This window comes from Melanotaenia boesemani, chromosome 15, assembly GCF_017639745.1.
Source record: "Melanotaenia boesemani isolate fMelBoe1 chromosome 15, fMelBoe1.pri, whole genome shotgun sequence".
NCBI lineage: Eukaryota > Metazoa > Chordata > Actinopteri > Atheriniformes > Melanotaeniidae > Melanotaenia > Melanotaenia boesemani.
Window position 1 is genome coordinate 33387167 of NC_055696.1, and position 70458 is coordinate 33457624.

A 70458-nucleotide genomic window follows, 5' to 3' on the forward strand; every position below is an offset into this window, starting at 1 on the left:
TGACCAATCATAGCACAGCAGGCCGCGCTGAGGCGTCTGTCTCCCCGCGACGATAACATCCTGTCTATTCTATTCTATTCTACAGTCATTTAGCAGACGCTTTTATCCAAAGCGACTTACATTTGAGAGGAAGAACAACACAAGCATGAATTCAAACAAGATGGGACGTCATAATTAAGTGATAGTCAGACCGCTTTTGAGTCCAGTTGGACCAGGTGCTGTCATGTAGTGCTAGTGCAGTGCATATAATTGTTTTTTTTGTTTGTTTTTTTTTTTTTTGTCATTTTATTTAAATACAGGATCACAATTTCATCACACAATATCAACTTGGTCATAAGTGCATGATTTCATCACATAATATCACCTTGGGCATAAGTGCACACAGCTTCTTCAGTACTTGGTTGAGCCAAAAAGCTGGACAAATCTTTCTGACTCATTTAGTTAAGCTAAATGTGGAAATGCTCCTTAAACAACTGAGTCTTTAGCTTGGTCTTAAAAGTGGATAAGGACTCTGCGGATCGGAAGGAGTTTGGTAGATCGTTCCACCACCGGGGAACAACAGAGGAGAAGAGTCTAGCTACTGATTTTGCGCCACGTTGTGGTGGGAGCACTAGGCATCTTTCACTGGTAGAGCGCAAGTTTCGAGAGGGAGTGTAGCTCTGGATTAAGGAGTGAAGGTAGACCGGAGCCGTTTGGGTTATTGTTTTGTAAGCCAGAAGCAGAGCTTTGAATCTGATGCGCTGCAACTGGACGCCAGTGAAGAGCAATTAGCAGCAGAGTGACATGAGCTCTTTTGGGCTGGTTGAAGACCAGACGTGCTGCTGCGTTCTGGATCATCTGCAGAGGTTTAACTGAGCATGCAGGCAGGCCAGCCAGTAAGGAGTTGCAGTCAATGCATGAAATGACCAGAGCCTGGACCAGGAGCTGGGTCGTGTGTTCAGTCAGGTATGGTCTGATCCTCCTGATGTTGTAGAGAGCAAATCGGCAAGACCGGGAAACCGAGGCAACATGGTCCTTAAAGGTCAGCTGTTGTCTACCATGACACCAAGATTCCTGGTAGAAGATGTAGGCACTAGTGTGATTGAGTCAAGCTGCACGCTTATCTGTGGCGGTAAGGAAGGATTGGCTGGAAAGACAATAAGCTCAGTCTTGGACAGATTTAGCTGAAGGTGGCGATCCTTCATCCATGCAGAGATATCAGCAAGGCATGCTGATATTCGCATTGAGACGGTTGTGTCATCAGGTGGGAAAGAAAGGAAAAGCTGAGTGTCATCTGCATAGCAGTGGTAGGAGAAACCATGAGAGCTAATGATGCACCGAGTGAGGAGGTGTATAGGGAAAAGAGAAGAGGGCCGAGCACCGAGCCCTGAGGCACCCCTGTTGTCAGCCCATGTGATCTGGACAAGCCCCCTCGCCAAGATACTTTGAATGATCTCCCTGTGAGGTAGGATGTAAACCACGAGAGGACAGATCCTGAGATGCCAAGCTCCAAGAGTTTGGAAAGCAGTATATGATGGTTGACCGTGTCAAAGGCAGCAGACAGGTCCAGCAGTATAAGGACTGAGGATTGACCAGCGGATCTGGCAAGCCGTAGGGAATCAGTAACTGACAGGAGAGCAGTTTCAGTAGAGTGTAAGGACTGAATTAATCAGAATTTTATTAAAACCTGAAGCAAAGTAAATTGAAATCTTCTATTTTCTACACCTGCTTGCCCCGCTGCCGGGTCGCGGGGGCTGTCGTGTGAAATGACGTCATTATAACCCATCAATGTTAAACTCGTCTGGTTCGGCGGATGTTCCATTGTTAGAAATAAGACGAATCTGTGATAAAAAATGAAGAATCGAGTCTGACAGCTTCCCTGGTGGTGAACGTTCATGTTTCTCTAAATCTGAAGGAATCTCTGGATGGCTGGTTGTGTTTGAACACATCATCGCTTCAGATTTCAGGATCCTCAGACCCACCTCTGAGGAAACTAAAGGCTTTCCCATCATATTTCATGTCAGTAAGCCTGACTCAGCAGGAAATGATCAGCTGTTTAAAACCCTTTTCACTGCCTTGTGATGAAAAACGGACATTTTGCACTAAAGTGATCAAACTCCGGCTTGGACTCGGCTGATTGCACTAAAACACAGACCTGATGTAGCATCAGTAAACATGTTGCATGTAAGTTGTGACCAGATCATATAAAGTTTCTGCAGGACCACGTTTAACCTGTTTTCTGTGTGTTTACTTGTTCTCGTTGTTTCCAACTCCAGGGATGTGCCGCTGTCCACACTGAACAACTAAGGCTGAAGAAATACTTGCTTTTAACTACTCGTATGCGTCTTCATCATGGCAGCTTCCTCAGTAATGAACACCATGAGCAGGTTTACAATATTTTTGATGGGGGGGTCAGGCAGTATCACAGAGTGGCAGATGAAAATAAAAAGCTTTTTCAATAAAAGCTTTACAGTAAATAACTGATTATTAAAACTTCAGATGAAAAGTAAAGCTTTTTCTCTACATTTGTAGAGATAGTTTTTTGTTCTGGTTGTTTTTGTTATTGTTTTATTTGCAAAAATAAAAACAGCCAATCATTTTTTTTTCATCAAAATTTGTTACGCCTGATGATTGTATGGGCCACGCAGGTGGTGTGTAGCTCTGTGGGGTAAATGTGATGGATATTTTACCCTTTAGCTGATCTACGGAGGTTTTCCAGGCATTTCTATCCCGTCCAGGAGGTTTACAATCCAGCCACTAAATGTAGTTTTATTCAGAGACTCTATCTGGTAAATCCACAATGATCCATGATAACAGCATTATTTATCACATTTCATCATAAAAACATCACCATCACTACTATGTTGCTAAGAGACCTCTATTTAGACCTGGACATGATGATGAAGCCACTTCCTGTCAGACTTTCCACCAATCAGAGAGCTTAGATTGACGGTAACATCCAATCAGGAGCAGCCAAAGATCAACCAGTGAGCAGAAAGTTCTATGTGTGTGTGAAAAGAAGAAAAATAATGCTCCTCTATGGCTGGAATAAAGCCAAGAAGACGTTTCTGATGCACGGTGGCGCCACAAAGCAGCTGAGCTGGAGTTGGTTTAGTGAGGATAGCAGGTAAATAGTAGCAGGAATAACTGGAAAAAGTGGAAACATGGAAATAGTTTCTGTTGTGTGTTTGTTTCCATAACAATATTTTTTCTCCTGAAAGCCAAGACTTGAGAGAACGATGAGATGAGAAAAGGTTTGGTCACTGTTGGTCATCCCTGGAACACTTCACCAAGGAGGCATCCTTACCAGATGCCCGAGCCACCTCATCTGGCTCCTCTCGATGCGGAGGAGCAGCGAATCTACTTGGAGCCCCTCCCAGCACTAAGCAAGAGCTGAAGATCACGGCCCAATGAAGCCAACAGAACCACATCATCCGCAAAGAGCAAAGACCCAATCCTGAGGCCACCAAACAGGATCCCCTCAACACCTCGGCTGCACCTAGAAATTCTGTCCATGAAGGTTATGAACAGAATTGGTGACAAAGGGCAGCCTTAGCAGAGTCCAACCCTCACTGGAAATTAAGCTGATCAACGTGGACCAAGCTCTGGCACCGATCCGATCGTACAGGGACCGGACAGCTCGTACAAGGAGGTCCGGCAATCCAAACTCCCAGAACACCTTCCACAGGAGCAGATCGAATGCCTTCTCCAAATCCACAAGGCACATGAAGACTGGTTGAGCAACCCACCCCACCCCGCGCCGCTTTTTGCTAAGGGGGACCACCACCCCAGTCTGCCAGTCCATGGGAACTGTCCACACGATGCTGCAGAGGCATGTCAGCCAAGACAGCCTTAAAGAACTCCTGGCGGATCTCATCCATCCCTGCAGCCCTGCCTAGGAGCTTTTTAACCACCTCAGTGACCTCAGCCCCAGAGATAGAAGAGCCCACACCAGGGTCCCCAGACTGTGCTTCCTCCTTGGAAGACGTGTCGGTGGGATTGAGGAGGTCTTAGAAGTATTCCCTCCACCGCCTTACCACGTCCCGTGTCGAAGTCAGCAGCCCCCCGTCCCCACTGTACACAGTGTTGATGGAGCACATTTCAGTAAAGTAATGTCTATTTGGAAATAAAATGAAAAAAATGAAAAATTGAGAAAGGCAGAAAGTGACATGTATTAATACAGTTTGGAGATCCTCTATGTTGAATCAAACTGAACGTGGCTGCTCCAGAACACATCCACACACCCTGAATTTACCTGGACATAAAAACACAACCAGTACCCTGTTTGGGTCAGTTTATTTCTACACACAGTAACCAGTTCCCCCGTCTTAATCAGCCCATCATGTAACCTCCAGGTATCCCCAAAGTCCAGTCCATCCTTGTAGTCAGAAATGGTTGCTGTAATCTACATAGTCTGAGCATTCAGCGATCTGATCTCATCTTTCTCAGACTACAGGCGCTACAAGCGCCCCAAAAATCCTTAAAACATCATCACAGAGGGACGTCCAATAAAGTTAAAGCATCGTGCCCTGATTTATATTTATAATACATTTATTCTGACTATAACTGAATTCACCTTTATAAAAAATTTGAAACAACTAGAAGAACTAGTATATACTTTAGAACTATAAATAAATAAGATTGGCTTGTAACAGAAAATGTTACATGTCAAAATCATTCTAGTAATGTACATATTTATGAATTTATTTATGTTCTTGTTTGGAGGAATATGTGTAAATAAAGATTTTTAAAAACAGACTAAATAAATGCATTCATATTCATCATAGACTGGTATTCATTTCATAATGTTTATATATTATAATACATTATATATATTATATTACTTGCAGGGAAATTAATAATAATAATAATTATTATTATTATTATTTTTATTATTATTATTCGCTAGGGGCAGACAGATCGCCATCACACCCATATATATCTATGATCACACCAACGAAGAAGTCCGAAGCATTTCCGGTTCAAAGCAGGTGCATGCGCAGTTGCCGTTGTTCGCAGCAGTAGCACTATGGCGGCAGTGCGCAGCTTGCGTGTGTCGGTGAAACCGGACAGCGGCTCGGACCGCTCGGACTCGGACTCCGAGTCGGACAGAGACGTGCGCGAGGCTGAACCGATGGAGGTGGAGGAGGGCGAGCTGGAGGCGGAGGACATCTCCGTCAATCGCTCCCTGAAGGAGCTGCTGCCGGTAGGTGGCCGGACTAGGCCCCGTCAAGCCGAGGGCTGGCTTCTCCCGCTGCCGGTGGAACCGTGGGCCGGGGCGGGTTATGGGAACTTGAACTGCCGGCTCTCCCCGTGGCTACGGCGGCAGCAGTGCGTGTTTAACAGCCGGTTCGGTTCGGTTCGGCTAACGGCTGTGGCTGGACAGCTGTTACCTCGTCACTTGTTGCAGGACGCTTCACGTGTTGCTGTTACTTGTTCAAACTTACGAGCCTATAATGTTGGAAATAATTCCAAACTTCGGTATAGAAACCACAGTTTGCTTTGCCCCGACTTTTCTCCGAGGCTGGGGTCTTCCTCCTCCACAGCACCGGGTTCTCAGAGGGTTCTGGAGGTGGTTGTTGATGCCAGTTTGCAGGGACATCTGCAGCAGACTGATGAGAAGTGAAATCAGACTGTCTGTGTCTCTGTTGCAGGACACCAGCCGGAGGTACGAGAACAAGGCCGGAGCCTTCATCACTGGGATCGATGTCAGTTCAAAGGTAAAACTCCAGCACGCTCACCTGGACTCAGTCCCCCTGAAAACCACACCGTTACACGTTTTCAGTAGTTTGATCTTTGTGCTGGAGAAGTCTTTGTTTATGAACATGTTCATCTACCATCAGATCCACCAGATCAAAGACGGGTCAGCTAGCACCATGGTAGTAGTAAACTAGTAGTAAACAGAATCCACCATGGTTATTATTATTATTCTAGTTAAACCTTTCAGGTTAGTCCTGCAGTTTTAGGAAACCATGTCAGAAATGTGCCGCTGGATCAGAAATGGTGTGTTAGGAATTCCGGTCCCCTTTCACCCAAACGAGACTGTTGCTACAGTTTCCTCTCAAATCGTCCTAAAAATGAGATTTTCTCTCATTACATCTGAGCTCCTAATTCTCTTCAGACTAGGATGTAAATTGTTTCTTTAGCCTGAAATTAAAACTTTACAAACCACATCAGATTAAAAAACTCCCTCATTAGTTCACCAGCCATCAGCCATCATTTCAGCGAGTGTTAGAGGCCCTGTTCCTCGTCTATCAGCTGACTGCTGCTGCCTGAAAACAGGCGGGAAACACCATAGCAACCCATGGAATATTCCATCATGGCTGCTCCGACAGCTTAATCTGACATCAGGTAAAAACGTAAAGGATTTTAAAATGTATCAGCATCCAGACATTTCAGGAGGTTTCCACATTCATCTCTACAGGTCAGCTGTTCTTTGAATGATGAGCAGGTTAATGTCATTTCCTGTTTATGTTTACCAGGAGGCGATCGAGAGGAAAGAGAAGCGAGCAAGACGGTTTCATTTCCATGGTGAGGAGAATGTCGGTCAGAGGAACGTTTTCCTGGATAAAGACGCCATGAAGAAAGGTGTGGAGTAGTTTCTGTTTACTTGTTTATTATAGTCAGACTCGGTTTGTTTACGTGTTTATTATAGTCTGACTCGGTCTGTTTACGTGTTTATTAGAGTCTGACTCGGTTTGTTTACGCGTTTATTGTAGTCTGACTCGGTTTGTTTACGCGTTTATTGTAGTCTGACTCGGTTTGCTTACGCGTTTATTATAGTCTGACTCGGTTTGTTTACGCGTTTATTATAGTCTGACTCGGTTTGTTTACGTGTTTATTATAGTCTGACTCGGTTTGTTTACGTGTTTATTATAGTCTGACTCGGTTTGTTTACGTGTTTTTTATAGTCTGACTCGGTTTGTTTACGCGTTTATTATAGTCTGACTCGGTTTGTTTACGCGTTTATTATAGTCTGACTCGGTTTGTTTACGCGTTTATTATAGTCTGACTCGGTTTGTTTACGCGTTTATTATAGTCTGACTCGGTTTGTTTACGCGTTTATTATAGTCTGACTTGGTTTGTTTACGCGTTTATTGTAGTCTGACTCGGTTTGTTTACGCGTTTATTATAGTCTGACTCGGTTTGTTTACGCGTTTATTATAGTCTGACTCGGTTTGTTTACGCATTTATTATAGTCTGACTCGGTGTGTTTACGTGTTTATTATAGTCTGACTCGGTCTGTTTACATGTTTATTATAGTCTGACTCGGTTTGTTTACTTGTTTACTTGTTTATTATAGTCTGACTCGGTTTGTTTACTTGTTTATTATAGTCTGACTCGGTTTGTTTACGTGTTTATTATAGTCTGACTCGGTTTGTTTACGCGTTTATTATAGTCTGACTCGGTTTGTTTACGCGTTTATTATAGTCTGACTCGGTGTGTTTACGTGTTTATTATAGTCTGACTCGGTATTTACGTGTTTATTATAGTCTGACTCGGTTTGTTTACGTGTTTATTATAGTCTGACTCGGTCTGTTTACGTGTTTATTATAGTCTGACTCGGTCTGTTTACGTGTTTATTATAGTCTGACTCGGTATTTACGTGTTTATTATAGTCTGACTCGGTCTGTTTACGTGTTTATTATAGCCTGACTTGGTTTGTTTACGTGTTTATTATAGTCTGACTCGGTTTGTTTACGTGTTTATTATAGTCTGACTCGGTTTGTTTACGCGTTTATTATAGTCTGACTCGGTTTGTTTACGCGTTTATTATAGTCTGACTCGGTGTGTTTACGTGTTTATTATAGTCTGACTCGGTATTTACGTGTTTATTATAGTCTGACTCGGTTTGTTTACGCGTTTATTATAGTCTGACTCGGTGTGTTTACGTGTTTATTATAGTCTGACTCGGTATTTACGTGTTTATTATAGTCTGACTCGGTTTGTTTACGTGTTTATTATAGTCTGACTCGGTCTGTTTACGTGTTTATTATAGCCTGACTTGGTCTGTTTACGTGTTTATTATAGCCTGACTTGGTTTGTTTACTTGTTTATTATAGTCTGACTGTTTACTCTCTTCTAGTACTCCTTCCTTTGCCACTTCTTCTTATTTACTACTTCTACTAATAATTTGTTTACTACCTCTATCACTTCTATGTCTTCTATTTCTTCCTCTACTACTTATTCTATTACTACTGCTTCTACAGTTTTCTTATTCTCTTACTTCTTTTATTTATTTTTCTTCCTTATCTAGTATTTCTACCACTTCTCATACTACTATTTTAATCAATGATTTTATTGTGATTTTTGTTATTTGTTGCCTTTTACTACGTTACTGCTTCCTGCGACCTGCTGTGATGCTTTTAATGTTTTAAATTTTCCTGTACTTGAAATGTACTTGCCTTGCCTACTTTTATTTATTTCCCTTCTACGTAATCATGTCCTTGGTGTCCCAGCCATCACCAGACTTCGCATGGAGGCGATCCACGTGACGGGTGTGGACGATATGAGTACGCAGGACGTCTTCGGATACTTTAAGGAGTACCCTCCGGCCCACATCGAGTGGATCGATGACACTTCCTGTGAGTACCACTGTCTGGTGATGTCACAGTCCGTTTCACTGAAACGCTGTCATCTCTCATTGGCCAATTCAGAGTTAAACTTTTTTTGAGCTGATCGAAAATTTTTCCTTGGGTGTTCCTTGGTTACTGTTACCATGGTTACCTGGCTCCTCTCCGCCTGTCTGGAAACCTTTTAGAATAAAACATGATCAGTTTTGTGCCAAAAATAAGGGGAGGTAAACTGGGTGACCGTCTCCTAGGTAACGTAGTGTGGTTGGATGATGACACCTCCATCCGAGCCCTCATCAACACCAGCCGGATGCCTGACTCGGAAGCCGTTGCCACGGAGTCAAGCGACCAGCTGGGTGAGCAGAGCAAAGGTGAGGGAGCGCCGTAGTAACCGTCGCAGCTTCTCTAAGCTGCAGTAAATGATGGATAACGATTCTGTCTGTCGCAGCTCGTCACGGTCGAGGCTCAGAGGATGAAGATGATGAAGAGGAGGAGGGTGAGGTGGAGGAAGATGATGAGGAGGCAGTGAAGAAGAGCAGTGACGGAGAGGTGGATCAGCGGCCGAAGGTGGAGGGTGGTCAGGTAGAGCAGCGGTTACCATGGAGACATGAACCAAAGGTGTTGATGGATCCTTGACTCAGTGTTGTGTGTGTGTGTGTGTCAGGTGGAGGACCTGACGCGGGCTGAGAGAGAGTCTCTGCTGAGGAACGAGCTGCGACCCGCCATCAAACCCTTCAAAGGAAACAAGCTGTTCCTTCGCTTCGCCACACAAGGTGACGCACACGCATGCATACGCTCAGTGTGTCTCACCTGAGATCAGCTGACTGAAGGGATGGTGATCAGAATGAAGCTGGGCCAGAACCAGAACACACTGAAGGATTTTACAACCCGGTTCCATAAAAGTCAAGTCTGTGTGTAAAACATATCTCATCATCTTTTATTCCCAGTAGAACATCACGTTCCAGTCATTCAGCTGACGCTTTTATCCAGAGTAACTTCCAGGGTTAGGCAGTAGCGTTAAGGGTATTGTCCAAGGACCCAAGTGGAAGGCATCAGTGTCCATCCCCTGGGGGAATTGAACCCTGCTCTCCTGCATGGGGGACCGATGTTATGCCAACTGAACCAACCAGCCACTAACCAGAAGATAAACAACATCTCGGGATGAAACTGAGAAGTTTCACAATTTGATGGAAAATATGAATCTGATGCGGCAACATGTCTGGAAAAAGTTGGAACAGGAGCAACAAAAGGCTGGAAAAGTACCTGGATGCAGGATGTGGTTCAGCAGCCAGACTCTTCTCCTGTAAAGCCATGCTGCTGTGATGGATGCAGGATGTGGTTCAGCATCGTCTTGCTGAAATCTGCAAGGCCTTCCCTGAAAGAGACGTTGTCTGGATGGGAGCAGATGTTGCTCTAAAACCTCCATGTACTTTTCAGCATTGATGGAGCTTCACAGATGTGGAAGCTGCCCACGCCACTAATGCAGCCCCATCCCATCAGAGATGCAGCTTTTCACCTGTCCACTGATAACAAGCTGGATGCTCCCTCTCCGCTTTAGTCTGCAGGACACGCCGTCCATGCTTTCCACAAACTAGTTCACATCTTCATCCAGGTTTCCACTTTGCCTCAGACCATTTTAAATGAGCTTTGGTCCAGAGAAGATGGAAGAAGCTGCTTCTGGATCCTGTTCACATCTGGCTTCTTCTCTGCATGATGGAGCTTTAACCTGCATTTGTGGGTTTCAGGGTGAACTGTGTTCACAGACAGTGGTTTCTAGAAGTCTTCCTGAGTCCATGCAGTGGTTTCCAGTAGAGAAACAGTTACTTTTATTATAATACACTTATTACAACATTAGTTACTTTTATTACCATATTGCATTTACTTTTATTGTAAAACCGGCCCCCGGGATCTATGTTTGACACCTCAATAAAGCATTTTTCCACCCATGTTTTTCCAGTTATTGTTGTAAAGAAGACAGACTGAAATGTAAACAGGAGCTAACTTGAACAGACTGTCCATCAGTGTGTCCAGGACCCAGAACCTGAAGGCTCAGAACTCAGTCAGAACCTGATGTTTACTCTGTCGATGGTCCAGAACCACAGACTTGATGTTTGTTGTTGTGTTTGTGTCCAGATGATAAGAAGGAGCTCGGGGCCGCCCGCCGCAGCAGGTACTACATGAAGTACGGAAACCCCAACTATGGAGGCATGAAGGGGATCCTCAGCAACTCCTGGTGAGACTTCTTTCAGTTCCTCACGGTACCGATCTGGACCTGCAGGCTCAAACTGAGCCATCAGAACCTGTCCCGGTCTGGAAGCTGCAGATCTGAGAGGCTGAAACATCGTTCCAGCTTCATCTGTTAGTTTAATGTCAGAAATCTATTGTTTCTAGAAGATGGAGTGAAGCCGAGGAAAGGGTCGGGTTTTCTGTAAGGTCTGATCAGCATATCGATCCACATCAGAAGATACAAACAGGAAACTGTGAATACAAGAAATGTGTAAATAGAAAAAAACTCCATATCCTGTTGTTGAGCCTATACCTCCCCCTGGTGGTGAGTGTATTCTCCTCATGCGAGTTCATAGAAGTCAAATTCCTGGGTTCTTTCTTTGGGCCAGAACAGACCAGAGAAGTGGGACTTGATTATTCCCACAAGGAAAAATTCTTTCTATAAGGAGCCTGACAGAAAAAGGAGGATCCGGGTTCTACAAGCAGCCATGATGAAATATTTTACTTAGAAATCCGGATCAGCTGACGAGCACAAGGAAGACGTTTAGGTTTATATGGAATAATGTTTCTGACATGTCCTCACAGCGTCCCATAGAGGTGTGTGTGTGTGCTTGGTTCATTAATGTAGGATGTTGTTGCCATGTGTCACTGTGTGTGTGTGTGTGTGTGTGTGAGAGAGATTCCAGAACACAGAACTGAGTCTGATCATTAACGTTGCTATGACAACTGAGTGTTCTGAGCCAAAGTTGGTTCAGTTTGTCACTCATGTCAGAAAGCACAGAATGTTTCGATATGTGTGCGTTTGGCTTTTTTACTAATGTCAGCGCTACGAGTTACTTCCAGAAATTCATGTTGAACATGTAGAAATTTGTCTGTGATAATTAGTCGATTTCTAGTCTCTACTTTCTTCACTTATGTGGGTGGTGATGTGTGGCTGGATCAACATGATCATCTCGGTCTCTGTGCTCAGGAAGAGGAGGTATCACAACCGCCGCATCCAGAGAGACGTCATCAAGAGCAAGAAGCCTCTAATTGGAGACAGCATGGGACACACACCGCCATACACACACCGACACTCCGGTAAGAACACACACAGCCAGGAATCAGCTGATCTAAATCAGTTTGAGGAAGTGACATAATCAGGATGTCTTCCTCAGCTGACCTCGTCAACCTGCCCGAGGAGCCCATCAAGGAGGAGGAGGAGGAGGAAGAGGAAGAGCACGGAGACGAGGACATGGACTCGGACGACAGAGTGGTAGAGTACAGGGAGCGGGGCGGGACCTCGCGCTCGCTGGGGGCGGGGCTTCATGGCCGGGCAGAGCGGTCCCCGTCTCCATGGTCGGAGTCAGACGAGATGGACTACGACCTGGAGCTGAAGATGATCTCTACTCCGTCGCCCAAGAAGAGCAAGAAGATGACCATGTATGCCGACGAGCTGGAGAGCCACCTGAAGACCATCAGGTCAGCTGATCACCCACCCATGACATCACACTCCAGGACCTGACAGACACTTAAACAAACAGTAGGCGGGGCCTGGTCAGACCACAGTAGCTGACCAATCACAGCAGAGTGAGCGTCAAAACTTAAAACAAACAAATAAATCTTCTCCTCCATTCTCCTTGTTCATAGAGATCTGATTGGTTCTGAGCCATGGACCACCGATCATTGGTATCGATGTATTGATCCTCATCAGGTTCATTCTGCTTGTCTCCAACAGAAACCGGATCGGAACGTCGGGATCACAGAGCCGCACCAAATCCTCCCCCCCCCCCAAGGTGACGGACGTCCGGCAGCTGCTGGAGGAGAAGCGTCAGGGAACCTCTCAGCAGAGACAGCGCCCCCCCATGGCTGGCGACGGGAAGACAGGTGAGCTGTTGTCCAGGTTCGGACCGATGCAGGCCCACCCAGTTCTCTCTGACTCTGTGATGCTGTCCCCAGACGTCAGGCAGCGGCTCGGGAAGCGACGCTACTCCCCAGACAGACGCCGCTCTGCCTCCCCCGTGACTCCACGAGATTCGTCTCCAGTCAGAGAGCCAATCAGAGACGTGCATCGCAGACTGGGCGTGGCCAGTCAGGACAACAGAAGCCTATACTCCAACTCATCCAAAGACAGGAAGTCTGGTATGACGGTGTTTCTACAAAGTTCTGTTAGTAATAAATTCTGCTGGTTTATACTGGGATTAAAAGCTGCTACGGACTGGTTTATACTGGGATTAAAAGCTGTTACAGACTGGTTTATACTGGGATTAAAAGCTGCTACGGACTGGTTTATACTGGGATTAAAAGCTGCTACGGACTGGTTTATACTGGGATTAAAATCTGCTACACACTGGTTTATACTGGGGTTGAAAGCTGCTACAGACTGGTTTATACTGGGATTAAAAGCTGCTACGGACTGGTTTATACTGGGGTTAAAAGCTGCTACAGACTGGTTTATACTGGGATTAAAAGCTGTTACAGACTGGTTTATACTGGGCTTAAAAGCTGCTACGGACTGGTTTATACTGGGATTAAAAGCTGCTACACACTGGTTTATACTGGGATTAAAAGCTGCTACGGACTGGTTTATACTGGGATTAAAAGCTGCTACGGACTGGTTTATACTGGGATTAAAATCTGCTACACACTGGTTTATACTGGGGTTAAAAGCTTCTACAGACTGGTTTATACTGGGATTAAAAGCTGTTACAGACTGGTTTATACTGGGATTAAAAGCTGCTACGGACTGGTTTATACTGGGATTAAAATCTGCTACACACTGGTTTATACTGGCGTTAAAAGCTGCTACAGACTGGTTTACACTGGGATTAAAAGCTGCTACGGACTGGTTTATACTGGGATTAAAAGCTGCTACACACTGGTTTATACTGGGATTAAAAGCTGCTACAGACTGGTTTATACTGGGATTAAAAGCTGCTACGGACTGGTTTATACTGGGATTTAAAGCTGCTACGGACTGGTTTATACTGGGATTAAAAGCTGCTACAGACTGGTTTATACTGAGATTTAAAGCTGCTACAGACTGGTTTATACTGGGATTTAAAGCTGCTACAGACTGGTTTATACTGAGATTTAAAGCTGCTACAGACTGGTTTATACTGGGATTTAAAGCTGCTACAGACTGTTTTATACTGGGATTAAAAGCTGCTACGGACTGGTTTGTACTGGGATTAAAAGCTGCTACAGACTGGTTTATACTGGGATTAAAAGCTGCTACAGACTGGTTTATACTGGGATTTAAAGCTGCTACAGACTGGTTTATACTGAGATTTAAAGCTGCTACAGACTGGTTTATACTGGGATTAAAAGCTGCTACGGACTGGTTTATACTGGGATTTAAAGCTGCTATGGACTGGTTTATACTGGGATTAAAAGCTGCTACAGACTGGTTCATACTGGAATTAAAAGCTGCTACAAACTGGTTTATACTGGGATTAAAAGCTGCTACGGACTGGTTTATACTGGGATTTAAAGCTGCTACAGACTGGTTTATACTGGAATTAAAAGCTGCTACAAACTGGTTTATACTGGGATTAAAAGCTGCTACGGACTGGTTTATACTGGGATTTAAAGCTGCTACAGACTGGTTTATACTGGAATTAAAAGCTGCTACAAACTGGTTTATACTGGGATTAAAAGCTGCTACGGACTGGTTTATACTGGGATTTAAAGCTGCTACAGACTGGTTTATACTGGGATTAAAAGCTGCTACGGACTGGTTTATACTGGGATTAAAAGCTGCTACACACTGGTTTATACTGGGGTTAAAAGCTGCTACAGACTGGTTTATACTGGGATTAAAAGCTGCTACACACTGGTTTATACTGGGGTTAAAAGCTGCTACAGACTGGTTTATACTGGGGTTAAAAGCTGCTACAGACTGGTTTATACTGGGATTAAAAGCTGTTACAGACTGGTTTATACTGGGATTAAAAGCTGCTACAGACTGGTTTATACTGGGATTAAAAGCTGCTACAGACTGGTTTATACTGGGATTAAAAGCTGCTACGGACTGGTTTATACTGGGATTAAAAACTGTTACAGGCTGGTTTATACTGGGATTAAAAGCTGCTACAGACTGGTTTACACTGGGATTAAAATCTGCTACAGACTGGTTTACACTGGGATTAAAAGCTGCTACAGACTGGTTTACACTGGGATTAAAATCTGTTACACACTGGTATATACTGGGATTAAAATCTGCTACAGACTGGTTTACACTGGGATTAAAAGCTGCTACAGACTGGTTTATACTTGGATTAAAAGCTGTTACAGACTGGTTTATACTGGGATTAAAATCTGCTACAGACTGGTTTATACTGGGATTAAAAACTGTTACAGGCTGGTTTATACTGGGATTAAAAAGCTGTTACAGACTGGTTTATACTGGGATTAAAAGCTGCTACAGACTGGTTTATACTGGGATTAAAAGCTGTTACAGACTGGTTTATACTGGGATTAAAAACTGCTACAGACTGGTTTATACTGGGATTTAAAGCTGCTACAGACTGGTTTATACTGGGATTTAAAGCTGCTACACACTGGTTTATGCTGGGATTAAAAGCTGCTACAGACTGGTTTATACTGGGATTAAAAGCTGCTACAAACTGATTTATCCTGGGATTAAAAGCTGCTACGGACTGGTTCATACTGGGATTAAAAGCTGCTACAGACTGGTTTATCCTGGGATTAAAAGCTGCTACAGACTGGTTCATTCTGGGATTAAAAGCTGCTACAGACTGGTTTCTATTGGGATTAAAAGCTGCTACGGAATGGTTCATACTGGGATTAAAAGCTGCTACAGACTGGTTCATCCTGGGATTAAAAGCTGCTACGGACTGGTTCATACTGGGATTAAAAGCTGCTACAGACTGGTTTATCCTGGGATTAAAAGCTGCTACAGACTGGTTCATTCTGGGATTAAAAGCTGCTACAGACTGGTTTCTATTGGGATTAAAAGCTGCTACGGAATGGTTCATACTGGGATTAAAAGCTGCTACAGACTGGTTCATCCTGGGATTAAAAGCTGCTACGGACTGGTTCATACTGGGATTAAAAGCTGCTACAGACTGGTTTATACTGGGATTAAAAGCTGCTACGGACTGGTTCATACTGGGATTAAAAGCTGCTACAGACTGGTTCATACTGGGATTAAAAGCTGCTACAGACTGGTTTTTCCTGGGATTAAAAGCTGCTACGGACTGGTTTATACTGGGATTAAAAGCTTCTACGGACTGGTTTATACTGGGATTTAAAGCTTCAGGTTCTACAGCCATATATATATTTTTCTTTTATACCATGGTCTGGGTGAATAACATCTGACTGGCTGGCGGGTGTCCATTACAAAGTAATAATGGACACCTATGAAAGAAGTTCCGGTCAAATATTGCTGTAAATTACTGCCCTGACTGTACGGTAGTTGGTAACCGTGGCAACAGAAACTCAGACACCGGGCTGCAGACGCTCCAGATCAGAGCAGCCTGCAGGCTTATTGAACATGTAGGAAACGATCTGTGACTGTTTGAAACAAAATGTGGCATCATCCTCTGGACACACACCAGCTGTAAGTGCTGCACCCGCCCTCTGAAATGTGTGTGTTACGTAACATAACTGCAGCCAACGAGCTGCAGGTTCTGTGTCAGAGCCGGTTACCTTAGCAACACGTCACAACGAAATAGTCCACTCAGCCGCTTCTTGTGAATAACTTAGGATTTTAACGTTTAAAAAAACAATATTAATGCATTAATAATTTAAAATGTTTTTTCTTTTGTACATGACCATGGTATAAGCTCCGCGTCATCCATTATTTCTGATGATGGCCACCTCGGTGGGCATTATCCCCTACACTACCGTTTTTATAAACTGTTGAAGATAGCGCTGATGATGGCTGCTGGGTCTCAAGCTCTCTCCCCAACATTATTCATTCCGTATTTATTCTTCTTATTATTTATTCTTTTCTTAGTTATGCAACCTGCTACAGTGAGCTTATCATACAGTATAATAGAGATAAATTACTATGCATCAGGTCAGTGGTGGAAAAAACTTTTTATCGCCACCAGCTTACAGCGGGGAATCTCCATGGCAGCGCCTACCTGTTATTGTACCTGAGCGGCGGAGGAAAAGAGGATCACGAGGTGGAGTCCTGGTCCAGGTGAGGAGTCGCCCTCCTCTACTGAGTATTCTTCTGTCAAATGTTCAGTCGTTGGACAACAAGCTGGAAGAACTTTGGAGCAGGACGGCGTTTCAACGGGAGATTAACACCTGTAACGTTTTTGCTTTAACGGAAACTTGGCTTGACCCCTCGAACCCGGAGTACGACATTGTTCCTGAGGACTCTCCGTTTATCGGCTGGACCTGACTATACATTCAGGAAGTTGGTAGCCGACTCAGGAATGGTTCAAATGGGGCAAAGTAATATGGTAATAAAAGTTAATATAATAAAAGGGGCCGACTTAGATACTATTTTCTGCTCAGGAAGAACTTAGAGCAGCTCATGGAGGAAATCACCTCGGAACTCGATAAATTGACAAAATTTAAATTTGGACAAAACAAAATTTATGTTGAATTTATGTTGGAGAACAGTGAAGTTAAAATTGGGATAGAGAGTATAAATGTTGATAGAGTGAAAGAAATGAAGTTTCTGTGAGTGACAGACAGACCAAAAGATCTGCTGGAAACCACAGATCTTCATGTTCAAGCTAAATTAAACAAACTTTTTCAGTCCAGTAAAGCTAAATATTTTGTCTACGTCTTGTACTGCTCACTTACACCGCCATATTTAACGTTTTAGACGTTTGGGGCAGCACCCACAAATCCTCACTCCAACCGCTCTGCACACTCCAGAAAAGAGCCATTAGGATGGGTCATAATGTGGATTTCCAGGACTAATGAGATATTTATAAAGCGTTTATTAAACAGATTCCTGGTTCTGACCCAGTGACCGATGTCTGGTTGTGGTTCTGACCTGCAGGTGGACTGTGGAGCCGACTCGGAGCTGGAGAGGACGATGGGAGCGGGTGCCGAGCGGGAGGCCACTCTGCGGGGCTGTTCTCTTCCTCGTCCTCAGGACGGAAGGAGCGTGGACGGCAGGCGGACGGAGAGGGGGAGGAAGAGGAGGAGGATGACTCCACCCTTCAGAGAGTGTGGGGCGCCATGATCAAACAGAAACAGGAGCTTTTGACCCACAAGCTGAAGAAGTCTCGTCTGGACAACCTGCCATCACTGCAGATTGAGATAAGCCGGGACAGCAGCGATGACTCAGACGCCTGAGACCGGGAAAGACCTGATCCAGGTCTGAACTTCTGCACCAGGTCTCCTCATGGTTCTGTTTTGGTTCTGGAGCTGCCTCTGTCACATATGTGAGATCTGATGGAGAAGAGCATGATGGGGAAACCCTCCTCTTCTTCCTGCTGCACCATGTTGTCTCCCATCATTCCTCGTTACCATGGAGATGCTGAACTATGAGGCGCGTCTTCGCTGTTAACTCCATGAATTTGTTTCCTGCCATCACACCTCAGAGTTGCCTGGACTTCCTGTCCCGCTGTTGTCGTGTCCTCCTTTTTTTTCTTTCTTTCTTTTTTTTTTAATTTTTTTTAACTTCCCCTCAGTGTGACGGACCATCCGGCGCTGACAGACTTGGACACCGCTGCCGTTCTGATGACGGACTTCTACACCGCTGCCATTGTGAGAACGGACTCGGACACTGTTGTGATGACGGACTCGGACACCGTTCTGATGACGGACTCGGACACCGTTCTGATGACGGACTCGGACACTGTTCTGATGACGGACTCTGACACCGTTCTGATAACGGACTCAGACACCGTTATGACGGACTCGGACACCGTTCTGATGACTGAATCGGACACCGCTGCCGTTGTGATGACGGACTCGGGACACCGCTGCCGTTGTGATGACGGACTCGGACACCGTTCTGATGACTGAATCGGACACCGCTGCCGTTGTGATGACGGACTCGGACACCGTTGTGATAACGGACTCGGCACCGTTGTGGTGACGGACTTGGACACCGTTGTGATAACGGACTTGGACACAGTTGTGATAACGGACTTGGACATCGTTGTGATGACAGACTCGGACACCGTTGTGATGACTGACTCGGACACTGTTGTGATGACGGACTCGGACACCATTCTGATGACGGACTCGGACACCGCCGCCATTCTGATGACGGACTCGGACACCGTTGTGATGACGGACTCGGACACCGCTGCCGTTGTGATGACGGACTCGGACACCGCTGCCATTCTGATGACAGACTCGGACACCGTTGTGATGACGGACTCGGACACCGTTGTGATGACGGACTCGGACACAGTTCTGATGACGGACTTGGACACCGTTGTGATGACGGACTTGGACACCGCTGCCATTGTGATGCCGGACTCGAACACCACCGCTGCGTGTCCTGTTGTCAGACGTTTTGGGTCCACAGACTGTTTCCAGGCAGCTGATGATGATGCTGATTAAAACATGAGATTTTATCTGCAGTCTGAGTTCTTCGTCACTGATGCTTATTTTAATGATCTTGGTCTTACAGGTTGTTTCTGTGGTGACAACACCAGGCGTCTCTTTATGTCCTTGTTTCTCATTAAAATTCTTCATGAAAACTTCAGAAAATAAGGCTCCCCTGAAAGCCCCGATGTAATTCGAGCCCTGGGTAACGTGAACATTAACATCTTTATTAGCAGGTTCATCTGATTAAAACTGGGAATGTTTATAAAATGTTAATAAAACGTGTTAATTACATAAAAATTAAAATCAAATTTAATGGCGACTAATCAGATTTGAGGAGATTCTGGTCCACCATCCAGCTCAGTGGGGATAGGACTGCTGACCTCGACTCAGGCTGTTGTGGGTCGGTGGAAGTAATGCTTCAAAGGCCTCCTTAATCTCACTGACACGCCTTCAGATGAAGAAGCAGAGTCTGGGGATTCGGTGGCGGGGACTGGAGATGGGTGAGATCTGCCCAGAGTTCCTTGAGGCTCTGGATGCTGTAGGGCTGTCTTGGTTAATGTACCTCTGCAGCATTGCGTGGACATCAGGGACAGTGCCTTTAGACTGGCAGACTGGTGTGGTGGTCCCCTTTTTCAAGAAGGACCAGAGGATGTGCTCCAACTACAGGGGGATAACACTCCTCGGCCTCCTTGGTAAGAGTCCTCATTTCTAAACCTGGCGTAGGTACAGAAACCAGCGTACACCAGTTCTTGTCAACGTCTGGGATTTAGAAAAAACAAACTTGATAGGAGAACGCCCCTACCTCCATGGCTACTCAGACCCTGCTATACGGACAAAATCTGGAGAAACAGGAAACTGCGACACCAACGGTCCAGAATAAAACCAGAGACGATGGGAGACGTTTGTTAAGGAGCTAATATTACCTTTCACACCGCGTGTTAAGATGTTAGAGCTGTTTGCAGACAGGAATACAGAGGCATGTTCGACATTAATACTCCTGGGAGCTCATCCGGGATGACCTGGGAAGCAACGAGAAGCTCAACCAGTAAAACATGTTGTCATTGTGGAACCAAACTTCCATTCAGGCTGAACAGGGCGACGGTCTGCTGCCAGCAGGTTCCAGACATGTTAGTAATAATTACTATTAAATAATATGGTCGCCATGGAAACGTGCTCGTCAGTCAGGCTACAGTCAGGTGTTTTCTCTTGTAGCTGTTCAGAACATTGATGGTTGGATATAAAACGGCTCCGCAGAGCGTAAAGATATACAGCTACTGCTCTGCTGGACCATATGGAGCCAGACTCCAGAGGGACTGGGTTTTCAGAGCCCAGCAAGAGTTTCTGCGCGGCTCAGGAACCGGTTCCGACTGCCCCATGCTGTGATGTTGGATCTCCGTGATGGTCTGGGCATGGCGTTACAGAGACCACCAGGAGGAACCAGAGACGTACCACGAGAAACCAGGCCATACCAGGAGGAACCAGGCCGTACCAGGAGGAACCAGACTGCCAGTCCCTCTGCAGGTGCTAACTGGGTTTTCTGGCAACTGGAACCTTCCAGAGGGACCCGGCTGCCAGGTCGGGGATCTCACAGCCAACTTTCAGCCGTGTTAGACGGCATCATCGGTTCGTCCCAACGTTACATGAAAACACCGGGGAAAACAGGAAACAACGATGCTGGACGCTGGAGGTCTAGAAATGATGCGACGCTTAGGAAACACGTAGAGGAGTTTTTATTTCTCCGCAAAGTTTTTTAGTGACATCCCAGTTTCCCTCCAGACTTTATCTCCTGCAGCTCCTTGTCCACCTGGTTAATAGCTGTGATGGTTCCCTCTGCACCTGCAGGGAATCCTCTGAGGACACGGCTGCTGGGGTGCTGGGTGAAGTCTCTGGCCTCACCCTCTCCAACCACAGTTGCAGCCCCACCCACCCAGGTGGAACACCAGGAACTAGAAAGAAATATTATTTAACACTAAATAAACTGCTGCCAGTCTCAGGTGTATCTGTACATTTTCTTGATGAAAATAAAGGACTCAATGAGTTGATCCTCCTCTCTGGCGTCTTCCTCCACCTTTCTGACCTGGTGATGACCACGCCATCCCCACCAGATAAAACCTGTTCTAGTTTTCCAACGTGGTCCATCAGGATCTGTTTCACATTCCGAAAAAATACTCTTCTTCCCTGTTTCCCCCCCCTAAGAATCATGGAAATGATGTGATGAATATTTACAATGGGTGTTTACCTGACCTTTTATAACCACCATGTGTGCGGGGCTTGACGTTCCCTTATGTGCACCAATTTTAGAGTTGATTCTGATTTACAAACGGAAGCAAGCATAGGATGTACGTGCGAGCGCTTTTATAAATCAGAAAGATTTTGTGCACCGCATTTCCTGTTTTTCCTGCAGACGCCACCTGTAGTCGGCTTTGCTGCGCTCAGGTTTAGACGTGAGGCCCCTGAGCTGAGCGTATGTTGGATAGTTGAACTTCAGATTAAAGAGGAGCAGAGTGGTTTTTACCCTGGTCGTGGAACAGTGGACCAGCTCTACACCTTCAGGGTCTTGGAGGAGGCATGGGAGTTCACCCAACCATGTGCTTTGTGGACCATATCCTCCATGAGCCGCCACCTTATCGTGGTGGAGGAGTTTGTGCGTCCTGACGATCCTAGCGGCTATGTTGTCGGGGGCTCATGTCCCTGGTAGGGTCACCCAAGGCAAACAGGTGTCTAGGGGAGGGACCAGACGAAGCGCGGCTCAGACAACCCTTATGATGATGAAAAAACAAGGACCAAGGTTTCCCTTGCCCGGACGTGGGTCACCGGGGCCCCCCTCTGGAGCCAGGCCTGGAGGTGGGGCACGGAGGCGAGCGCCTGGTGGCCGGGCCTTTGCCCATGGGGCCCGGTCGGGCTCAGCCCGAAAGGGAGACATGGGCCTCTCCTCCCGTGGGCTCACCACCTACAGGAGGGGCCATAGGGGTCGGGTGCATTGTGAGCTGGGCGGCCGCCAGAGGCGGGGACCCTGGCGGTCTGATCCTCGGCTGCAAAAGCTAGCTCTAGGGACATGGAATGTCACCTCTCTGGCGGGGAAGGAGCCTAAGCTGGTGCGTGAGGTTGAGCCGTTCCTGCTAGATATAGTTGGACTCACCTCGACGCATGGCTTGGGCTCTGGAACAACTGCCCTCGAGAGGGGCTGGACCCTCTTCCATTCTGGAGTTGCTCCCGGTGAGAGGCGCCGAGCAGGTGTAGGCCTGCTCATTGCCCCCCAACTTGGCGCCTGTACGTTGGGGTTTACCACGGTGGACGAAAGGGTAGCCTCCCTCCGCCTTCGGGTGGGGGGATGGGTCCTGACTGTTGTTTGTGCCTATGCACCAAATAGCGGTTCAGAGTACCCACCCTTTTTGGAGTCCTTGTGGGGGGTGTTGGAGAGCACTCCTTCCCGGGACTCCCTCGTTCTGCTGGGGGACTTCAATGCTCACGTGGGCAATGACAGCGAGACCTGGAGGGGCGTGATTGGGAGGAACAGCCCCCTTGATCTGAATCCGAGTGGTGTTTTGTTGTTGGACTTCTGTGCTCGTCATGGATTGTCCATAATGAACACCTTGTTCAGACATAAGAGTGTCCACATGTGCACTTGGCACCAGGACACTCTAGGCCGCAGTTCGATGATCGACTTTAGTCGTGTTGTCGGACTTGCGGCCGCATGTCCTGAAGAGAGGGGCGGAGCTGTCAACTGATCACCACCTGGTGGTGAGTTGGCTCAGATGGTGGGGGAGGACGCCGGTCAGGCCTGGCAGACCCAAGCGTGTTGTGAGAGTTCGAATGGGCTGTGTTCCGTACCTCTATTGTCGAGACGACCAGCCGCAGCTGTGGCCATAAGGTCGTCGGTGCCTGTCGTGGCGGTAACCCCCGAACTCGTTGGTGGACACCGGCAGTAAGGGATGCCGTCAAGCTGAAGAAGGAGTCCTATCAGGCCTTTTTGGCCTGTGGGACTCCAGAGGCAGCTGATGGGTATCGGCGGGCTAAGCGGAGTGCGGCTTCGGCGGTCGTTAAGGCAAAAGCTCGGGCATGGGGGGAGTTTGGAGAGGCCATGGAGAATGACTTCCGGACGGCTTCGAGGAGATTCTGGTCCACCATCCGGTGGCTCAGGAGGGGAAAGCAGTGCTCCGTCAACACTGTGTACAGTGGGGATGGAGGGCTGCTGACCTCGACTCGAGACGTTGTGAGGCGGTGGAGGGAATACTTCGAAGACCTCCTCAATCCCACCAACACGTCTTCTGATGAGGAAGCAGAGTCTGGGGTAGCTGGTGCTGGCTCGCCTATCTCTGGGGCTGAGGTCGCTGAGGTGGTTAAAAATCTCCTTGGTGGCAAGGCCCCGGGGGTGGATGAGGTCCGCCCAGAGTTCCTTAAGGCTCTGGATGCTGTAGGGCTGTCTTGGTTGACACGCCTCTGCAGCATCGCGTGGACATCGGGGACAGTCCCCCTGGACTGGCAGACTGGGGTGGCGGTCCCCCTCTTCAAAAAGGGGGACCGGAGGGTGTGCTCCAACTACAGGGGGATCACACTCCTCAGCCTCCCCGGTAAGGTCTATTCAGGGGTGCTGCAGAGGAGGGTCCATCGGATAGTCAAACCTCGGATTGAGGAGGAGCAGTGTAATTTTCGTCCCGGTCATGGAACAGTGGACCAGCTCTACACCCTCTTTGGGGTTTTTGAGGGGCCATGGGAGTTTGCCCAACCAATCTACATGTGTTTTGTGGATTTGGAGAAGGCATTCGACCGTGTTCCCCGGGGACTCCTGTGGGGGGTACTCCGGGAGTATGGAGTGCCGGACTCGCTTGTAAGAGCTGTCCGGTCCCTGTATGACCGGTGTCAGAGCTTGGTCCGCATTGCCAGCAGTAAATCAGAATCGTTTCCAGTGAGGGTTGGACTCCGCCAAGGCTGTCCTCTGTCACCGATTCTGTTCATAACTTTTATGGACAGAATTTCTAGGCGCAGCCGAGGTGTGGAGGGGATCCGGTTCGGTGGCCTCAGGATTGGGTCTCTGCTCTTTGCGGATGACGTGGTTCTGTTGGCTTCATTGGGACGTGATCTTCAGCTCTTACTGGAGCGATTCGCAGCCGAGTGTGAAGCGGCTGGGATGAGAATCAGCACCCCCAAGTCCGAGACCATGGTCCTCAGCCGGAAAAGGGTGGAGTGCTCTCTCCCGGTCTGCGATGGGGTCCTGCCCCAAGTGGAGGAGTTTACATATCTCGGGGTCTTGTTCACGAGTGAGGGAAGGATGGAGCGGGAGATCGACAGGCGGATCGGTGCGGCGTCCACAGTGATGCGGGCTCTGCATCGGTCTGTTGTGGTGAAGAGAGAGGTGAGCCAAAAGGCAAAGCTCTCGATTTACCGGTCGATCTACGTTCCTACCCTCACCTATGGTCATGAGCTGTGGGTAATGACCGAAAGAACAGGATCTCGAATACAAGTGGCCGAAATGAGTTTCCTCTGCAGGGTGGCCGGGCTCTCCCTTAGAGATAGGGTGAGAAGCTTGGTGATCCGGGAGGGGCTCAGAGTAGAGCCCCTTCTCCTCCACATCGAGAGGAGCCAGATGAGGTGGCTCGGACATCTGGTTAGGATGCCTCCTGGACGCCTCCCTTGTGAGGTGTTCCGGGCACGTCCCACCGGAAGGAGGCCCCGGGGCAGACCCAGGACACTCTGGACAGACTTCATCTCTCGGCTGGCCTGGGAACGCCTCGGGATCCCTTCGGATGAGCTGGTGAATGTGGCCGGGGAGAGGGAAGTCTGGGTTTCCCTGCTTAGGCAGCTGCCCCCGCGACCCGACTCCGGATAAGCGGAAGAAAATGGATGGATGGATGGATGGATGGAGAAAAAATAGCTTCATTGAGTTATTTTCATAGATTTGTAAGACGATTCAGACAGATAATTAAATAACTGAGAAAGGTTTTGGTGTCCTCACATGAAAAAGAGGCACAGAGCTGATTATATGTTTATATTTGGATACACTGACCGTGACGGGATGTTTCTCGAGTATCCAGATCCCAACTCGCCAAATGAGGGACAAAGACTACATAAATTCCAGATGTAGTCTTCCAGACGGGAGATTCCAGTGTATAGAGATAATGTCTAAAATAAGAAAAACTTTCTATTCTGCTCTTTAGCTCTAACATTACTATTAAAACTTGTATATATATATTATAAATCCAACTTTCTCAAATTCTAAGCAAAGAGATAAGCAAAAAGCTCTCAGTCACATTTCAGCTCAAGTCACCGTAATTTGGTCCAAACAGAATGAGAAGTCAAGGCTTCCATTGTTCCTTCAGCTGTTCTATCATGTGTTTTAAATGGTTTGGCTTGCATTTATTTCAAACAACACAACCCAACACAACTCCAAATACCACGACATGTAAGGATTTGTTCTAGTAGAACATGCTGAACCCACATATTCAAGTAGAACAAGTACTGAAGCATGCTACATGTAGCACGTAGGCTAATAATCTGAGCAAAACATTGACTACACCGTATAGGTAACCACGCTCACATCTTTTGGTTCTGCCCAAAGATTAGACCTTTCTGGGATGATGTATTTGCAGCCCTCAACACAGTGTTTCACCATACATTTGCTAAAGAACCACAGTTGGCAATTTTAGGGGCATATCCAGAAGGTTTTGATGGGAAAAGTAGGAAATACCTTTTGCGGATCTTATTGACTGCAGCCATGGTTGAAACCTGATCCTCCCACAACATATGGATAGAGAAAGTGAGAGAAATCTATCAAATGGAGAAAATATTCATTGGGAATTCAGAGAGAGCTGTTTACTAAAAGATGGTGTCCTGTGATTGATCTGTTGATGCAGTGATTATGTGATGCACCAAACTTTGTATATGCATGCAGAATCGGTAATATCTCTAACAAATTTCCCTGAGGGCTCTCTGAAGGGATTAATAAAGTATTTCTATTCTATTCTATTCTATAACAAATGTTCCCTTTTTTTTATTATTATTATTATTATTTCTCTTTGTTTGGCTCATTATACAGATGTTTGTCAGAATATGTGTGAAACCTGTTATTGCATTTGGAATGATGTTACACATCTGAATGTAATGCGCTTACATGTTTGTATGAGCAGTTACAAAATTAAATAAAAATAAGTAAAAAAAAAAAAAAAAACATTGACTACAGTTAGAGCTCATCTCACTCGGCCCAGAATCACTCAACACAAAAGTAATGAATTTGCATGATCTGCATTTACTGGACATTAACGGCGTTATAAATAACGGTGTTATAACGGTGTTTGTTAGTTCTGATTTTCCTTTTTTAGTAACGAGTAATCTAATAACTCTTACCGTTCATCCGACAATCTAGATCTCTAGCCAAGGGCCGTGTTTTTGTTTGTGTTTACTTCCTCTGTCGGTCAGTTGAGTCAGCTAGCGTCTTGATTGGCTTTTGTTCCAGTGACTTTACACACTGTTAGTGCTCCCCCTACACTACAGAGTTTCTAGTCATAAATACTAAACATTTTCTTTATCTACAATCTCTCCTTCTGAGCGGATCAGACCAGACAAAATCATCCTTAACACATCAAAACAAAACAAAATCAGACACCATGTTGTTTGCAAACATCCGATAATCGGGCCTTTGTTGGCTTTGATAGGACAAAAATCAACCCAATTATTCTGTAGTCTGTACCTGCCTTAAGTTGTGTCAATCACAAGTCTTTCAGTTTTCTCCATCACAGCAACAACTGCAGGCTGGTCTGGTTTCAGCACCACGTAAAGCACCTAGTGGTGAAACACAAGAACTGCAGCGCAGTGTTAAACTCGAGCACCACACTGACTCAGAGCCCTTGATTTTTAATCTATGTCTAATACAATGTTTAGCCTACCTTAGCTTAGGTACAGCTTCCAATAAGGCTTCTTCTTCAGTACATCAGTAGAGGCAACTTTATCTATAAGCACTTTAAATACAACATAAGTGGACCGAAGTGCTGTACAACTAAGAGAGATAAAATAGAAATAAAAATTTGGGGAGGCAACATAATAAAACAGATATAAAATAATATAAAAGACTAAAAAACAAACGCATGAAAAAAATAATCTAATGCCAAAGCTCAGTGTAACATAAAAACAAGAGAATAAAAATACGTCTTTAAACGAGACTTAAAAATGTCCACAGCTGGTGAGATTTTAACATGAATGGGGGGCAATTTGGAGGAGACAACAGAAGAAGCTCTGACCTTTCCTAATTTCAGCCTGGACAGCCGAGCAAGAAGTGACTGGTCAGCAGAGCTCAGCGATCTAGACGGAGCGTGGGGTTAAAAGATCAGCAAGATTAGAAGGACCAGCCCGTCTAAAGACTTAAAAACAAACATTAGGATCTTAAACTCAGATCTGAAACTAACAGGTAGCTGGTGCAAAGAAGCTAAAACTGGTGTTATGTGGTCTTTCTTCATGAATGACTTTCAAAATCAGGAAAGGGCAGAAAATGCTGGACTTTAGCCAGAATTCTGAGCTGATAAAAACTGGCTATGTCCCTGGTGCTTTTATGTTAAGTAAAAAGACACCATCACACAGCATAGCTGTAGAATTCCTCACAACTGTACTCAAAGTTGCTTATGGGGTCGGATGTGTCTTTGTCCACATGGACCACTTCAGGAGCTCTTCTCTCTACATTTTCCTGCTGGCGTGGCAGTCACACAGTACTCTTCAGACACTTCATCCGAGTCCACGACCCCCCTCTCTGTAGGACCTCCACAGCATCCCTGTGCCAGGAGAACTAGCCAAGCATGCAACATTCTTCTCATAGTTCTTGTCTGTGAAGTCATACCATAGGTGAGCACAGCTTTGTACAAAAATTCAGTTTGATGATTGTTGCTTTTTGCTCAGGAAGCTGTTGGATGACGGCACTGGTCTTTATATCCATTCACCGTTGTTGGAGCTTTGTCTTGAGTGTGAGCATCAGCTCCTATATCTCACAAAGGGTCCCATCCTGTCCCTTCATCAGCAAAACATAATGGAAGATCTCCAGCGTGTTTCTGATGAAGGCCAGGTCGGCCTGCAGCTCTAGGGGTTGCCCCTCACCATCTAGATCCATTTTGAACAGCTGCCACTGTGCTTTTAGGCTCTGACTCTCCACCAAACACAAAAAGTAGCTCTTGAAAGCTGCCCAGCTGTCATGTAGCCTCTGGACAGCACAGACTCAGCCATCTGTGCAGACACTGACAAGTGACTGAATATTTTGTCAGTGTCCAGCCTGTCTCCGGCATGCTCTGCACATTTGTTTCTTCATGGGCCATCCAGTTTACCTTAATGATGCCACTGCTGTCTGCCGTTAGCTCCTGGAAACAGAACTGTTTTCCTGTAGATAACACCAGGAGGAGTGGATGTAAACTACCTTCAGGTATGTGGATCTCAGGTAACATGGACGCCTACCTTCAGGTCTGAGGACCTCAGCTAACATGGACGCCTACCTTCAGGTATGTGGACCTCAGCTAACATGGACGCCTACCTTCAGGTATGTGGATCTCAGGTAACATGGACGCCTACCTTCAGGTATGTGGATCTCAGGTAACATGGACGCCTACCTTCAGGTATGTGGATCTCAGGTAACATGGACGCCTACCTTCAGGTATGTGGACCTCAGCTAACATGGACGCCTACCTTCAGGTATGTGGATCTCAGGTAACATGGACGCCTACCTTCAGGTATGTGGACCTCAGGTAACATGGACGCCTACCTGGCTGAAACATACAATTGTGTTAATGAAAGCAACAAACTTGCCACCACCGTCCTTGGAGTGTCCACATGTCCTGTGTCACACACAATGCTCACTATGGATGCTGCCTTTGCACGACCAGATTACATTTTCTTTGCCATCTCAGAGTCTGGAATTATGACGGATGTTAGCTTATTTCCAGTCTTCTGACCTGTAGCACAGTGTGGAGTTGTTAAGAGTCTTGTTTGTGCTTTAGCAGGAACCTGTCTATTGACTGGAAATCCTCCTTTTAAGAAACATGTTTTTTGGGACTTTTGCTTCTTTTGCTGCTTCAGATCTTATTTCCCGCTGTGTGATACGAAACAATTACTCTGACAACGCTGTTAGGTTTAACCCATGCGGACATGCCTTCCCAGTCTGTTGTAAAAGCAATTTCTTTATTTATGCCGCGCTCTAGTGGTGTGTCATGCGGCAAAGAGCCGATGCTTTGTAGTGAACCAGAAGAGCCGGCTCAGCCCCAGCTCTGCCCATGGCAACACCAACGGACAGCAACCATGCAGAAAGTGAAGGAATTTGTCGCAGCTCTTTGTTTAGCCATGGACTGAAAATTTCTGTGTATGGAGTACAACACTGTCCTCTCAGAAACCACATTGTTGGATCCTAGGTTTAAAAATTTGCATTCAGTTACAACAGAGCTGTTGATGAGGCACTTCAGAGAATTATTGCAGCAGCAAAATGCACCTTCAGCAGCCAGCTAGCTCCACCATTAGAGAGCCAAATGGAAGAGGAGCCACACACCTCTACTGTTTGGAGGCTTTTGATGAAAGGGTTACAGGAGCTGCTACAAGGAGAAATCCTACAGTTTATGCTATAATATAGGTGAGATTGTATTCTGGCTCCTCGTCCAGCAAAGAGAAGACCCACTGAGTTGGAGGCAGGCCAAGGCCTTCCACGCCTAGCAAAGGTAATGGAGGGGAGACTGTGTACATCTGTTCTTTCTGAGAGAATATTCTCAAAAATCAGGGCAGATACTCACAGAGAGGGGAAACTGGATCAGCATCCAAGATTAGGCATCTTATTTTTCTGAATGCCAACCTGCACTGAGGACATTGATGCTGCTTTGAGTTTGGTTCTCATTCTGTTTTGTGGATTTGTTTGCTGTTTTTGCTCATATGTGCAATAACAGAGTTTCAATGAAATAGCATAGTGGTTTTGTATCAGAATAAATGCACAAAAGCAGGCATTTCATTTCATTTTTCATTTTTATTTATTAAACAGGAAAAGATTAAAACAATCGGGCCTGACTCAGTTTAAAAACTGTTTTTCAGGAGGTTCCTGCTCTGCAGGACATACAAACCAAACACACATCACAAATTCCAAGACAAGACAGTACAATCATACAAACACAAACTAAGAGGAGCAGCTTTAGGGGAGGCTATGGAGCCACCTCAGTGGTCACAGCTGTACCTGTCCATTAGATGGCGAGCAAATATTCTTTTAAATAGTCTTTGTGATGTTATAGTCCTGATGTGCTGTGGGATCTCATGCCAGGTGTTAGTGAACACATAAAAGAAAGCTCTCTGACCATAGCAGTTCCTAAAGGCCGGTAAAGGCAAAAGTCCATTTGTAACAGATCTAGTCAAGCGTTCGGACCTTGAGCTGAGTTTTGGTACCAACGCAGTAAGTGCTGCTGAGATGTGTCCATTCAAGATTTGATAATACAATTTAATCCCATGGCTTGTTGTATAGTTCTGAAATGTCAAAGCATTAGACAACGATAGTGCAGAGCAATGGTGAGTCCAACCTGGAAGCCTGTTATGGATCTTGTGAGCTCTGTTATAGAGTCTTGCTACTGGTTCAAGGATTTTATTTGTTGTAAGTGACCAAACAGGCAGACAATACGACAGAGTAGACATAATGATTGCATGGAGATATGTTTTAGAGACAGAGTGAGACAAATGTGGTCTAATTTTACTATAAACATAACTTTTGATTTAACTTTCTGGTTAGGGTTTGGACATGCTCACAGTAAGTGAGATGTGAGCCAAGAGAGACTCCTAAATACTTGTATGTGGAAACAACTGAGAGCTTGTGGTTGCAGAAGGTGATGGGATTGGATATGGAGAACTGTCTCCTAGATGAGTAAAAGTACATGCTTTCTGTTTTCTTAACATTAAGTGTTAAATGATTATCTTGCAGCCAGTCATGCAAATGCTGCATATCTGTGTTAAGTTTGTGATTAATTGTGTCAGTGTTTGGGCCAGACAGAAAAATAACAGTATCATCAGCATATAACAGAGAATTGGAAAAACTAAGCACATGAGGAAGATCATTAATGTACAAAAGGAACAGTAAAGGACCTAAAATGCTGCCCTGTGGAACACCCATAGAGCACCCTAGTGGCTGTGATGTTACTGAGCCAATTTTTACAGTCTGAGATCTGTCACTCTGTCACTGGCAATTATAAGGCTTCTGGCAATTATAAGGTTTCTAGTAAAAATGCTGAATACAAAAGAGCTGGCTCGCTGAAGAGAGCCCAACATCCCATCACTGCTGCGGTCATCTCCCTGTCCTCCATGCTCCCCTTGTTGGTTTGGAGCTGAACCTGGAATAAAGTCCTGCCTCCTAGCCGGACTGGCTGTGTGATATGATGCTCACTGCTTTCACTGGGTCAGTTTATAAATGCCAGATTTGAACACAAAACAGGAGCATGTTAAAAACAATTAACAGCATGTGAAAAGTAGTGGAAATGCGGGACTATCCCGCACAGAGCAGGACATCTGGCCACCCTAGATGCATCTGATGGTAAATTTAGATTTCTAAATCAGGACTGTGCCATGATCCCATGTTAACCTGCTACATCACATGCTCACATTTATTTTTTTCTGTATATTTTAAAATATTTCCATAATTGTTTAGTAATAAAAGAAAAAAATGTATAATATTTTGTTTAATTTTTAAATGAATCATAAAGCCTGTCTTTAAGGTGCTTAGTAAGACTCCACGTGCGGGTTTCGTGTTGTTGTGTTGGGTAATAATATTTTTTCAACTGTTAGTTATGTAATCGTAAGCGCACACTACTTCACTCTGATTGGCTCCTCTAGTTGACAGACTTTGTATGCATCCAATCACTTTCTAAAGTTTGGTAAAGATTACCTTAAACCAGCCAATGAGACTGAGCTAACGTCACCATAGATATAAAAAATCCCAGTGGACGTTTCCGGTCTTTAGTTGCAGTCGCCATTTTCTCGTCGTCGAAAACGGCCAAAGAACGGCGGCAGACGGCGATAGGAATAAAGCCCAAAACCGGTATTATCCGAGTCCGGTTCGGAGCAGCAGCGTTAGCTACACGAGTTGATGGACTGTTTGCTGATCAGGGGTTATGGTATCGATCAGGCTCGTGTAGGTTTGGCCGGATCGCGCAGCTCAAAGATGGACGACAGCGCCGCGAGAGAAGACGCCTGTAGAGAGTATCAGTCCTCTCTGGAAGACCTGACGTTCAACAGCAAGCCACACATCAACATGCTCACCATCCTGGCCGAGGAAAACCTCCAGTTCGCCAAGGATATCGTCGCAATTATTGAAGCACAAATCAGCAAGGTTTTTATAAATACAGAATACTTCATATTCCAGTTGCCATATTTGGATGTATTAGCTGTCGGCTAAAGATGGCGCCCAGCCTTGTATGTCAGCTAAACACGTTACATGTCGTTGTTCTTGGAAACAGCGCTCCTCACGGGCTCTGCTGTCATTCAGCTTCTTTTACCTGCATGAAAAAACATCTCGTTTCTGCTTCATATAGTTAGTTTGCTAGCCAACATGACAGCTGTCTAAAGATTTATTTTATCGAAACTCGCCGAAGCTTCAACTTGATGTGGTCTGAGGTTCTACAGAAGCCAGAGAAGACTTTTAACCGGACTTCACGCGCTTTATTTCACACCAAACCACAAACACACGCATTTATATCTAGGTTAAACCGTTTCAGCAGCTTTACAAGCAAAGATGTTTACTGCTTTTTAACTTTATTAGCTGCTGAGAAAGTTGACAAGGCGGCGGTATTTAATAACAGTTAAAGAGAATATTTGTCCAGCCGGTTAAACCTTAAAATGTTAAACTTAGCAGTAAAATTACTCAGAAGATAAAATACTTTTAGTTGGGGTTAAATTTCAGGTGGTTATATTCTTTAAAAATCGATTTATAGTTCAAATTTATACAGATTGTTAATAAAAGTGATCTGTAAGTTGTTTTTGGACACAATAATAATAAACTGTACAGTTTGGACTAAAACAAAACGCCAGTGCGTCTCCGCCAAGGTGGCACTCTTCTTCTGTGGTGTTTATTCACACCAAAAGCAGCGTAAAAATATTTGCATTAACTGTGAGTAGTCCATGAAACGAAGAGTAAGTTTAAGGCAGGTTAAAGACCAGGTTTGAGTGTCTGCCGAGGCCACGTGGTGTCTCTTCGTGAGAGAAACGAGCCAGCTGGTCGGTTAGATGCTGAAACAAGCTTTATACGGTGAACGCCGCCACGGCTGTCAGGACCACCGTATGTCTTCTGCCGGACCGCCACCGGACCACATCAACGTGTGAAGCGGTTTTCAGTCTGATCTGCTGTTAATAAACACTGTCGACTTGTTGGAGTCCGGAGACGGACCGTCGGAGGGGCGGTGTTTGGTCACATGACCGCTGAGCCCACCTCTGCATGAATTCTCTCGTGAATCTTGATTTTCTCCTGAAATGTGATTGAATGGTTTCCATGTTTGTAATAAAAAATGTGAAATGTGCTTTTTGTCATTTTTTATTTCCCAGTGTAATTTCTTGGTCTGGTTCTGGTTTACATCTCCTGACCCGTTCGGGTCTGAGTTCTGAGTTAAACACAGCTGCTGAGTCCGGTTTGCTAATGGGTATACTGGGTTTTTATTTTTCATATTTACGGGAAGAAAAAACTGAACGGGTCGCACTGAGTGAACGGAGGTCTCAGATGAAGATGATGATGTCGCCTGGGTAACGTACAAAGAGGGTCCAGGGAGAACCCTCTTTGGAGGTAAAAACTGTTCTGGAGGACTGGATCCATTTTTAATCCTCAGTGGATCGTGGACTTTCTGATTTTTGAGGAGATGAACATGGGAGTTTTCAGACTGGAAAGTGGTTTTTCTCTGTGGGGCGGACATGTTTTGCCCCGGGATGAAGACGTTCTCCTGGGTTTCTTCCTGGTCTTGGCTCAGCGGGTGTTGACGTTGTGATGTGAGAATCTGTTGTGATGTTGCTTTAACCCTGTTGTTTTCTAAACTTGTTGAGTTTTCTATCGCTCCAGGCCACCGCCACCGAGAAGCTTCCAGTTTTGTACTTAGTGGATTCCATAGTGAAGAATGTTGGAGGAGAGTACCTTGCAGTGTTTGCTAAAAACCTAATCACTTCATTTATATGTGTCTTTGAAAAGGTACAGTTGTCTTCGCTGCTGTTAGCATTGATCAAATTAAGCACTAATGTTAGCCGCCCCCCCACCCCTCCTGTCTGTTGCTTGCTTTCCTCTGTAGTCACCTGCTCTCTGCTCCTCTGTACTTCACCATACTCTACTAGTTAATAAAAGTCGGGGGTGAGGGTTAATTTCATGTTTTTGGGATGGTGAATGTGTTAAAAAGCTAAAGTTAGTGGAGCTCAGAGCTGGAGGGGGGAGCTGAGTTTGCTGTGATGCTGCTGCTGTCCGAGCCTGGACCAAGTCCTGTCCTCTGTTTGTAGGTGGACGAAAACACCAGGAAGAGTCTGTTCAAGCTGCGCTCCACATGGGACGAAGTCTTCCCGCCCAAGAAGCTGTACGCGCTGGACGTCCGGGTCAACTCTCTGGACCCGGCCTGGCCCATCAAGCCGCTGCCCCCCACCGTCAACGCCAGCATCCACGTCAACCCCAGGTTTTTAAAGCAGGTGGGTGTTCTGCTGCTGGGTCGCTCCAGATCTGGGACGTCATGTTGGTGACATGTGGAGTCAGAAAGACTTGACCTTCCCTCTAAGAGCTGAAGTTAGATCAAATTTAATCATCCTCGCATGTTCCAGTTTAGTGACCAGTAATTGTCTTAATAAACATTTATACCAGATCTTAAATGTACGTTCAGACGGACTGAACAGCTTTTCTCATGTTATTAATAACAGAAATGTTTCGGGGGGGTCAGATTTTACATTATTGGAGAAAAACATTTACTGTCAACCCGTTTCATGTCCTGTTTACACAAGATGTAAAACAGTCGTTTCGTTATAGAAACGGTGACTGGAGCTGAAAGTATTTCTGATCTGTCTTTGCAGCCGTCTCCAGCGTTATTAACTCCACATTTATCACGTAGAATGTACAACATTACATAACAAACTGCTTCTTAGAGACTAGTGTGGTGGTTTTACACCTGTCGGGTTAACGCTTACATCATGTCTGCTCCATTCAGACCATCTGTTACCGTGGCAACTGATAAAAATCTGAGGCCTGCCAAACAGCTGAAGGTTCTGTTTGATAAATCTGACCTAAACGAGAGACGGCAGCGAGTACAACCAGAGCCAGTAACCATGGCGACGTGGTGGCGGCTTACTGAACCAATTTGGTTTTATTAAACCCTAAAATTTTCTCTTTCCCTCGCGTTCAGCCTGAGGAGGCCACCTCACCCCAGCCAGCCCCCACCCAGGCGACTCCGGCACCGCCCGCCCCGCAGCCGGCCCCCGCCATGGCCCAGTCCAGTCTGACCCAGGAGCAGCTGATCCGGCAGCAGCTGCTGGCCAAACAGAAACAGCTACTGGAGCTTCAGCAGAAGAAGATCGAGCTGGAGTTGGAGCAGACCAAAGCTCAGCTGGTAGGACAGACCCGGATCCGGATCAGCTCGGTTCTGACTCAGATTTCAGGAATCAGCTGACGTGAGTTCAGATGAAATGTTTCCTGTGGTTCTGAAACAAACGTGTTTACTGTCTGCAGGCCGGTGGGTTTGTTCTTCCACCAACCACCCCCGTCTCCACCCCACCTCCACCCAGCGCCACGCCAAAGCCCGTCACCCAAACTGCTCCCGTGGTCCGACCCTGGATCCCCCCCCAGCCTCCGGTCGACACCAAGCCCTCCACCAGAGACCCCCGTCTGAACCGCAGCACTGCCCCACCTGCAGCGCCAGCCAAAGAACAGCCGGCTGAGAGGAAAGAGGGCGTCCACACGGCCGGAGGTCCGGCTCTCGTGCCTGACAAGAGGCTGCCGGAGAAATCCACCCGCCCTGACAAATCCAGGACCCCCAAGAAGGATGTTCTGGATGACAAGTCAAAGTCCAAGTCTCCATCTCCAGTGGTGAAAAATATCCTGAGTAAAACCAAATCAACAGAGGCCGAGGCTCCGAAGTCCGCTGACGGCACAAAGAAGGATCCCAGGCTGAGGAAACGGGTCCCGGACAGAACCGGAGAGTCCAAAGATGAAGAGCTGAAGAAGAGATTCAGTGACAAGAAGGACAGAGACGAGTCGGCCCGGCCCCCAGAACCCCCCAGGCCCAACAAAGGGAAGCTGCTGAACGGCTCGGTGGCCAAGCACGACCGCGGCGAGGTGGACGACAAGTCCGACTGCAAGACCGGAGGAAACGCCAGAACACACGCCAGGAAACGGACCCGCTCACGGTCCCGGTCGCCCACCACCTCCCCAAAGAGGAAGGACAGGCGCTCGCCCAAGAGCAGACCCCGGAGCAGCTCGCTGTCCCCGTCCCACAAACCCGGAAAACCTCGGAGGGTCCGCGCAGATGACCCGCAGCACGGCAAGCCTGGCCGAGAGGACCGGCCCGGACCTAAGAAGAACCAAGCAGAGAGCAGGAGGTCCAAGAGGCCAGGGGAGGACCGGCACTCCGAGTCCAGAGACTCCCCACGGGGCCATGATGTAGGCAGCAAAGAGGCGAAGGATACTCCTCATCGCTGGAGGAGCGGCTGGGAGAACAAGCAGTAAGTCCTTATTCCTCAGAACCAAGATCCAGATCAGATTTCCATCCAAAACACTGACAGGAATCTGAACCGGGTCAGAACCTGACATGAGCCAAACTGAGTCAGAAAATGTGTCAGAATCTAAATAAAATTTCTCCTTATTTTTTTTCAGTCTGAAGTCGGAAGACTCCCACCTGAAGCCCGGGCCTCAGAGACACAAACCGTACAGCACCCCGACCCGACCCGGGACCCCCAGAACCCCGAAGCATCGTCTCAGCGTGGACGCCAACCTGCAGATTCCTGAAGTCCTCAACTCTGCCTCCAAGAAGGATCTGCTCAGGAGGGTTTGTACATGCAACCTCCTCCTCTAAACCTGGTCCTCCTCCTCTAAACCTGGTCCTCCTCTCCTAAACCTGGTCCTTCTCCTCTAAACATGGTCCTCCTCCTCTAAACCTGGTCCTCCTCTCCTAAACCTGGTCCTTCTCCTCTAAACATGGTCCTCCTCCTCTAAACATGGTCCTCCTCCTCTAAACATGGTCCTCCTCCTCTAAACCTGGTCCTCCTCTAAAGTTGGTCCTCCTCCCCTAAAACTGGTCCTTCTCCTCTAAACCTGGTCCTCCTCCTCTAAACCTGGTCCTCCTCTCCTAAACCTGGTCCTTCTCCTCTAAACATGGTCCTCCTCCTCTAAACATGGTCCTCCTCCTCTAAACATGGTCCTCCCCTAAACCTGGTCCTTCTCCTCTAAACCTGGTCCTTCTCCTCTAAACCTGGTCCTCCTCCTCTAAACCTGGTCCTCCTCCTCTAAACTTGGTCCTCCTCTCCTAAACCTGGTCCTCCTCTCCTAAACATGGTCCTTCTCCTCCAAACATGGTCCTCCTCCTCTAAACATGGTCCTCCTCCTCTAAACCTGGTCCTCCTCTAAAGTTGGTCCTCCTCCCCTAAAACTGGTCCTCCTCCTCTAAACCTGGTCCTCCTTCTCTAAACCTGGTCCTCCTTCTCTAAACCTGGTCCTCCTCTAAAGTTGGTCCTCCTCCCCTAAAACTGGTCCTCCTCCTCTAAACCTGGTCCTCCTTCTCTAAACCTGGTCCTCCTTCTCTAAACCTGGTCCTCCTCCTCTAAACTTGGTCCTCCTCCCCTAAAACTGGTCCTCCTCCTCTAAACCTGGTCCTCCTCCTCTAAACCTGGTCCTCATCCTCTAAACCTGGTCCTCCTCCTCTAAACCTAATCCTCCTCCTCTAAACCTGGTCCTCCTTCACTAAACCTGTTCCTCCTATACTAAACCTGGTCCTCTAAACCTGGTCCTTCTCCTCTAAACTTGGTCCTCCTCCCCTAAACCTGGTCCTTCTCCTCTAAACCTGTTCCTCCTCCTATAAACCTGTTCCTCCTCCTATAAACCTGGTCCTCCTTCTCTAAACCTGGTCCTCCTCTAAACCTGGTCCTCCTCCTCTAAACCTGGTCGTCCTCCTCTAAACTTGGTCCTCCTCCTCTAAACCTGGTCCTCCTCTCCTAAACCTGGTCCTTCTCCTCTAAACCTGGTCCTCCTCCTCTAAACTTGGTCCTCCTCCCCTAAAACTGGTCCTCCTCCTCTAAACCTGGTCCTCATCCTCTAAACCTGGTCCTCCTCCTCTAAACCTAATCCTCCTCCTCTAAACCTGGTCCTCCTTCACTAAACCTGTTCCTCCTTCACTAAACCTGGTCCTCTAAACCTGGTCCTCCTCCCCTAAACCTGGTCCTCCTCCCCTAAACCTGGTCCTTCTCCTCTAAACCTGTTCCTCCTCCTATAAACCTGTTCCTCCTCCTATAAACCTGGTCCTCCTTCTCTAAACCTGGTCCTCCTCTAAACCTGGTCCTCCTCCTCTAAACCTGGTCCTCCTCCTCTAAACTTGGTCCTCCTCCTCTAAACCTGGTCCTCCTCTCCTAAACCTGGTCCTTCTCCTCTAAACCTGGTCCTTCTCCTCTAAACATGGTCCTCCTTCTCTAAACTTGGTCCTCCTCTCCTAAACCTGGTCCTTCTCCTCTAAACCTGGTCCTCCTCCTCTAAACCTGGTCCTTCTCCTCTAAACCTGGTCCTCCTCCTCTAAACCTGGTCCTCCTTCTCTAAACTTGGTCCTCCTCTAAACCTGGTCCTCCTTCACCAAACCTGGTCCTCCTCCTCTAAACCTGGTCCTCCTCCTCTAAACTTGGTCCTCCTCCCCTAAACCTGGTCCTCCTCCCCTAAACCTGGTCCTCCTTCACTAAACCTGGTCCTCCTTCACTAAACTTGGTCCTCCTCCCCTAAACCTGGTCCTCCTCCCCTAAACCTGGTCCTCCTTCAAACCTGGTCCTCCTTCACTAAACCTGGTCCTCCTCTAAACTTGGTCCTCCTCCTCTAAACTTGGTCCTCCTCCCCTAAACCTGGTCCTCCTCCTCTAAACCTGGTCCTCCTCCTCTAAACCTGGTCCTCCTCCTCTAAACTTGGTCCTCCTCCCCTAAACCTGGTCCTCCTGTGCAGGCTAGCAAGCGTCTGGAGAGCGGGGAGATCTCCCAGGAGGACTTCCTGAACATGGCCCACCAGATTAAGCACCTCTTCCAGTATCAGGAGGAGAAGCAGCAGCGCTCGGAGAGCTGGGACATGTTGGACTTCCACGTGAAGAAAGGGCCGCTGCTTCCCCGCCCCCATGACGCCATGGACGCCGCGGAGCTGTCGTACTACGAGCACAAGTCCAAGCTGAGGAAGACGCAGGTCAACCACCGAGCCGGCGGAGAGGAGCTGGAGGTGGACGAAGCTCCAGAAGACAGCGGGGAGAAGGCGGGTGACTGTCGGAACGCCGCACTTCATCCGTCACATAAATACAGCCGTCCTGCTCGGGACAGACCAGGTGAGCCGGGCCGGTTCCAGAATCAGCTGGTGTTGTGTTCCGGGTGTGTTTCTGACCTGTTGGATGACTTTCAGGTGAACGGAGGAGCAAAGAGCGCGAGGAGCCACTGCTCGCCCCCATGATCGAGGAGTACAACCACGGCAAGGAGTTCCCCACCCTCAAGGTCCTGCCGGGCCTCCGCTTCAGGAAGAAAGTCGACCCCAGAGAGTCCAGTAAGTCCTCGGGTTCCAAAGGGTCCACTGTGAAGAGGGGATCAGGGAGAGATACACCTGTGACATTCAGGTGCAGGGGATTGTGGGAGTTGTAGTTAGGAGCAGAAGTGTTGTGTTTGAGGACCTGACTGCTGCAGGAATTTACAGCGTAACCTTATCTTCCAGGTGAGCGTGAGTGGATGTCGCCCCTGACGGAGCGCCAGCTGTACGACGACCGTGATGAGCAGAAGAGCGGCTACGATGCTCCGCGGCGGTACGGCCCCCCCGGTGACTCCAGACTCCCAGACCCACGCAGACAGGAGGGACCCCCACCGTCTGGACCCATGGTCCACAGGAACTGTCCAAGTCCAGTTGGTCTGGACACTCCAGGCCCCCGGTTTGAACGGGAGCGGCTGTCCCCTCTGCACCAGAAGGATCCAGCAGACCTGAGTCCGGTCCCCCGCTTCGAGAGTCCGAACAGCGAACACTCTGACGATGGGCCCCTGGATGTCCCCCATCTCCATCCTCCCCCTAAACCCATCCTGAAGGCCCAGCCTCGTGGAGGGCCACTGTCTGGGGTCCGTCAGCACGGAGACTCCCCGGGACATACCCCTCCTCATGACGGAGGACACCCTCCCTCACGCTTTATGGGCCCCTCCAGACCGCAACTGCCTGGGTGGTATGAAGGTGGTGGCTCTGGGCAGTTTGATGAGCCGCAGTTTGTTGGGCCCCACCACCCGGTCCCTGGGAGGTTTGATGGTGGGGGGCCGTCTCACCACAGTGTGCCTGAGAGACCTGAGGGCCCCGGGCACTGTGATGGGCCCCACGTGGGTCGTGGTCCACTACGAGGGGATGGCATGGGAAGGTTTGACGGGGCACCTCAGGTCAGGTTCAGTGGTCCCGGTGGCCCAGGTCTCATGGAGGGCTCCATGCAGCGCTTTGAGGCTCCGGGTCACTTCACCAACATGGGCCCTGGTCCAGGTCCTGGTCCCGGTCAGATGGGCTTCCAGCAGCAACGGCCTATGCACTTCGAGGGCCCTAACAATCAGATGGGCCCCATGAGGTTTGAAGGTCCCAGTCGCTTTGAGGGCCCCAATCAGCCGGGGCCCAGGTACGACATCCCCAACGTGCCCCATCAGGGTGGCCCCCCACGCTTTGATTACAATCCTGATCTTCAGGGGCCCCCCAGGTTCGCCCCACAACACAACCTGCAGCCCCACATGAGACCTATTGGTCCACCCCTCTACGACAACTCCATGGCCTCCCAGCAGAACTTTGGTATGGGCCCCCAGCGTTTCCCAGAACCCATAAACCCTCAGTTCCTGCCAGGGCCGATGGCGTTCCAGGCGCAGCGGGCCGACAGCTTCAACATGCAGCCGCCTTCGTTCAACCAGCAGGCCCCGGGCCCCTTCTTCAACACCGCGGCTCCTAGCATGCAGCAGCCGGTGAGACACGTGCACGTCTGTGATGCTTTCAGTGGACTTACATTATAGGATTTCTCAGTTGTCTTTTTTTCTAAGTGTGAGGCATTTAATGACCCGTCTGGATGTTGTGTTCAGGTGACTGTCATGAGAACCGTAAACCAAACGTTCCTGTCTCAGAACTCGGTGCCTTACGTACAGCAGAGTGAGTTTCATGTCGTCTTCTCTAATGGAGGAAACATGAAGTAGGTCATGTGATGTGGTCATGTGACACTGTTTGTATTTCAGCTCCTCAGGTGGTTCCTCAGGAGAACCACTTTGGCCAGGTAGACGTCAACGACCTGCTGTCCAAGCTCATCTCCTACGACATCATCAAACCCCTTCAGCCCGACGCCGCCCAGACCCCCAGCGAGGCTTCTGTGGCTCCTGCAGCTCCTCCTGTGGAGGAGGACGAAGAGGAGGAGCAGGAGGTGGAGGAAGAGGACAACGTCCCCGACCTCACAGGCTTCATCATTGACAGCATGAAACGGTGAGTTCTGACCTTTTTTTCTGTCCCACTGCAACTGGTTCTGACCCGCTGTGCGACTGGTTCTGACCCGCTGTGCGACTGGTTCTGACCCGCTGTGTGACCCGGCAGGCGCTACGAGAGCTTGGTGACCAGGCTGTACTCGGGGAACCAGTGCTGCCTCTGCAGCATGCGCTTCACCACCGCCCAGACCGACATGTACGCCGACCACCTGGACTGGCACTTCAGGCAGAACCACGCCGGGAAGGTGGCGAGCAAGAAGGTGACACACCGACGCTGGTACTACAGCCTGACGGTGAGCGCGCACACACACACGTACCAGCCATGAAGCCACATACATGTACATACAGTACAACATGATTTTACTTGTAAAGATCAATAATCCCCAAATTCTTATTTACAAAATATAAAATTACACTGACATGTTTAAAGAGACTTTAAGTATAATTTCTATTTTAATAGTTTAAACAGTTATTCGGTAACAGCTGATTACTGCTGTGATGTCATTAAACAAATTAATCGGCTAAATTGTTCTGACCTCGGTCTGGTGGTCTGGCTCTCAGTGTGTAGTTCAGGAACCAGGTTTCTTCATTCTCTGGTTAAGTTTTGGCAGATTGAACTGGTTTTTATCTTTAGGACACGTTCTGCTCCACCCACAAGAGTCTGTGGTTTTTAAAGTGACCTTCAGTAATCTGAGGTTAAAATGTTGTGACTCTGGTCTGTGGGATCCAGTTCTGGTCCCTCAGATCAGTTTCTGCTCCGCGGGGTCCGGTTCTGGTCTGTCTCAGGGCAGCCGGATCAGCTGACCTGCTGGCACCAACATGAATGGTTCATCATGGGGTGACGGAGAAAACTGTGGTGTTCTCAGGACTGGATCGAGTTCGAGGAGATCGCCGACCTGGAGGAACGAGCCAAGAGTCAGTTCTTCGAGAAGGAGAACGAGGAGGTCCAGAAGAACCAGGCGGCTGCCAAGGAGGAGGAGTTCCAGAGCGTCAGAGCCACCAAGGACCAAGTCGGGGAGGTGAGAACTGCTGATTGACCAGGAACTAATCAATAATATTGATAAGTCTAAGTGGAGTTCGCTGCTGAGAAGATGCTGGAGAAACTGTTCAGACCAGCCTGAAACTTCCTGTAGATGGTTTTTAATCCTGAAATGTACTTAAAATATTTAATTCAGTGACTGAGATTTGGTCCCTCAGGGGACCTTCATGGCCAAAAATGTCCCATTGACTTGATTTTAATCCCAGTTATTCCAGTTTAAAGTCAGTGTTTCCTTTGGAAGAAAAGTGGTGATATGCAACATTTTTACAGGTTTCCATCATTGTCAGGAAACTCTGGTGTTTTTACCAGTGGTGGGACCACCAGGGGGCGCTGACGTTGCTATGACTGCTGATTTAGTCCAGCAGATTTTTGTGACATTTTGGGCCACGAAGCTTCTCAGACGGAGTAAAATGCTTCAGAAAACATGAGAATAAACATGTTCTTTACCTGCAGTCATGTGAGATCTGCCAGGAGCCGTTTGAGACGTACTGGGTGGAGGAGGAGGAGGACTGGTTCCTGAAGAACGCCGTCAGGGTTGATGACAAGGTCTGAGGCTCCGCCCACCTCCCCCGTCTTTGTTTGCCGCCTCAAACGCGTAAACATGTAAACAAGTGTTTGTTTTTCTCTCCACAGAACTTCCACCCGGCCTGCTTCGAAGATTATAAAAACGTGAGTAAACATCCTCCATCTTTTCTGTTCTCCTTCGTCTTGTCCTCTGACGTCTTCTTTGTCTCCTCAGACGTCGTCGTATCTGGACGTCACGCCGTCGCCCAGCAAGCTGCTGACCGACCACCCGCTGGGCGGCTTCGGGATCACTGAACAGGAAGTGGAGGAGGGGGGAACTTCCTACGGTGTTGTGGCAGATGTGGTGAAACAAGAAGTGGAGAGCAAGTCGTGCGAGCTTCCTCGGGTGAAGGAGGATGAAGAGGACCGGGGTCAGAAGGTTTTAATGGACTCTGCTGATTCTGAGGAGACGGCGTGACGCGTCTTCGTCCCTTCGGGATGAAGGATGTTTTACGACTTGAATACATTTTTGTATTTGGATTGTGCGCGGCCGTTTCAGGCCGGCTGCTCAGAGCTGTAAATGATTTAATTTATACATTAAAGTATTTTTGGTAACTGGTCTAATGCTGATTGAATGAAACGGCTCTGCTCTGATTGGTCAGTTGGTTTGTTGGTCAGTCGCAGGTGTTGAAGGTAAGCATCATCTGATTGGACGACTGTAAGACTTGAGGAATCGTCTGCTGAAGATCACGTTCTTTGTTTTTCTTTAAGCTTCAATAAAAAAAACTGAAAGTTTTTGTGTGAATTCTGATCGGTTTTATTGTCACTTAGGTTCAAGACTAATAAAGTTTCACTGGATTAGAAACCCGCTGTGTTTATTGTCATTGTTTGGTTCATTTTAAAACAAAGTCCTGCAGCGTGGCAAACTGAGCCCTCGTTAAATTATGGAATCATTTTCCAAAATGTCTGAGGATGGACGGCTCACCTGTCCAGGTGTACCTGCCTCAGTGGCCGCTGGTCAAAAGAAAAGAAAATGGAGACCTTGTAGATTTTCTTAACAAGTATTAAAAAAAATATATAAAAAAATTGCCCGTGAAGCTGGACGTGGTAGAGTCGGTGTAATGCCAGAAAAACAGCCCAACGTCCGCCGCCAGCGTTCTCCTGCCCGGTGGCGATGTTAACGTCCGCCGCCGCCAGCGTTCACCTGCCCGGTGGCGATGTTAACGTCCGCCGCCGCCAGCGTTCACCTGCCCGGTGGCGATGTTAACGTCCGCCGCCAGAGTTTATAAAAGACAGAGAGGCGAGAGATCCAGCTGTAGGGACAGAATGATGAGGGAGGGGCCCGCTGCCCCATCAGGATGGACCAGAGACCGATCACACCACTAAAATGACCTACTCTGAAAGGGTGAGCTTCATAAGCAGAGGGGAGGAGGAGCCAGGAAGAGGAGAGAGATTTGGGCGTGTGTTGGGAGGATGATCTAGTATTTTGGCGCCCAGGTCCAGGTAAGACTCAGATGGCCTGTGGGTGCGTAGCTCTTGGGGAAGAGTTTTCCACAGAGTCGGACCTGCCACTGAAAAGGACCGTTCTCCTCATTGCTTGCACCTGGAGCGAGGCACCTCTGATGTTGACCAGCAGAACGTAAAGCTCTGCTGGGCTGGTGGACTTTCAACAGTTCTGATAAGTCAGGAGGTGCGAAGTGCTTTAAAATCAAACAGCAACAACTTCTACCGGATCCTGACCTGAACCGTGAGCCAGAGCAGAGCTGCCAGAATGGGAGGGATGTGTTCCTGCTGCCAAGTGCTGGTTTGGAGGAATTGGCAGAACTTTGTACAAGCGGGAGATGCAGGATTGATCCCAGCGTTTAAAGGCTTGCAGTAGTTAAGTGGACGGCCTCCTCCAGGGGAAAGGTGTTACTTTGGACACCAGACGAAGCTGAAAGAAACAACAGCATCTTCCTGATTGTCCAACTGTAGCAACAGTCCAGTTTTACCCCCAGATTTTTACCACCGGGGGGGAACTGAAAGAAACAAGGCTGAACTTAGCCTCCGATTCGCAGCTTCCGATTCGCTAGTTAAGGGAAATTTTAAGGGACCCTTAAGTCAGAACACGAGTGACTGTATTTCTCTGTTAACTCTCCGTTTTATTGATACGCAATGCCGTCAAACCTGTCCTAGATTATTCTACAGAGTCTCCAGAATCTGAAAAACATAGTTTCTAATTTGTGAAACCTTTTTCTGATTTGTGAAAATGCAGTAAAGGCAGATTTCACTCATTTTTCTGCCGTTTTTACCCCAAAGACCTGGTCCAGATGTTATAATATCACACTGAGTCAGGTCAAACCTGTCTTACATTATTCTACAGAGCCTACTGAATCTGAAAAACACAGGTGAATCTCATTTAAGAAACCTTTTTTGGATGGTTTTTACACAAGCCCACGCCTCTCCATGTCATTCCTTATTACCATCTCCATGGCCTCCATTTCACTAGAAAAAGAAATCATATTTTTTGACAGATATTTTGGGCTTTTTTTTAAAGGACATTTAAATGTTTCACTAACCTCTCATCCAGTGGTCCATGATCAACCTCTGCCACTGCGTCTTTTGTTGTCATGTTCCTTATTTCTTCCAAGGCCTTTACTGTCACCTTTGTTACAGGTATCATATCCCGATTCTGCATCCATATTATTGTCAGTGTTATTATGCTCATACCTCTACATTTAAAAAGACACCTATTGACTAACCTCTGGCAACATCACAACAAGGATGTATTTAATCTTGTCATAGGACAGCATGGTGGAGACTTCATCTGAGATTTTTTCACAGTTATGAAGGAAGCCTGTCAGGTACTTAACTATCCTGTCCAGCTGTTGGTCATCAAACAATATTGGAACCCACTTCTGTGTAAATTCAAAGTGGGGCTGATTCTCACCAGACACGACGGCCTGAAAAATAAATGTACTCAAACTTAACCGTACTGTTTGCTTGCTGGAGGTGGCATGGTCATAGTGATGACATAATGATTAAGCGTTATGTGATGAACAAAAAGAAAAAGGCGTACCTGCAGTGTATCTTCTGCACCCTTTTGTTCCACAATGAACTTGACAAGTGCTTCATTTTTTTCTGAACGTTCAGCAGCAGCCTCCGCTGCCTTGTCCTACAACAAAACATCAGTAAAATTATTTGTATAGAGCAATATATGAGAATATTGATATTATTATTATGCAAACACACTTGCTGATATATTCTCCATCTGCAACAACCTAAATTTCAGAATTTTAGACTGGAGATTAAGTGTTGATGCTTACCCTGACCATAACTGTGCGCCCAACATGGGACGTTGGACGCAACTTTTTGGGGGTATTTTTCTCAGTAATTATTGTGTCTCCACTCCCGAGGTGCCGGCATTCTTGTAGGCCATCATAGAAATGCCATTTTTGGTCTGTACCCAGTTTGTGGAACGCCACAAAGTGATTCAAAGTACTCAGGTGATACGTCACAGTGCCCGTATTTTGTGCAGCCTACGGCTGCAATAACCAGCACAATATTAAAAGCCGATCGCATGACTTTACCTTTCACAAGCAGGCTACGATTTTTTTTTACCATCAGTTCTTTCTGCATGTCTAGGAATTATTGATTTATTATGTATATAATATAATATAATATAATATAATATAATATAATATAATATAATAAGTCTCCTTACTTACCCTAAAAAGATATATATTTTACGACTCTCACTGTCACCACAAAACAGCTCTCTAAGTGTGTTAATGTTTTTTTTATTTTATTTTTATTATTATTAATATTTATTTATTTAATTATTTAGGAGACTGGAATAACAATCCCACTGCAGGAGAGAGGGGATACACTAGTGAGATGCCTGGTACACAAAATACAAATGGCACATGTTTATATATATATATATATATATATATATATATATATATATATATATATATATATATAAATATATATAAACAAATATAGCCATTTTTTTACCATATTTTTTTTATATCAACAATTTAACAACTTCAACTTTTTTTTTTTCATAACGTACAACATGTTTCATCTGGCCATTCATTTTGCATGTTTGTTTATCATTCCAGTCATTATTGCTCATTTATAAGTCCAGAACTTGCCGTGGTTTTATTGTACGGCCGTACCGGGTGCAGACAGGTGGTTGGAGGTGTGTCTGTCCACACGGTGGGACCTGAGGGGGCTGCACCTCTGATGCTGGCTCTCCCGAAGTTGGAACCCTGGAGCCGGGTCCAGATTGTTGTGGGGCGGGTGACCTGTCCCGTGTGCTGAGTAGCTGGCGTCTCAGAGTCTGTCCTCTGCTGGTCTTGATGCGGTAGCTGCGTGGGGTTTCTGCAGGGTGGATGACTGTAGCTAGCTGCTACTGACCATTTTCCTGCTGAAAAAGGAACCGGTGCTCCTACGTGCAGCGGCGGCAGAGGTCTGGCAGTTCTGTTGTAATATTGTCTTTGCTGACGCTGGCGTTTCTCTCTCCTCGCCTTCAACATGTTCTGTGGAGCCACCTGAGGCTATCAACATCAGGATCTGGGCTGGTGATTTCAGACCATCAACAGGAGAATTCCTGTACTCCAAAAAGGTAAGATACAAATCCTTCTGGTCCTCTCTGGCTTTTGTGAGGACCCGCTTTGTGGTTTGGACTGTTTTTTCGGCTAAGCCGTTACTTTGGGGGTAATGTGGGCTTGAAGCGAAGCTTGAAGCTTGAAGTCACTCATGACTTTTTCTGGAATGTCGTGTCTTGTGAATGTAGCTTTCATTTTGTGGATGACAGCAGCTGAGGTGGTCACGTATGACAATGTAGCTTTCAGAACTCCAAGAGAATAAGTCTGTGGACACGGTGTGCCATGGGTTCCCTGGAACAGTCATTGAGAGCATGGGCTCTTTTTGGTTGGACCTGCGGTGTGTTTGGCAAATAATACACCTTGTTATCATTTCTATCTGCTTGGCCATGCCTGGCCAGAACATTATGTCCCTGGCCCTGAGTTTACTCTTTTCTATGCCTAAATGTCCTGTATGTATATGTTGCAGCATGTCTTGTCTGAGCTTATGAGGGATTATGATTTTCTTTTTTAGGAGAATGCCATCTGCCTCAGGAATCTCATTTCGGTGGTTCCAGAACTCACTGATGAGTCGAGGACATTTGCTCCTTGTCTCTGGCCGGCCTGTCTGAATAGCAAACCTGAGGGCGGAGAGTTGCTCATCATTTTCTGTGGCCGTCTTGATGTCCTCGAGTCTGTCTATACTCACTGGTGCTGTACTGATGACAGTGTGTACGTGGGTCTCCGTGGGTAATGAGCTGTCCTCGTCATCCATGGGTTTCCTGGATAAAGTATCAGCCACTGGTATTTCCTTGCCTGGTTTGTGGATGAGAGTTATGCTGTATTTCTGTGATGCAAGCAGCATATGTTGCAGGCGTGGTGGTGAGAGGGTTTTCAGATCATGGTCTCTAGTAGCTCGTGGTCTGATTGCACAGTTAAATGTATGTGTGGAGCCTTTTGCAGCCTTACAGGACAGCGTATAACTCTTTTCAGTTTGGGCATACTTTCTCTCGGTGTTGTTGAGCAGTTTTGAAGCATATGTGACCGGTCTGCCTTCCTGCATGATTGTTGCTCCCAGACCACTTTTTGATGCACCCACTTGTAGGGTAACTTCTTTGTCAGGGTCAAAGTAGGCCAATACTGGCCCTGGTTCAGCTGTTATGGTCTCCTTTATCTGCTGAAATGCCTTGTCGTGTGTGTTGTTCCATTCAAACTCCGTTTCGTGACCTAACAGGTCTGAGTGGTGCACCTGTTTCTGCTAGGTTGGGGGAGAACCTGGCGAGGTAATTCACCATGCTAAGAAATGTTTCCAGCTCTGCCTCATTTTCTGGTGGCTGCATGTCTTTTATACCCTTCACCTTGAGGGGTCTGGTTTCAGTCCATTAGCGGTGAGTATATGTCCGAAGAAACTCACCTCAGTGACAGAGATGCAACATTTATCTGGGTTTAACTTTAGGCCTCTTTCCCTGGTGCAGCTGAACATGGCTCTGAGGTTGTGGTCGTGCTCCTTTTTTGTTTTTCCAAAAACAATAATGTCCTCCAAGATACAAGAAACTCGTAAGTCTCATCTACCCTGCGCTGGAACTCTTTTGTGCAGACACAATGCCGAAGGGCAGCCTGAGGAAGCGATATCTGCCAAAGATAGTGTTAATCATAGTGAGCAGTGACGACTCTTCTCTGAGCTTGATGGTCCGGTTTCCAGATCTTGCATCGAGTATGCTGAATTACTGTGCTCCAGCCAGCTTATCATCGAGTGTGGGAGGAGGGTAATGTGGCCTCTAATTGCTTTGTTCAATGGATGCAGATCCAGACATATGCAAAGTTTGTGTGTCTTGGGTTTTTCACATATTACTAGTGCATTCACCCATAGCGGGCTCCGTCACTTTTCTAAATTTTGTTGGGTTTTTTTCCACATTTTCTAGCTCTTTTTTTAGACGGTCTCTGAGTGCAAATGGGACCCTCCTAGGTGGGCACGTCACTGGTGCTACGTTAAGTCTATTCTGAAGCTGCACTCACTTTGGAATTCACAGATTCCTTTGAAAACATCAGAGAACTCTTTCAATGTCAGTGGGCTGGGTGACACACTCTTTCTTTGGGGCTGTGACTGCATACACCACTTTAATAAGTCCCAGTGCTTTGTATGCTTTGTAGCTTAGTATGGGTGGGCCACTGCAGTCTACAACGTAGAACTGTTCCGTTGTTGATCTGTCTTTGTATGTGCTTTCCATGTTACAGTAACCTCTCACTTTCAGTGTATTTCCCCTGTAGCCATAAAATCTGTGCTTGTCTTTCAGCAGTGCTGTGTTGGGCATGAGCTTGTTGAAATCTTTTTCAGGTATAACACTTGTCTGTGCTCCAATATCTATTTTGAATGACAGCTTTATTCCACCTGGTCCTAAGTTCATGCTTGTGACAGTTGAAGTTTTAAAATATTATTTGTTGGTTTTAAAAGATTTGTTCACCACCTGTAAATAAATCATCAGAAGGAAGAGTGTTCAAAAATCCACATTTTTAAAAGAAGGCAAGAACACCAGAGATTGAGTAGAATTGACAATTCTTTGTTAAGCCAGTAATAAAAAGAGCAATACATATCTCTTAAGAGGAGGCCTGTTAGCTTAGCTTCTGGTCCACTAATACATGAAGTGTCGGGACCCTTCGGTTCAGCCAAAAGACCCGCCTACCTAAATTATCCTCCTCATTTATAGAATAGAATGCCTTTTATTGTCATTATACACATATACAATGAGATTAAGCCATCCCCAATGTCAGTGCAAAGAGAGCAGTATAGAAGATAAATAAATAAATAAAAGATCTAAGATATAAAATATTTACAGAAATAAACAGATGTGCACACTCGAGTTATTTGCAGATATAAGTATGATGTATATACCTGTATACTATACATGTGTATAGTGTTCGAGCTGAAAATATATAAATTACACTGAAACATATTCAAGTCAGAAAATATATTGCACAGTATTTGTTGCACGTATCATGATATGTTGTATATTTCACATGACAGAATGTATTGCATATGTCGTTAGTGTCCAGAGTATTTCACATTTGAAGTCCTACAGGAGTTTAGGGCAGTTATTGCTTTTGGAAAGAAACTGTTTCTGTGAGTCTGTTTGTTTTAGTCCTGATGCACCTGTAGCGCCTCCCAGAGGGCAGCAGGGCAAACAGAGCCAGGGTGGGAGCTGTCATTTATGATGTTTCTGGCTCTGCTGATTATCCTGCTGAGGCAGCGGGAGGTGTAAATGTCCGTCAGGGAGGGGAGAGGGCAGCCAATGATCTTCTGTGCTGTCTTTACCACTCTCTGTAGCCTCTCCCTGTCTGCTACAGTGCAGCTGCCGTACCATACTGTGATGCAGTATGTCAGCAGGCTCTCAATGGATGAGCGGTAGAAGGTCAGCAGCAGGTTGGAGTTCAGTTGGTGCCTCCTGAGGACTCTCAGGAAGTGTAGCTGCTGCTGAGCCTTCTTAGTGATTGACGTGATATTCTCTGACCAGGAGATGTCGGCCGAGATGATGACGCCAAGAAACCTGATGGTGTGGACCCTCTCCACACACTCGCCGTTTATGTAGAGGGGGGCTGGGTCTGTGCTGAACCTCCTGAAGTCGATGATAATCTCCCTGGTTTTCTTGGTGTTGAGAGCGAGGTTGTTCTCAGAACACCAAGCAGCCAGCTTCAGGATCTCCTCCCTGTAGGCAGCCTCATCACCCCTGGAGATGAGTCCGACCACTGTAGTGTCGTCAGCGAACTTGACGATGAGGTTGTCATTGTGGGCCGGCCTGCAGTCGTGGGTGTAGAGACAGTACAGGAGGGGGCTCAGCACACAGCCCTGTGGGGAGCCGATGCTCAGCGTGCGGGTGGAGGAGAGGTGGGGACCTAGTCTCACAGTCTGGGGTAGGTCTGTTAGAAAGTCCTTTATCCAGGCACCTGTGAGAGGGGGGAGGCCAACAGTGTCCAGTTTTGTGCATAATCTGTCCGAGATTATTGTGTTGAACGCAGAACTGTAATCCACAAAGAGCATCCGGACGTAGCTCTGCTGCTGCTCCAGGTGGTTCAGCGCAGAGTGAAGAGCTACAGCTATGGCGTCCTCAGTGGATCTGTTCGCTCGGTATGCAAACTGGTGGGAGTCGAAGTCTGGGGGGAGATGGTCTGATACAATGCATTGTGGCTATGTGCGTGCATGTGGTGCGCATTCATGTGAATGTGTATTTTGCAAGGTGGTCCCTCCTTCTTCCGGGTCCTCCTTTTGGGGTACGTCAGAGCTGAAAGGAAAGAAGATGCTTCGCTCTGCCCTGTTATCTGTCTGCCTTTCTGTGCTGACTCCCTTATACTTTTTCTCACAGTTTCACACAAAGGCTGCTCTTTTAATAATTTCTGTGAGTTACTGTGAATTCCGTTCTGCTTGGAGTGAGAAATAGATAAGTAAGGAGATACGACAATATTTACAACCACTCCCTACTGGACATCCAGAACATTTTCATGGTCCCTGTTATTTTCTCAGTATTGAACTCAGTAACCCTGTATGAGTTTGTGTCCTGTTTGTGAATACATTATCTGTAAGCTGCGAAGGAATAATAATAATTAAGCTGTTTTCACCTCAGCACCACTATATAATGTAGCTCTATTAATTAAAATCAGAGCCTAATGCATGTTACTAAAATCTAAGGATAAAATGTAAATGAATAAATGAATAAGAATGCTTAAATGAGTAAATGAATGAGAATGCTTATAAAATATTTGCAACACAGTCTTCCTCATTCTTTTCTGCTGCTGTGACAGTGTCCACAAACAACTCTGTTGGAGTGGCTAATTTCTTCGACAGTGTGCACTACCTTGTGCCCTGCTTTGTGCGCAGTGTGGGGGATTGATCTACATGTTTTGGCAAAGTGGTTAAATTTTCTGCATTTCAACCATTGTTTCCTCTTTGCTGGACACTCCATCTGTTTGTTGTGGTGTCTTGCACAAGCACTGCAAGGTTTGCTGGATGCTCTAGGGCCTTTGTTTGGTCCGTAGCATACTTAGCATGTTCTGGTTTTCCAGGCTTGCGGTGTATGGCTTTCACTTTGTTGCTGTTGCTTTAGCTAATTTTGTGCTAGCTCTGGGCCTTGGCTCTGGGCCATGGCTAAGCAGTTTGGGCGAACTGGTGCCAAATAGGATACGGTCCCTGACCATTTCATCACTGTTGTTGGAGTTACAGTCTTTGACTAGCAGTTTGATCAGCACTCTGATTGATCAGAGTGATCAGCTGATATAACCCACCTGGAAATAGGTTAAATAATATTCTGTATTCATATCTAATCAACATTTCGCTTCATTTTATGATTATAAAGACTGTGGGTTTTATTTTGAAAAACCGGAAATTAATTTAGTGTGAAACCGGAAGTAGTGTGCTAAAGCATTAGCAGTACCTTAACATAAGGTGTGTCCCTATTCAGGGTCTACACACTTCGAAGTGTGCGGCAGGTCCAAGATGGCGCCGTGAACGGTCACGTTTTTGAGAGCAGCTTTCAAATAGAACTTTTATATTCGCAGCCGGCTTATGAATGCCTTTAAATATACTCTTCCAAGCGTGGTAACACATTCTCCCAGTTTAAACCAACTCAAAGAATACTTCTTAAAGGAAAATGTCGAACTTAAGCTCAAAAAGGAAAATCGCTGGGAAGTCGGATAAAACGGGAGTCGATGCTAGCAACGTTAACGCCCTCATTGACAACTGCCACGACTACACTGCTAGCATGGAGACCCCAAGATTTTCTGTGATGGACGAAGAAGATCTCCCCTCCCTGCCCGCTACCCCAGAGAAACCCACTTCTAAGAAAGGTAAAAATGAGGCAGCTAGCACAAACATTGTTGCTAGGTTGTCGAAGCTTATCAATACCCGGTCAGATGAGCTAAAATCCCTGATTCAAGATAACACGACGCAAATCGCATCTCTAGAAGGACATGTGGAAATTCTCTGCAGCCAGATGAGTGAGGTGAAGGGGAAAGTCTCTCAGCTCGAACTCACTCTGGATGCGGAGAAGAAACACATAAGTGTGTTGGAGTCATGTATTACTGATATGGAAAGATACTCCCGGCGATGGAACCTGAAGCTACACAGCATACCAGAGCGCATAGAAGAAAAGGATATACGTAAGGAAGTGATTCGAATCTGCCAAACTCTGTTACCTTCAGGAAAAGGAAAACTCCCGGATCTTGTTGATACTGTGCATCGTGTCGGAGTGAAAAGACCCAATGGTACCAGAAGCATCATAATACAATTTTCCTCCCGCGTGTGCAGAGCAGCAATTCGGGCCGCAGCCAATAACTCTTCCTACCTGCGAGACAACAGCCTCCGTTTTACAGAGGATCTCTGCAAAGCTGACAGAGAAACTAGAATGAAGCTTTGGCCTCTGGTAGCTGAGGCCCGAAAAGCTGGTAAAGCAGCTTATTTTGTGGGCGGTCGTGCCTTTATTGAAAAAAAGGAAATTCCTCTTCCAGACTGAGGTGAAATATATTATTTGCTTCTCACTCTTATGTCCACTGTTATAAGAAATTAATATGCAATCTGTTAAGAGCTAACTTGGTTTAATATAAGCCACCTGCAAATTTTGGCTTTCCACTTCTATGCTGCTCTCACATCACTGTGCAGTTCTTATAGTCAAAGCTGTTTAGCTGACTCAGTCTATTGTTCTGTATTATTATGTCTTTATCTGTTATCTCACTCAACGCCAGGGGTTTAAGAGATCACTTAAAACGTAAGGCTTTATTTTTATTCACCAAGCAATGCAAAACTTGTGTTTTTTTCAGGAAACTCACTCTATTACCAATGATGTTCATTTCTGGAGGTCTCAATGGGGAAGTGAGGGGTATTTTTCACATGCTTCACAGCGTTCAGCTGGGGTTTGCACTTTCAAAAACACTTTTTCAGGTACTGTACTTCATACAGAATGCGACAGGAACGGTCACTATACATGATACATGATAACAACAGTTTAATAAATGAGGTAGAAAACAGAATTCTCTATTGGCTTCCTAAATTCCCTCATGCGTATTTGGTTATTGGAGGTGATTTTAACATTACTCTAGACAACGCAATAGACAGATGGCCAGTAACGACGCAAACTCATTTTTAAAACAATTGATATTTTTGGATTTGGTAACTTTTTTTGTAAAACCATTAAAACTTTATACAACAACGGGAATTGCTCAATTAAATTAAAAAATGGAACTTCCCCAAGGTTTAATCTAAAATGCGGAATAAGACAAGGTTGCATTATTTCCCCCTATTTATTTTTGCTCTCCACTCAATTATTAGCTAACCATATGAAAAACAGTCAACTGAAGGGTTTATCAATCTTGGACAGAGAAATTATCATTAGTCAACTGGCTGGTGATACAGCAATTTTTTAAAGAATCCCTCACAAATCCCTCTGGCACTCGAAATCATTAAAACGTTCTCTGAAGCATCAGGCCTCTATTTAAATCTGAATAAATGCAAATTAATGGCCATTAAGAACTGCGAACTACCATTTATTTGTAATATCCATGTCAAAGAAACTGTTACATATTTAGGAATAATTATAAATAAAAACAAAAATATTAGATGTAACTACAATTTCAACCCAATTCTGAAAAAAACTAAGAAAAAACTTACTTCTTGGCTTCAAAGAGACTTGTCCCTTCGGGGCAGAACATTGGAGAGGCACCCAACTGCAGTTAAGATGGCGGACACAGCGCCGCCATACCTCAACTCTATTCCGGAATGCAAGTAGACCTCGACCCCGGAAAGTTTTCTTCTTCATGTGGCAGCAACACGAGCTTGCGTCCAGAACCCGAAGAAGAAGTTCTTCTTCTACTGGAAGCGAGACGTGACGGAGAAATAACGTAAGTAAAATAGTGTTTTAATTATCATCTATCTAACAAGTGGTATCGTCTCTAATATGCTTTTTTTTTATTTTCTTCTTCTTTTTGGTATATACAAATACAACATATAAAATATTTAGAGGTCATTAAGCTGCTGTTTCTCCACAAAGTCCTCCTTTGAGATTTATACAACGATGTGGGCTAACGTTAGCTTTGCTAAAGCGAGTGTGGACTTTCTGATTCGGTGGACAGGGCTAACGTTAGCTTAGCTAAAGCGAGTGTGGACTTTCTGATTCGGTGGACCGGGCTAACGTTAGCTTAGCTAAAGCGAGTGTGGACTTTCTGATTCGGTGGACCGGGCTAACGTTAGCTTAGCTAAAGCGAGTGTGTACTTTCTGATTCGGTGGACCGGGCTAACGTTAGCTTAGCTAAAGCGAGTGTGGACTTTCTGATTCGGTGGACTGGGCTAACGTTAGCTTTGCTAAAGCGAGTGTGGACTTTCTGATTCGGTGGACCGGGCTAACGTTAGCTTAGCTAAAGCGAGTGTGGACTTTCTGATTCGGTGGACCGGGCTAACGTTAGCTTAGCTAAAGCGAGTGTGGACTTTCTGATTCGGTGGACCGGGCTAACGTTAGCTTAGCTAAAGCGAGTGTGGACTTTCTGATTCGGTGGACCGGGCTAACGTTAGCTTTGCTAAAGCGAGTGTGGACTTTCTGATTCGGTGGACCGGGCTAACGTTAGCTTTGCTAAAGCGAGTGTGGACTTTCTGATTCGGTGGACTGGGCTAACGTTAGCTTAGCTAAATAGCTGTCCTTTTAATCAGAAGCTTGGCAAAGTTGTATGGGAATTTAATCTGCTTTTTGGTGGGCTGTGGTATAAAATATATTTGTGTTCAGTCACTTCCAGTACCTGAACTTAATTGGTGTAAACAAATAGCATAACGTATGTAATACTGCTAATATCAGTTTTTATTAATTTTGTGGATACACAGAGTTGTAATTCCTCCCCAATTTGCTTTCTGTATTGGTAAAGGATTAACAGTGTACAACCTGCCAGCTTGTATTACAAGCTGTTCACTAATAAGTATTATGTTGACCTTCTCTTGTCCAGATGCATCTATCAATCATTACTAAAGATAACCATTTGGAGCGAAACTGGTTTGCTGTCTGGGTTTGGGTGTCCTCTCTGCCCTCATTTTAAGACTGCGAGTGATGGGGTGATTGAGAGGCACTTAAGGAACCACACTGCAAATGCAATACATTTCCAGGGTATGTTAAGAATGATCTGTTTCTGGTCTTATACATTTTACATGTAACGGCTATATTGAATTGGTATATTTGTTATTGCTTGTGTAAGGCTGTCATATTTTAACTGTTATTGCGTTGAGTTCTAAGCTTGGCGTGCTATTATAATCACCCCAGATTAAAAACAGACCAGGTGTCCTCATTTAGTCCTACTTACCCTACTCCAGGGTTCAAGACTAACTCAAACAAATTAAAACTATATTAATAAAAACTAGTCAAACATTCCACTTTAAATAGTTTGAATTAAGTTCTACGCCCATATTAAGTCCTTTTGGTGCAAGATGGCAGTAATATAAACATTTTTAAGACAAATTACTTTCCTTTTACAGAAAACGTCATCTGCAGGTGTAATTTGTCCTGCCGAGTTGGAGGTCATTTCCATTGTCCTTTTTGTGACAAGACTATAATCCGTATGACGCAACTTTCCATCTGACCGAATGTAAAAAAAAAAAAAAAGGTGATAAAACTGCTGTGGTCCAACCCACAATAGTGGTGTCCCCATCAGAGTCATCCTCACCAAAGGTCCAACCAACAAAGGACTATATGCCATCATTAGTGAGTGTAGACCATTCATAAAGAATTAGCCATTCAACTGTGCATGTGCAGTTTCCAGTGACAGGACAAGGCACAACACCATTTTCTTGTTAATGTAGTCTTTGGTGTCACATAAGAATAACAGAAGCAAAAAGCAGCAGAAGTTGAACATTTTGCTGGTGTACTGCACTTCTTTAAGAAAATCTGAATGAATGTTGATTTAAAACATAGTAAAATGCCTGCTTGGGAGCATTACTAATCCTAAATCCTTGTCATCTTTACAACAAAAAAAGTATCTTTCAGTTGTCTAAAACCATGTCTTTTCAAGACATTAGTCATTAATCATAAAAAAATTTGGAGGTATTGTAAATCTAATAGATATGAGCATTAGTCAATTTTTAAAAACATACAAAAACCAGTATTATCTGTTAGTACTATAAAATTACATTTCAAAAAATGATTGGCCATGTAGTTTATAAAGTCAGTACAGTCACGTAATCTTTTATTTTTGCACAAGCTGCTTCTAATTATTTTTTTATTTTTTTTTATCATTGTCTGCAGGATTGTGGATACAGTTGAGGGAGGAGGGGTTCTGGCCGTGTTTTCCAGGGATCAGATAAAGTTAATTATTAAACATATTTCACTGTTAATAATTACATCCTCTTTCATTGATTTCCTGTTTGCCCTTTACTTTTTTCTTTCAGACATTACATGATGATCTGATTAATGGAAACATGCGTTCCAACAGATTGTACCTCTGGAGAATCCATCTCCCTCTCTCAGGCTTAAACAGCACCTTAAACTAAGGGCGCTGAAGTGACCAGCGGGTAAATGAAAATGTTATCAGTCACGTGTATGTATGTGTGTTCACACTTATACTGTATTTAAAGATGGATTTTTTGTTTTGCACCTTTTTCCAACAGATCTTTGAGCTTCTGAGGGTGATAGAGGAGGTCACGGGTCTAGGAGCCAGGATAAGGAAAGGAGAGATCAAGCTTCTAGACTTGGTGTTTGATGTCATGCTCCCAGAGGTAATATGGTCAGTTTTGCTGGTTTGGGAAATCAGAGTAAATTATTGGTTGAGTTTGGTCAGTATTTTATTCATTTGAAACTTGTAAGAAAAAAACAAAGAAGTGAATTCTTTAGAGCATCACAAGGTATGATTGGATCATTTAACTGTTTTTCAGATCCTGATCAGCATCCTGGACGATGAAGGACTGACCCGGCTACAAGCTGAGTTATTAATCACTAGATTGCCTTCAAGCTAACCCGAGGAAGACTGATTGAACATACTATTTCCTCAGTGTTGTGTAGAGGGTGTGTAGTTGTCCTTTATGTCCAGCAGCTTATACGATATTTGCCTCTGGACAGTCACATCTCCCTTAGCTCAAGAACTAATCGGTTTGATCACTTTCTTTAGGGCTCAGGTTCTGCTGCCCCAGCAGATGCTGGAAAGCAGGTTGCACTTTCTACAACAGACTTACAGAAGACATAAAACAATCAGACATTGAATGATTTTAGCTTCCTTAAGAAGTAAATTTCAGTCCTTTTTTTCTAGACTACTCAATTTGGGCCCACAAGGGACACGGGCTTGCAGGTTTTCAATGTCTCCCTACGGCAACACACCAGATTTAAATTAAATGAGTCCATCAGCTTATGAGTTCTGTCCAATGACTCATTATTTTGAGTCAGCTGTTTTGGAGCAGGGATTCCAGGGAGGTATCTTCCTGGAATTTATGGAGCTTCTCACAACAGAGCAGCTGAATTTTATCAAAAGCACTTGAGAAAATGGAGAACATGGTCTTCAAAGTGCTGCCTGAATGCTGTCCAGGTGAGAGTGGGCTCTGAAGCAAGTCTTTAACACCAAGAACAATATGATATGCAAGCTGTAATCAGTCCTGAAAGTTGTTGACTTGCTTGGAGGTGAGTTGATAAAAGTCCTAAGGAGTGATATGTAGTCATGTTGTGTTTAACTGGATTATAGTAATAAAATGCTAACAATATGAAAATGCAGTGGTTACCTGGATACCATGTCTTATATATGCACATACTATTCAGTACTAAGTTAGGAATAGTCAACTTTCTGGTGAAATTGACACGAAATACCCACAGTTCACAAAACAATGAGATCATGAATGTAAGACATTTAATTACAATCATGAAATGGTAATTACTTCAAAAACAATTTATAGAAAGAACAGTTAACAACAGTGGTGGGTATATGCAACATAATTAGTGTCATGGGTTCGGTGTAGCCTAGTCTGATGGTGTCTAAACAGGACTGTTCACATACAAGCTCTCATTGACAGAATATTTTCTGGTCCATTCATGGTTCAGACGTTTTTGGAATGTTTTGTGGTTAATAATCTTAATGAAGTGGATGTTGTGCAATTAAAAACATAAGTTTATCAATAAAGATTATAGCGCAAAATAGATACATTCTGACATCATACATAAGCCAAATATCCTTCATTTGTATGTTTATTTGTTTTATTTATAAAATGTAAATAGTGGAATGTTTTAATATTTGAATGAGCACATTTGTGATCAATAAGAAAACATGTGTTCATTAACTGTCAGTTTTGAAGTATTTCAAAAGTATGTATAATAACAGTCAACTATAACTGTTTCATGTTTGATTCAAGATTAATTACATTCTCTTATGGGTGTGATGGTGTATGAAAAGTGTGTTTGCTCCTTAATTTAGGCAGGTCTTTTAAATCTGAGAAATCTAATGATTATGATAATAATAGGCTGAATAATAATTATATTTAGTATTAAATGGACAACCACATCTACTTTTGACTGAAACATTGATATTTTTTCCATTCATTATATAATCAACTTACTCTAAACAAACACCGTTGAACATCTGTCTATGGTTATTATTTAACAATTACGTAGCAATTGTTTCATTTTTTCCACATATATTTGACAATGAAAAAGAAAACAACAAACCAGTCAGCTGCAAAATAAAAAACCAATGTTGCATTAAAATGGGACGTTTTAATGCAACATCCGTCCACTGTTCTCAAACCATGATCAATATGGCGGACGAGTTCATCGTATCCTAGCAACGGGCCGAAGTGGCATCTATTTTTGCAGAAGAAGAACAATTTCCGGCGTCGAGATTGCGTCACTTCCGGGATAGAGTTGAGATATGGCGGAGCCATTGTCCGCCATCTTAACTGCAGTTGGGTACTCTTGGAACATTGCTCTCTAAGAGGGAATATCTAGAATTACTTATGCAGCCACTTTATTAGAGGTTGATAAAAAACTTGTAGAAACATTGATCAGCTGCTATGCAACTTTGTTGGGAAGAATAAAACCCATTACATTAAAAAAGTCTGTCTTAATTTTCTTGACTTTACCACTATCAACAACACATTCAAAATTAATTGGATTAAAAAATGCCTCCAAAACCCTACCTCACCTGGAACTTCATTCCCCATCATGTTTTCTCTAGGATAGGTGGCCTTAAATTTGTTCTGCTATGTAACTACAGTACTGACTGAATTCCTGTCGCTTTATCTAATTTCCACAAACAAGCCCTTTTGGCCTGGTCTCTTATTTTCAAACATAACTTTTCTCCAAACAGATACTTTATCTGGAATAACAAAGATATCTGCTTCAAAAACAAATCTTTATTTTTTGACAGCTGGTTTAGGAAAAACATTGTGTTGGTAAGCCAACTCTTTAACTCAAAGGGCAACCTTCTCAGCTACCAAGAATTTCTTTGCCATTTTGAGATTCCTATAAGCCCAAAACAATTTGCTGTTGTATTTGACGCCATCCCGGTAGCCGTGAGGATGTTGTACAGGGCCAAACTCCTTCACTCTCAGACGCTCTGTTACCTTCTCTTGATCCACTTGACACCTCTGTTGGTAGGTTATGTTTTCAATCTGGCTCTTCTAAAAATAATAAAATTATTCGTAGCTTATTCCAAACTGACTCTGTATCTGTCCCACATGTGATCTCAGCTTGGTCTAGTATGGTTACTGGAGTATGCTGGAACAAAACATGGACTCTCCCCAATAAATACTTACTAGTTAATAAAGTGAAAGAAGTTTCTTTTAAAATCATCCATCGCTGTTACCCAGTGAAATCATTCCTGATTAGGTATAAGAAAGACATTGATATTGCCTGTTCCTTTTGCAATGTTCATCCAGAAACAGTCTCTCACCTTTTCTGGGCCTGCGAACACACCTGTCACCTGTGGCGAGGTATCTGCCGTTTTATTTTAGACAATGTTTACGATCATTTTAAACTTTTTTTCAAAGATGTCTTATTTGGACTCACAAATGTTGAAAAAGATTTGGATGATTATTTCTTTCTAAGTAACCTTATATTGTTGTTGGCCAAATTTTATATTCACAAATGTAAAGTTACCAAAACAAAACCCTCATGTGTTTGTTTTCTAAAAGAAGTGGAGCTATATATCCGCACCCTGACCTCCTCCGACAATAGGAAAGCCCTGAAAACAGTATCTCTATGTTCGAAATGTAATGTATTTTTATAAGTTGTATTTGCTTGTCAGTGTTTATTACTTTTCATGTAAAAGCCCCGGCGTTTCTTGTCTTTTTCTTTTTTTGTTCCCTGTTCTTTTTGCTAATTGTTTGTTAATTTTCCAATTAATCTGTATGTTCTAAGATTTCAATAAAACAATGGGGGAAAAAAAACAAAAAACTTTGAAGTCTGCTTAATGTTCGTGAAATGCGACGGCCTACCTAGCCAACAAGAGTTTCCCGTAGCAACAACACTTAAACCTCTAAAATTACACATAGGTGGACGCTGAACACGGAGCGGCAGCACGACAGTAAGAAGAAGAAGAAGAAAAAGGTTGTTGTTTTCCAGTCGGTACAAACTTCATTAAGCCCTTAAAAGTCCATGAAAATCAAATATAACCGAATTTTGATGTCACCATTTCACAAACGTTTTAAATGTACTTGGTTTTGTAACGTTTAGACTAAAGTGTAGTTAAAAACGCATTTTAAAATAAAACTTTATTTAAAATTAATACAATTTTTTGGAGCTCAGTTTATAGGCGTGTCCCAGTTCAGGGTGTGTGCGTCGGCCACATACGTCATCGCGGTGCGTGAAGTACTGTCCCAATTCACAGAATTTGAAGGAGGCTCCGAATCCACCCTTCAAATCCGCACTTCGTTTAGCCTCAAACGAAGGCTGCTGGTGATGCATCCTTCGCGGCCTCTTTTCTCCCAGAATTCATTGCGCACATTACATCACCAACAAAACGTTGTGGCACAATGAAAACCAAGCAGGCTACAACTAACTCCCACACTAAACTTTACTCCAAAATGTTCCACATATGGACATTTTAGTAATGCAAGAAACTCACAATATAGAAAAATAACAATTAATTAAAGCTGCAAGCAGCGTTGGAGGCCCTCGCACCTCTGGCGCCGCTTCGGCCTATTGCACCGCCCCATCGGCCAACAGCCTCCCTCCAGCAGCACAGCCGCTCTTTCCCACAGCCATAAACCCATTCTTCCAGAGTTTATCTCCATCGAGAGGTGATTTTCGTCATGAGAGGATCAGCTTGCACCTCAGCTTGTCCAGTGATGACATCTGAAGCATTCATGACCTTGTTTCATACAAACGATGTTGAATTCCCACAAACCGGAGCATGATTTCACCAAGAGGAAAATTCCACGTGGCCACTAGGTGGCGCTATAGTCGTTTTCATGTTGAACCATGTTCAGGTTGGAACTCTAATGACAACAGGAAAATATCAGTTCATCTTGTCAACTGACAGCAGAGCTAGAGACACTTCCTGTTTCATGGCGAATGATATAACCATAGGGGGCGCTATAGAGCCAAATAACCAGCATATGTCTATTTGAATCAGTTCCAGGCCTGACCACTGTCCTCCCTGCTGAGTTTGGTGGAGATCAGGAGTACATTGGGTCCGTTACAAGTACTTCCTGTTTCATGGCGGTGGACGCCATTCGCAATGGTTTTGCTTGACAAAGGAACTTGAGGTTTTTTTCTGTGGTGTCATGAAAGGGTTTGACCTGATCTGAAACACTGTAGAGTGTGTGAGTTTAATCCCTGATGAGAGGGACCCCGGTGTCTGAGAAAGGCACTTCCTGGTTCAAGTGGGCGGGGCTTAGGCCAAGATCAGAAGTAGTTCTATGTTTCTGTTCAGGAGCAGACCCTGATTAATTACTGTAAGTGTGATGGTGATGGCATGAAAATTGAGGGATTTATACTGACTAATGGTGTTGTGGAGTCTTATCCAAGTTTGTCATGGTGCCACGGTCTCGCCATGCTGCGTTGAGCAATGTCCAGATAACAATATCTGGACATGTAGATGTGGTCGGCATGGAACTGAAGTGAAACATTTGCAGTTTGGTACAGGATGAGTGTTGTATTTCAGAAAAAATGGATTCCATGCTTGTTGGCGAAACATCAAAACTTGATGAGGCGCCGCTGCTGAACGCCACCTCCTATTAGAAAATTTCCAATAACTTTTGACCACACATGCCTCTGGAGTGTTCAGACTGAGTTTGAGGTAAATACGATAAAAGCTGTAGGAGAAGTTCATTCAAATGCATGGCAAAGAAACATGCAAAAATGACCCCCAAAATGACACTTTTTTCAAAATGGCCGACTTCCTGTTGAAGTTATCATATAGGTCCAAGAGGCTTTTTTGTACATCCTTCCAAGTTCTATCAATATACTGGATTTAAGCCATATCGGTCAATGTACTGGGCAGTTATGATCATTTAAATATTTGTAGGGGGCGCTGTCGAGCCATTTTGCAATTTTTCCAGCATATGTCAATGTGGCTGAGTTCCAGGCCTGACCGCGTTCCTTCCTGCCAAGTTTGGTGGAGATCAGCATTACAATGGGTCAGTCACAAGTACTTCCTGTTTGATGGCGTCGGACCACTATTCGCCATGGTTACGTTTGGCGAAGGAACTTGAGATTTTTATTGTGGTATCATGAAAGGGTTTGACCTGTTGTGAAGCACTTTCAAGTGTGTAGGTTTTTTTCCTGAGGAGATGGACCCCGGCGTATGATGAAAAGCACTTCCTTTTGCAAGTAGGCGGGGCTTAGGGCTAGTCTGGAATTGGTCATATGGATCTGTTCAGGGCCAGACCCTGATTAAGCCCTGCAAGTCTGATGTGGATTGGATCAGAATTGAGGGATTTATACTGATTTATGATGTCATGGCGTCTTATCGAAGTTCGCCATGGCGCCACGGTCTCGCCCTGCAGCATAGAGCAACAGTTTTCACGGGATATCATCACCAACTTGTTTTCTGCTGTCTGACCCAGTTTGGACCTGGTTGTGTTCAAAACGTCAGATAAGAGGGTCTTCAAGTTAAAACCATGACTTCCTGTCACCAGGAGGCGTGGCCAATTCATAACCCAAATATTGACATGTAGATGTGTTCAGGATGGGACTGGCATCATACATGGCCATTTTGGTTCAGATACATTGTTTTATGTGGAAGTTATATCACTTTCGTTCTTCACGGCGAGACGTCAAACTTTGATGCCCCACCCCCTCCATGCCCTTTCTCCTATTAGAAAACTTTCAATAACTTTTAAAGACACATGCCTTCTGGACATCCTGAGCTATTTTGGTAGCGGTACGATAAAATCTCTAGGAGGAGATAGATTTTGAAAATGTCAGTAAAACGCCAAAATGGCGAATTTGACCCAAAATGGCCGACTTCCTGTTGGTTTTAGTCTGTTCCTCCAAGAGGATTTTTTGTTTGCCCGAACATTTAGAATATATGTAGCAATTTTCATAAAGATTGATGACGTGCAGTGGCGGGGCATCGTAAATAGGTGGCGCTCTCATTCAATTTTGCCCGAAGAGTCCCAAGCACCCCAAAATATGAAATTTTTCGCATTCCTTTGGGGGGGTACACAAAAATAGGCGCGTTTTCGTGCATGTTGAGGTCCCCAAAAATGCCTCCAATGTTGAAGAAGAAGAAGAAGAAGAAGAAGAAGAAGAAGAAGAAGAAGAAGAAGAAGAAGGAAGAAAGAAACGGAGCAATTACAACAGGCCTTCGCACCGCCTTCGGTGCTCGGGCCTAAATATGTACATCTTTAAAATCCACTATATACGATTAAAATATATAGCAAAAATATAAATAAAATTAAAGCTGCAAGCAGCGTTGGAGGCCCTCGCACCTCTGGCGCCGCTTCGGCCTATTGCACCGCCCCATCACCCCGCAACCTCCCTCCAGCAGGACAGCCGCTATCGCCCACAGCCATATACCCATTCTTCCAGAGTTTATCTCCAATCAAGAGGTTATTTTTCTCATGAGAGGATCAACTTGCAACTCAGCCTTTCCAGTGATGGCATCTGAAGCATTCATGACCTTGTTTCTTACAAACTGTGTTGAATTCCCACAAACTGGAGCATGATTTTATCAAGAGGAAAATTCCACGTGGCCACTAGGTGGTGGTAAAGTTGTTTTAATGTAGGACCATGTTCAGGTTGGAACTCTAATGAGAACAGGAAAATATTAGCTCAATTGGTCAACTGACAGCAGGGTTAGTGCCACTTCCTGTATAATGGCGAATGATTTAAACCATCACAGAAAGCCATTTTAATCATGATGCTGTAAGACGTCAGTCATATTTTCAACCATAAGTTCATGAAGGATGATATTAATGAGTTAGAATTAGTTATACAGATGACAAAGGTTAAAATGGTGGGACTTCCTTTTCCCAGGGGGCGGGGCTATGGTGTTGAGAACATAAGGACATGAAGAGGCAATATTTGTTTGTCTTGTCATGTTACATAAATATGCCACATTTTATCATGTCGTTCAAAGCAGTGGTTGGAGCTGATAGATTAAATATTTATAGGGGGCGCTATAGAGCCACATAACCAGCATATGTGTATTTAAATCAGTTCCAGGTCTGACCACTGTCCTCCCTGCCGAGTTTGGTGGAGATCAGGAGTACATTGGGTCAGTTACAAGTACTTCCTGTTTCATGGCGGTGGACGCCATTCGCCATGTTTTGCTTGAGGAACGAACTTGAGTTTTGTTTTCTGTAATATCATGAAAGGGTTCGAACTGATCTCAAGCACTTCTGAGTGTGTGAGGTTAATCCCTGACGAGAGGGAACCCGCTGCAGGAAAAAGGCACTTCCTGTTTCAAGTGGGCGGGGCTTAGATCAAGACCAGAAGTAGTTACATGTATCTGTTAAGGAGCAGACTCTGATCTATCAGTGCAAGTGTGATGCTGATTGGATGAAAATTGAGGGATTTACACTCAATAATGATGTCATGGCATCTTATCCAACCTTGTCATGGCGCCACGGTCTCGCCATGCAGCGTTGAGCAATGTCCAGATGACATCATCTGGACATGTAGATGTGGTCGGCATGGAACTGAAGTGAAACATGTGCAGTTTGGTACAGAATGAGTGTTGTATTTCAGAAATAATGGATTCCGTGCTTCATGGCAAAACATCAAAACTTGATGAGGCGCCACCGCTGAACGCCACCTCCTATTAGAAAATTTTCAATAACTTTTGACGACGCATGCCTCTGGAGTGTTCAGACTGAGTTTGAGGTAAATACAATAAAATCTGTAGGAGGAGTTCATTCAAATGCAAGGCAAAGAAACATGCAAAAATGACCCCAGAAATGACAATTTTTTCAAAATGGCCGACTTCCTGTTGAAGTTATCATATAGGTCCAGGAGGCTTTTTTGTACATCCTTCCGTGTTCTATCAATATACTGGATTTCAGCCATATTGGTCAATGTAGTGGGCAGATATGATCAATTAAATATTTGTAGGTGGCGCTATAGAGCCGTATTACAATTTTTGCAACATATGTCAATGTGGCTGAGTTCCCGGCCGGACCGCGGTCCTCTCTGCTGAGTTTGGTGGAGATCAACGTTACAATGGGTCAGTTACAAGTACTTCCTGTTTGATGGCGTCGGACCACTATTCGCCAAGGTTACGTTTGGCAAAGGAACTTTAGATTTTTATTGTGGTATCATGAAAGGGTTTGACGTGTTGTGAAGCACTTTCAAGTGCGTAAGTTTCATTCCTGAGGAGATGGACCCCGGCGTCTGAAAAAAAGCACTTCCTGTTGAAAGTGGGCGGGGCTTACGGCTAGACCGGAATTGTTGAAATGGATCTGTTCAGGGCCAGACCCTTATTAAACCCTGAAAGTCTGATGAGGATCGGGTGAAAATTGAGGGATTTATAGTGATTTATGATGTCATGGCGTCTTATCGAAGATCGCCATGGCCCCACGGTCTTGCCCTGCAGCGTAGAGCAACAGTTTGCACTGGATATCATCACCAACTTGTTTTCTGCTGTCTGACCCAGTTTGGACCTGGTTGTGTCCAAAACATGAGATCATTGGGTCTCCGAGTAAAAACCATGACTTCCTGTCGCCAGGGGGTGTGGCCAATGCATAACCCAAATATTGACATGTAGATGTTTTCAGGATGGGACTGGCATCATACGTGGCCATTTTGGTTGGGATATATTGTTTTATGTGGAAGTTATATCACTTTCGTTCTTCATGGCGAGACGTCAAACTTTGAGGTCCCGCCCCCTCCATGCCCTTTCTCCTATTAGAAAACTTTCAATAACTTTTAAAGACACATGCCTTCTGGACATCCTGAGCTATTTTGGTAGCGGTACGATAAAATCTGTAGGAGGAGATAGATTTTGAATATGTCAGTAAAACGCCAAAATGGCGGCTTTGACCCAAAATGGCCAACTTCCTGTTGGTTTTAGGCTGTTGCTCCAAGAGGATTTTTTGTTCACCCGAGCATTTGGAATATGTGTAGTGATTTTCATAAAGATTGATGATGTGCAGTGGCGGGGCATCATAAATAGGTGGCGCTCTCGTTCAATTTTGCCCAAACAGTCCCGAGCACCCCAAAATACCTAAATTTACGCATTCCTTTGGGGGGGTACGCAAAATTAGGCGCGTTTTCGTGCATGTTCAGGTCCCCTAAAATGCAATTTACTTTTAAGAAGAAGAATAATAAGAAGAAGAATAAGGAAAAAACGGAGCAATTACAACAGGCCTTCGCACCGCCTTCGGTGCTCGGGCCTAATTAAAGCTGCAAGCAGCGTTGGAGGCCCTCGCACCTCTGGCGCCGCTCCGGCCTATTGCACCGCCCTATCAGCCAGCAACCTCCCTCCTGCAGCACGACCGCTCTCGCCCAAAGCCGTATCCCCATTTTCGTCATGAGAGGGTCAACTTGCACCTCAGCCTGTCCAGTGATGACATCTACAGCGTTCATGACCTTGTTTCTTACAAACTGTGTTGAATTCACAAAAACCGAGCATGATTACATCAAGAGGAAAAGTGCACGTGGCTACTACGTGGCACTGTAGTTGTTTTCATGTAGAACCATGTTCAGGTTGGAACTCTAATGAGAACAGGAAAATATCAGCTCAATTGCTCAACTGACAGCAGGGTTAGAGCCACTTCCTGTTTCATGGCGAATGATTTAACCATCACAGGAAGCCATTTTAATCATGATGCTGCAAGAAGTTAGACATATTTTCAACCATGAGTTCATGAAGGATGACATTAATGAGTTTGAATTAGTTTTACAGAGGATAAAGGGTTAAAATGGTGGGACGTCCTATTCCAAGGGGGCGGGGCTATGGCGTTGACAACATCAGGAAATATAGAGGATTTTTTGTTTGTCCTGGCATGTTATATAAATATGCCACATTTCATCAATGTCAGTCAAAGCAGTGGTTGGAGCTGATAGATTAAATATGTATAAGGGGCGCTATAGAGCCATATTACCACCATATGTCCTTTTAGTTCAGTTCTAGGCCTGACCAGTGTCTTCCCTGCCAAGTTTGGTGGAGATTAGGAGTACATTGGGTCAGTTAGAAGTACTTCCTGTTTCATGGCGGTGGACGCCATTCGCCGTGGTTTTGCTTGGCGAAGGAACTTGAGGGTTTTTTCTGTAATATTATGAAAGGGTTTGACCTGATCTGAAGGACTTTTGAGTTTGTGAGTTTCATTCCTAAAAAGAGGGACCCCGGTGTCTGACAAAGGCACTTCCTGTTTCAAGTGGGCGGGGCTTAGGCCAAGACCAGAAGTAGTAACATGTATCTGTTCAGGAGCAGACCCTGATTAGTCACTGTAAGTGTCATATTGATTGGATGAAAATTGAGGGATTTATACTGATTAATGATGTCATGGCGTCTTATCCAAGCTTGTCATGGCGCCACGGTGTCGTCGTGCAGCGTTGAGCAATGCCCAGATGACAACATCTGGACATGTAGATGTGGTCGGCATGGAACTGAAGTGAAACATGGGCAGTTTGGTGGAGATTGAGTGTTGTATGTCAGAAATAATGGATTCCGTGCATGATGGCGAAACATCAAAACTTGATGAGGCGCCGCCGCTGAACGCCACCTCCTATTAGAAAATTTTCAATAACTTTAAACCACACATGCCTCTGGAGTGTTCAGACTGAGTTTGAGGTAAATACCATAAAATCTGTAGGAGGAGTTCGTTTAAGTGCAACGCAAAGAATCATGCAAAAATGACCCCAAAAATTACACTTTTTTCAAAATGGCCGACTTCCTGTAGAAGTTATCATATAGGTCCAAGAGGCTTTTTTGTACATCCTACCAAGTTCTATCAATATGCCGGATTTCAGCCATATCGGTCAATGTAGTGGGCAGTTATGATCAATTAAATATTTGTAGGGGGCGCTATAGAGCCATATTGCAATTTTTAAAGAATATGTCAATGCGGCTGAGTTCCCGACCTGAC

The 70458-nt window shown here is 45.3% G+C and overlaps 3 protein-coding genes and 2 long non-coding RNA genes across 5 annotated transcripts; all 5 read left to right on the forward strand.

The window, feature by feature from the left end:
- The first annotated feature begins 4950 nt into the window (after positions 1–4950).
- Positions 4951–19282, forward strand: ncbp3 (nuclear cap binding subunit 3). Its single transcript, XM_042008787.1, has 13 exons — positions 4951–5185; positions 5634–5699; positions 6462–6567; positions 8439–8564; positions 8804–8923; positions 9001–9134; positions 9217–9325; positions 10686–10785; positions 11749–11858; positions 11936–12239; positions 12496–12644; positions 12717–12899; positions 17749–19282. Exons 1-13 carry the CDS (start codon positions 5009–5011, stop codon positions 18045–18047), a joined length of 1983 nt encoding a protein of 660 aa, XP_041864721.1. The 5' UTR covers positions 4951–5008; the 3' UTR covers positions 18048–19282.
- Positions 18864–19282, forward strand: LOC121654579 (clumping factor A-like). Its single transcript, XM_042008789.1, has 2 exons — positions 18864–19132; positions 19187–19282. Exons 1-2 carry the CDS (start codon positions 18864–18866, stop codon positions 19266–19268), a joined length of 351 nt encoding a protein of 116 aa, XP_041864723.1. The 3' UTR covers positions 19269–19282.
- A 12893-nt stretch (positions 19283–32175) lies between these two features.
- Positions 32176–44220, forward strand: pcf11 (PCF11 cleavage and polyadenylation factor subunit). The gene is made up of 16 exons (XM_042007857.1): positions 32176–32565; positions 34279–34404; positions 34704–34886; positions 35591–35794; positions 35914–36905; positions 37057–37228; positions 39376–39742; positions 39817–39954; positions 40120–41378; positions 41493–41559; positions 41643–41883; positions 41992–42175; positions 42749–42901; positions 43375–43467; positions 43555–43590; positions 43661–44220. Exons 1-16 carry the CDS (start codon positions 32323–32325, stop codon positions 43901–43903), a joined length of 4701 nt encoding a protein of 1566 aa, XP_041863791.1. The 5' UTR covers positions 32176–32322; the 3' UTR covers positions 43904–44220.
- Positions 44221–55799: 11579 nt separating this feature from the next.
- LOC121653793 lies at positions 55800–58316 on the forward strand. Its single transcript, XR_006012863.1, has 3 exons — positions 55800–55874; positions 56964–57121; positions 58253–58316. It is a non-coding gene; the product is annotated as an uncharacterized LOC121653793 (long non-coding RNA).
- A 65-nt stretch (positions 58317–58381) lies between these two features.
- On the forward strand, positions 58382–58947 carry LOC121653794. Its single transcript, XR_006012864.1, has 3 exons — positions 58382–58518; positions 58615–58722; positions 58879–58947. It is a non-coding gene; the product is annotated as an uncharacterized LOC121653794 (long non-coding RNA).
- Positions 58948–70458: the final 11511 nt, after the last annotated feature.

What these genes read in the sequence shown, in the direction of transcription:
- ncbp3 (XM_042008787.1), top strand. Translation starts at nt 5,009, where the DNA reads ATGGCGGCAGTGCGCAGCTTGCGTGTGTCGGTGAAACCGGACAGCGGC. An exon ending in GGATCGATGTCAGTTCAAAG is followed by an intron (nt 5,700 to 6,461) that starts GTAAAACTCCAG and finishes TATGTTTACCAG; the next exon opens with GAGGCGATCGAGAGGAAAGA. An exon ending in GCTGGGTGAGCAGAGCAAAG is followed by an intron (nt 8,924 to 9,000) that starts GTGAGGGAGCGC and finishes TGTCTGTCGCAG; the next exon opens with CTCGTCACGGTCGAGGCTCA.
- LOC121654579 (XM_042008789.1), top strand. Translation starts at nt 18,864, where the DNA reads ATGACAGACTCGGACACCGTTGTGATGACTGACTCGGACACTGTTGTG. An exon ending in ACAGTTCTGATGACGGACTT is followed by an intron (nt 19,133 to 19,186) that starts GGACACCGTTGT and finishes GATGCCGGACTC; the next exon opens with GAACACCACCGCTGCGTGTC.
- pcf11 (XM_042007857.1), top strand. Translation starts at nt 32,323, where the DNA reads ATGGACTGTTTGCTGATCAGGGGTTATGGTATCGATCAGGCTCGTGTA. An exon ending in GCTGGTACTACAGCCTGACG is followed by an intron (nt 42,176 to 42,748) that starts GTGAGCGCGCAC and finishes TGGTGTTCTCAG; the next exon opens with GACTGGATCGAGTTCGAGGA. An exon ending in GCTTCGAAGATTATAAAAAC is followed by an intron (nt 43,591 to 43,660) that starts GTGAGTAAACAT and finishes TTGTCTCCTCAG; the next exon opens with ACGTCGTCGTATCTGGACGT.